Below are 72,089 nucleotides of genomic sequence, written 5' to 3'. Positions count from 1 at the left end.
GTTGATTAATTGTGTTGAATTGTAGTATATTGGAAAGGTTCTGTATTTTATTATTTGAACTCTAACAATATCATTTTTTTTATAATCAGTTATGGTCGGTGGGTAAATACCCAAAGGGTAGATAAGTAAAATTTGGGTTTAAACCTGTACCCAGATGGATACCCTAATTTTATAAAAGGAGTTCCCGACGACCTCGTTGTAAATATATCTATCTGCGATATCCATGATTGGGTAATAGAGAGAGATGGGGATTTCTGCGCCAATGGAGCAAGGAGCCAGAAGTGACGTAAACAAGTAAAAACGGTTAAAAAACCCATAACATTTTTAAACTAACAGTTTTTTCTGTTTTTTTAGCGGTTGGTTTATTATCATCTAATTTAAACCTGTATATTCTTGTTTATTAGCGTGTTGATTAAACTGTTTTTATCTGTTTAATGTCACTTCCAGCACCTTGCTCCACCGTTCCACTAGCGCAGAAACCCCCATATCCGTCTACTATGGGTAATATACCGGCTCAAGTTTCGTTTAGCCGAAATCAGTTACATAGAATATCGGTTTATATGATAATAATTCTATACAAGAAAATTAGCACTAAATAATTTGTTTTTGCCTCGGAAATTCTTTGTTTTTGAAAAAACTCGAATTTTTAATTTTTCCTATTATTAACTAAAATTTAAAACTTTACGGTGTTTTTAATAGTTTTTTTTCATTACTGAATGACGTAAAAACATTTAATATAACGATGTGAACTAATTTTTATTCGAAAATATATTTTTTTCACAATAATTTTCATTGATTTTTCCGGGTTTAGAAGTGCCAAAATGTGATAGGAAGATAAAAATTACATATTTTTGTTTGATTAATAATTTGCTATAACTTTTCTATATAACTATTTCCGCGGAAATTTATCATAAGGGCGGTGTAATGGAAAATCTTTAATATTTCGAAGTTTTCCATAGTATTCTCAACTTTTTTGCATACTTTCGGTTTGGTTTGGTTTCGTTGTTTTTATTGAGTTTGGTTGTAGTGGGTTTAGTTGGTTTGGTTTGATTTGGTTGTTTTTTTAGGATTTGGTTTGGTTTAGTTGTCGTTTTTTTGGTTGCGAAAATTAGGGTGTGAAAATTGCGAAAATTAGGGTGTCCAACTTTATCTATTGAATTTTAACATTGAAAATGTTTCTGTTATCCTATATAAGGGAGCCCAAATCGAATTAAAATGCTACATTTGCCACACCATGACGTCATATATACAAGGGTATAGGAAATCTCGGCGCAGCGGCGGCAGTCGGCCAGCGCGCGCAAAAACCATTACATCGCTAATTGTTTATTGATATATCTTTATTAGTTTAAAAGCAAAAAATATGGGGTTTGCTTTGATACCTTGTCAAGACATAAGCGAAACTTTTAAATTGTTTCTTTTTTTCATTTACGCCTTCGTTTTTCGTTAAATGAAAGTTATATTAAAAAAAACTATTTTTAAACCAAATTTTCGCATGATTGAAATGATTATTCATGTTTAAAGTTTTTTTTGGTCATAAGCACTAATGGAAATGTTTTTTCGTAAATAATTATAAAAAATTACTCCCTACGAAGACTTTATTGTGTACTGGATCAAAAAATAAGTATTTGTTTTCTCTATACGGTGGTATTAATATATCGATTTTTGATGATAGTGTCCTTTTACCCGGTCTAATTTTGTACTACTTTCGGAATAAGGGTCCCCATATCATGTACTGTACTTCCATCCCTGAAAAATTCAGCTTGTGACACCGAAGTGAGAGGTAACGTCAAAATAAGCTTTAATCTACCTACATCATAGGTAGGTGTAGGTACTCTAGGTATATTCTACCTAGCCAGTAGCTGAACTAGCTGACAGTAGTAATTAATTTGTTATCCGATAAGTAGTTGTCATTATATAAGTTTAATCATCTTATACCTCCTATAACGGTAGGTTTTGGATTTTTCTGATTGGTTTGTTAAACAAAAATATACTGGGCATATAAATGTCTGTTACAGGTTAATTCGTTAAAGAAATATGTTACACACATATTATTTTAATAATAATAGTATAATAGTAATGGCTATATTATGTTATAACACATACATATGTACTGAATGTACTTATTTTAACCAATGCATTGTTTTGTTTTTTTTAATCTCATAAATAAGAAATGTATTATAGTTTTTATTATAAAAAACAGTGATTATACAATTTATTTACACCCCTTACACTGTTTTCTGTATGGGGTGTAACCAGGAGTATATTTCGTAACCTCTTACGATATAAGAGGGCCACAAAGTGTTTTATTACTTAATGCTTAATATTTAATAATATATTTGTACATAAAATAAAATAGACTAGAAAGTCAATTAATTAATATTGACGTAATTACTAAATAAGTACAAGATTTTTTTTCTAATTATTTTAGTGTATTTTTAGTCACCTAATTATAAAGGAAAGATATCCAACCATTGCATTATTTTACTCACAAATAAATGTTTTATGGTTTTTATTATAAAACAACGATTAACTTATTATACACCCCTTAACCCAAACACTCCAAGGAGGATATTTTGTGACCCCTTATTTAAAGTGGAAAAGCTCTATTAGTCAATGTTTTAATTACCCAGCGTCTTTAATAAAAATCTAATGTAATTTTTCATAGAAATGATCTGACATAAAAAGCAAATTTTATCAAAAAACTTTTTGATTATCTACAAGGAGTAAACAGCTGACAAATGTCTGTATACTAATGCCAAAAATTCAAATTAAATACCAAAATTTTTCATATAATGCCCCACTAATGCCAACCTGATTCCAATATAATACCACTAATACTACGAATAATATGTAACACATTTATTTCACGCATTAACCTGTAACAATTAGCGATGGGAACTATCGAATGAATTAGACTATCGAATGGTTAATGAATGAATGATTTCAACTATCGAATGGTTTTATTCGAATAAAATCATTCATTGATTTGTATACTAAAGCATATGTGACAACCTCGCCGTGCGACTAAATGGTTATCGTTGAGCCACGACTATCGAATGCTTTTGATAAATGAAATTTAGTATTCGTTTGATTTTTGTATACGTCAGTACATTATTAGTTCTTCCAAATTTTTATAACTTCGCCGTATAAATACTGTGCTATTTTTGCGTTTATTAAAATAGTTAAAATACTAAAATAGTAGTTATTTTTTAATTTTATTTATTGACGATTGTGTGCATGTGCAGGTGGTCAAAATTTTTTCCGAAAATTTGTGTGGTTTTCCAAGTCCGATCTTTCAATTATTTAATTTTATATGGTATATGGTCTATTTTTTAATGGGAAATTTTGAGAAGTAGCAATTTTTAAGAGAGATGAGATGAACTTACAATTAATTTTAAAAATACATATTTGTATTTTAGATGTTTTAATAATATGAATTAGTTGAACTTAATAATCATATTTAAGTAATGTGGTTAAGTAAATGGGGTGTTATCGAACTCAAACTATGAGGTGAGAAAATTAAAATGAAAGTTTTACACGTGCCAATTAAAAAAAAAGTTAACGATGTTTGTATTTAGTTTATGCTAATTTTCTTACATGTAGTTTTTTGCGAAGAAATATTTCATTTATTTTGTAAAGTAAATGCCAGTAAAAGGAAATATAATTTTTAAATAGTAATATAAAGCACCTAATATAAATAATTTTGATTTCTAATTTTTTATTTATGTTTTCCTTCCATTACCCTGCATGCTTATTAAATTAATAAATGTTTATATTTCATGATTTTAAAATTTGTTGTTAATATAACAAATTAGTTCTGTAATTATTATTATTTAATAAACCAACGTTGCCACACACAAACAATTTAGAGACTATATTATTTTTAAATAGGATCTAATATAAATAATTTTGACATCTAATTTGTTGCTTATATTTTGCTACTACGTAAAAAAAATATTTATATTAAATGATTTTAAATTTTGTTGTTAATAGGTATAACAAATTATTACTGTTATTATTATTTATTAAACCAGTCTTTGCTTAAAAACATTAAAAATAATTTTCCTACATCCAAAATAACAAGTATTATTGCAATGTAACAACAGAATATTAATAAAAAAAAATGCAGAATATATAGACATAGGGTAGGTGGGGGTAAAGCCCCGCAATATTTATCTTTTGCATAATTTTTGGAACTGGGAAAAGTTTTTTTTGTCGTTTTTACATGAAGTCTTACGCACATATTTTATCTTTGAACTAGTAATGAAAATTCTGGCGTCGGTCTGTCAGTTACGGAGAATTTAGGTTTATATAAAAAAACAAAAATGCAGGGTTTTGCCCCACCGAATAGGGCAATTCCCCGCGCGCGGGGGTTTACCCCATTGATGAATAAAGTGGGTGAATAATAAAACAGTTTCATAAAAAAAACTTTTTTATTAAAAAATAAAATCAATGAAGAACAAGTAAACAAGTTGATTAAAACATACGGAAACTTCTTAAATCTTCTTTGAAAGTAAGCACATTGTGAAACCTAGCAGAGAGATTAAGAATAGGTTTTGACAATCTTAAAACAACATCCTTGACTTCTACGAAGGACTCTTCATTTGTTTCGGAAAATTTGTAAGTATTTGGTAATCGCTTGTAAAATACTACGTCATAACCATCTTGATAAATAGAAACGATCTTGGCAACAAAGTGTCTGAAAGAATTTTTTGTTTTGCCATCCACTTTAATTACAGCATAGTCATTTGGCAACATCAATGCAGAGTCATCCTGTGAGTGCTCAAAACTTTCAACTTGATCGTTTCCATCATCATCACCTATAAAATCACCATCAGAGCTGCTGTCATGAATCGAGTAATCTGGGTCCGTGTCAGAAGAATCTTCGTTAGAATTTGTCTTTCTTCTCTTTGTGTTGGTGGGCGAGAAGAGCTGCCTTGTTGCGTTTTCTTTAGCGCGTTTTTGCTTTTCTATTGAACGTTGCTCCTTTTCGGTAGCTTGCTTTTCTTTTTTCAGCTGCTTCGTTTTCCAAACGTTCCTTATTCGGTGTTGACGTAAGCAACTCGGACTTCAACCCTTTTCCTTTACGTTTCCTTTTAATTTTTATTTTAGGTAAAGGGATTATATCGGCAGGAGCTGTTGACGGAGTCTGAACAAGGTCGGTATCAACCGTAGGTGTTGCAATGTCAGGATGATTGTTGCCTTGTTGCATAGGCTGCTCTGTTCCAACAGCAAGATCTGAAGTTGTAGTCACATCTTTTTGTACATCATTCTCTTCATTAAATAATACCATTCGATGATCCTCATCCAGATCTTCTCCTGGAGACTGGTCTGTCACTTCTGATGGCAAAAAATCAGCATCCGAAAATATATTGGAATTAAATGGAAAAATACCAGTAGTTTTGATAGCTTGAGCTGCGTTTTCAACCGAGCTTGCTTTTTCAAAAGCTATCTTGAATGATTCAGCAACGTTGTAAACGCTGAAGGTTTCTCCTGGATGAGAAACGTCCCATGAATCTACGGCAGCATCGTAATAAGCCTTCAGTGGTCGAAATATACAGCGGTCAAGAGGTTGGGTTTTGTGGCTGCTGTGAGGTGGCAAAGTAAGGAGGTGAATATTGTTTGATTTTGCGAAAGAAACTGCTTCCAGGCTTGTGTGTGACACATGATTGTCAAGTATTAGTAAAATGGGGTTGCTGTCACTTGGTTTGGCATACTTTTTGAAATGATTCAGCCATTTGATGAAAGTGGGAGTGTTCATGTACCCTTTATCGGTTACAGCCATCTCGCATCCTAATGGACCACCTTTAATAAGAAGCCGATTTTCTCTTTTTCTTGCGTATATAAAAAAAGGGGGGCACAAAATAGCCTATAGGACTCACTGCACACACGGCGGATACTGTTTGACCTTGCTCCGCTGCTACAGCCTTAGCGACTTCCTTCTTTCCCGTGGGGGCTACGTGTTTTGGAAGTATATTTGGGACCGTTTGTACCCCCGTTTCATCCATATTGAAAATTTGGTTGGGAGAAAAATTGTACTTCTTCATAATGGCCTCTAAGTTGTTAAAATATTGAGTGAGCTGAATCCTGTTAAACCCCATTGTTCGGGCAACACTCGTCTTCCGGGGAACACGCAAAGATAACTTGTTTCTTTTCATAAAGGCTCGTGTAAAATCCCTCCCTGCAAGTTGCGCTTCAACCGAGAACTGATGGGGAATGTTATTCTCCTCGGCATATTTAAATAGAAGGAATCGCAAAGATTTTAAAGTAAGGCCGAAAAATCGCTTATCCAGGTCGATACAGTGGGTTAACAGCTGAGCTTCCTGTTCTGCTGAAAATGTGGCTCGAAATCTCCCAAGCTTAGTTCCTCCCCCTTTCTGAAGTCGATCCCTTAGTGTCGATTCATGAAACCCGATTTCTTTGGCCGCCTGACGGATAGAAACACCTCTCGCGATCAGTGTACGTGCCGCAGCGAGTTGATCTTCGGTCATAGGCATGTACTGAGTTTTTCTTTTGTAGTTCCTGAAAAGTAAATACCCGTGAATATAATTTAAAAGCTGCATAATTCATGTTTTAACAAACAGGGGCAAAACCCGCACTGCAGGGATTTGCCCCTAAAAGGCTGCGGCGTTTTGCCCCATTTTGTATTCTCGAAAAAATCTTTCATATAACATTTTTAAAATCAAGTTCAAGAAAACATTACCACGCGAAAATAAAGCTTAGGTGACATGCTATCAACCGAGAAGTCGCCTTTTCCAGATATTCTAAATACATGCACACTATATTTGAACAAAGTGACGTAGTTATTATATTAAAATGACAAAAGATGAACTAACCTCATTTTCTCGGTACACAAGCTGCCGGCTACCATCAAATTCTCTGTCGCACTGAACGTTATTAAAACCAACTCGCGCCTGACGGGCGAACCCGAAATGATTCCCGCGCTATTTCAAAACGCGGTGCTTGGCTTTGCCCCGTGCAGGGCTTTACCCCCACCTACCCTACTATCCCTAACTAACTAAAGCCAAACAATAATATTCTTTGCTAATATCAACTAATACCAAAATATGGCAACAGCGCCCTTCATAATGTATTTTCTGTGTAAATACTAGCACCTCAATAAAAAAAATAATGTGTCCTTATCTATATCTGACTCCGCAAAAATCAAAGATGCCGGCTTCTTTCATAGCATTGCCACCGACCGCTGTCGGGTTTCTCGGAAAGAAACCTACGTCGCCGGGCGACAACTAAAATTCAGTTAATATTTTATTATAATCGATCCTGACGAATAAATGAATTTCATAAATGAATGAATTTTATAAATGAATGGTTTTTGCTGCCGAATTACTAGAATACAATATTTCAAGGCAGATGACGGATCTATTCGATAATTTTTATTCGAATAGTTTTCAACGAATGTTTTCTTACTAACTATCGAATTATTCGAATGAATTGCAACTATCGAATGTTTCGATAGTATTCATTCGATACTTCCCACTACTAGTAACAATACTGATAGGTACGTGCACAGATTTTTTCCTAGGTAACTTAAAAGTCGTTAAAAAGTCTAATTATATTTAAAGAAGATATAATTCCAACAAATTACATTATAAGGCCAATAATGCACAAGTAATACCATTAAAATTTTAGCGTTTTTAACTTGTGTAACATATTTCTTTAACGAATTAACCTGTAACAATAGTGGTAGGTACGCGCACAGATTTTTTCGCTAGGTAACTTATTAAGTCGTTAAACAGGCCTATAAAAGCTATAACAACATAGGTAACTACTGTTTATAATTTAATTAGAGTTTTAATCTCAAATAATAAATGTTTTTACTGGTGTATTTCTGAAGTGTTCATTATTAAAAGTAGATATTCTTCAAGTTATGCGAAGTAATAAGTAATGTTTCCGGTGAGACCGCGTATATGTCACCGGATTCTGGTTAGTATAAAGACTTTTTCTATAGAAAGAGTTTTTTCAATAATTTTCTTTCAAAATAAGAGTAATTTCTCCTTATTCTTTTAAATATTACAGTGTTTCTTTTTCCTAAAATGTTATACTTAATTTTCGCTTAAAATTAAAAAATCACCAAATGGAGGAAAATATACGTTATTGAATAAAGTTTATACAAATCACTTTACCATAACAAAAATCATGGCGGAAGATATTCAGGTGGCATTTCACATATTTATCTATTAAAATCGAGATTAAATAATAAACTTGCGTAACATGTTATACACGAGATAGAAAGTTTCAGAATCGATTAATACGCAATACGCTACGCAGTCAACTTATTCCTATGCGCGGATGAGCGTCTTCAAGACTCTTCCTTCGGCGAGGGTCACGACGCCACCGAAGAGGAATCGGCCTACGTTTGGCTAAACAGGTTGGACACGGTGGAGTACGATATTGGCGAGTCTGAATATTTATAAAAATTTGCAAAGTAAAATATGTTGGAAAAATAATTAATCCATACATATATAAAAGCTCAAAGGGTTTTTTTGTTGCGTCCATCCCGCCGAAACCGCTCTACCAATCTTGATGATTCTTTTTTTAAATGAAAGGTATATTGTAGATTTGTTACGAAGTACTTTTATAGTGCTTAATGGCTATTTCTTTGTGTAAAACGACTAAATACTAAAACATACCTGAAAAACACCTACACACAATACCTCCAGAAATAAATTATTTGTCATTGTCAGTGGTGTGTCAGTTAGATTATATATTACGTTTTTAGATATTTTAGAGTGAGTTCATGCCGCCAGCTTTACATACATAAATATTAGCACAAAGGTTCGTTTAAACGACATTAGTGAATTAGCTACACAAAGCGATTTTAGGAAATTCATCCTCTTAGAGAGTAAAATTATCTCGGAACAGTTTGTTGTATGAAAATTCCTTACTATTTGGTCTAGAAGAATGAAATCCTACAAAAAGAATTAGAAGAAATTTTTGAAATTCATCAACCAAATGGGTAAAGTTAGTAAAAATTTATATAAAACTTGGCGACCTCTGGATTATACAAATAAAAATTGGCACAAAGGTAAAGCGAATTTATGAAATTTATACCCTTAGGGAGTAGAATAGGAAATGAAAGTTTCCTGTACGAAAATGCAATATTATAACATTATAAACCAGACAGTATAAAATTTTATACAAGGGTTTATTTAGTGACATCATAACGAAATATATCTTCCTCAATTATCCTTCAAAGAATAAAAAATAACCTATAAAGAGAGTATTAGAGCTCTTAATAAATAAAAAAAAAGATGAAAAATAAAAACATCTATGCTCACTAGCTCTCTCTATAAAGAAGTAAAAATCATTTAAATCAATGCATAAACGATTCGAGGTGTAACGCGAACGTAGTCGCGAGAAAAAGCTAGTAATTTATTAAATTATTTTATTTAACTCATTAATTTTCATTGAAAAGGAATTTTTTGTAATTCGCCACTATATTAGTTAAAAACTAAGAAACTCATATCAAATTTAAGTTTTGGGATTTTGACTTATACTTTTTACAAAATCTGAACACATTTTAAAAGAAAAAAAGGTTTTGATAATATTTGTGTAGATTGACTACAAGTTGTATAACATAAATTTCTACGACCGGTCTACCTAGTGGTCTGCAGCATCGCCTTGTGGTCGCCTGTTAATCTGTGACGTGACGCACAACAGCCAAGAAAAACAGAAGCGTGGCTAAGAATTTAGTAATTTAAAAAAAAGTCTTTTAGATACAGTAGTAGGTATTAAAAAGTTTTGTGTTTAAAAATGGGGTTTGCCTTTAACAGTTAAAAAATTATATCGTAAAGTGTAACTTTCCGTAAGAATTCTTTTTATTGCTTGCTTGTTTTACGGATAGGTGCGATCGCATAATTATTATTGATAATGTTTTATTTAATTTTAACATTACTACTTTTTCAGTGAATCTTTAAATCTGTTGTTTTTTGTTAAGTTCGTTATTTAAACATATGTATGTAATACACTCATATTAACACTAATCATATTTTTACGTTTTTATTCATCATTTTCAATGCACACCCGGTTGCATCTTTGTAAAGGACTGTGAATTTTTTTTTAAATTTTCGCATTTATTGACCATAGCGATATTAAGTTGATAAGAATATTGGATATTATTCATTGATCTGTGTCAAAGGTTGGGAAGAAGATCACCGCATAGTGGTGAAACAAGGCATTCCCGCGGATTTTCATTTTTGTATCGGTACTTAAAAATAAATCTACAATATAAAATAATATCACTTTTTTATATATCTCATTTCGTTACTTCTAAACCGTATTCAAAAAAATGGCAACAGCGCATTTCCGCGGCATTTCATTTTCGTATTAGTATTTACAAAGACGTCTATAAAATATGAAATAACATTAATTTTTCATGTATGTCATTTCGTTACTTTTAAACCGCATTCAAAAAATGGTGACGTATTTTCGCGGCAAAATTTTTTCAGTAATATACTCCCTGAGGTACCTAAATGACAAAACATTTTTAAACGAAACTTGACCCAAAATATACCCTACATCGTCTAGGGTATATACCCATATGGTGTAGATGTATTCCCGATATACTGATTCCACGTATATTCCTGGTATTATACCGGGAATATCGAGTATTTACAATATTAACTAAGTTCATTAATATAGAAGGCATTCTATAGGCCTGACGTACTGTTATAGGATCCTGTATTATTTTATTGCTAATCTCAATTAGAACGGTTATTATTACAAAAAAAAATAGTTATGTAGTAAAAAATATATTATTTCTACACATACACACACACCTGTTGCTCTTAGACGATCCAATAGTTCTGCAATGTCGTAATGCCCATACTTCAAAGCCGTTATATCAGATCTTATATTGTCAGCTTTTCGTACCTCTGTGTTACAACCGGCAGCGCACAAGCATCTAAACGTATTAGATTAATAAATATTATTATTTATTTGCTTTAGGCCGTTATAATTGTGTATAAATTATACCTGACAACCGCAATGTGGCCATATTTTGCAGCTAAATGTAGAGGATACATTCCTTTTACTGTTGGCACTTCAACGCTGCATCCCAGAGCACATAAAACTTTAACCACTTCAGGCAATCCAAAAGCACAAGCTATATGAATTGGTAAGTCACCATGCTGTAAATAATATCAGACAATATCATTGTTGCTCTATTAACTTTTAGATTTTAAATACCGAGTCTGTTATTTCAAAATTTGCTCCAGCTTCCAAAAGTAATATAGCTATATCCGTGTTTTTCTTTCTAATGGCTAAATGAAGAGCTGGATCCGGTCCTGTATCCAATTCGGTTCCACTTTCAATTAAATACCTAAAGAAAATAATATATCTTTGGGCATTCGCAATTAAGTTAAATAAATGAGAAATTTAAAATATGGAATATGGAATACATGTGGCCTGTAGGAATACTTAAATGTACTTAGTAAAAATTCTCTAATTAATTCTTTAATTATATATTTAATCTTACCTCACTTGCTCTATAGATTTTCTTCTTACAGCAAATTGTAAAGCTGTATATTTAAAAGATTCGGATGGACTATCAGAATATCCTGGGCTTAGAGATGCGCTCATTTTTCTTAAAAGTTTCATTCAAATTAAATATTATAAGTATGCTAAAGAAATACTGACTAATGAAAAAATATAATACTAAATACTTACAATGCTAAAGAAATACTTACTAATAATATGAATATGCGTTTTAATTACCTAACTAGAAACTATAAAAGTTGTTTATAACTAAAGTGTTTATGTTTATGTATGTAAATTTAAACAAAATTATTATATTTATATATTATAAACATACATTTTGTACTTTTTGTTCTATGTGATAAAAAATATCTAAGCGACATATGTTTTTTCATTATTTAATACGAATTGATAGGAATAGTCGGCTGTTGTTTATAGCGTTATTGATTTTAAGAAATTGGTAGATTTTGCGCAGTATTAGAGATAAGTTTGTTTATTATTCTAAAAGAAAATATATTATTTTACCAATAGCATTCTAATTTGTTTCATAAATAATAATAATAAATAATAAATAGAATTACATTAAGAGTTTTTACCTATTTGAATTGAAATGAGGTAATTTTTTCAGTGGTGTATAACTAGTTGCCTATTCTGTGTTTATGAAAACTGAAAGAACTGAAAATGAAAGGTCGACCCAATGCCCTCTATAAAAGATCAGCCCACGGGCGGACTTTTGTTTACTTCATCAGCTGTACATACTTAGATATTGGGTTAGATTCTGTATTCATATTTTGTTGGTTGATTTTTGGTATTATTTGTTATTGTAGTGCAGAAAACTCATTATTTTGGTGTTTAAGTGACATAAAGTACTACCAGATATATGGTCACTATGATGGTCACTCTGTTTCTCATAAAAAAACACGAAACATTACACGTTTTATTAAGTGCTTGAACCTAAAAGTGCCCATAAATTTTTTATTTATCGTGATTTTTGTGTGTGTTTTTTAAGACTCTAACAATTCATCAATAAAGCTTAAGTGGAGTGTGTTTTTGGTGCTGTGCTTCATCTTTGTTGTGTTCCTGGTGGAAAGGATAGTTATACTACGCAGCTTAAAGTATCCGGAAGAGCAAGAAAAGTGGGGTACGAGTAATAAATCAAGACAATTCTATTGAAAATATCTTTAATAAATTTAAAAATAATATTCTCCCAGGATGGTATTAAAGAAAACTGGACAATTATGTTTATTTTATTCATATTGTGGAATCTCCACTCCAAGTGTTGTTGGTTCAGCTTCGATAGATTCAAACACGTAAGCTAAACACGTAAGTAGGTATTATGATCTAGGGAAAAATAAAGAATATGTGTATTAAAGATCATGAAAAAGATTATTATTTTGAGTTCAAAATTAAAAAAGATTTTTGTAAAGACAAGAATGATATAGTTTAAAAGAAGAATGTGTTTTTGTTTGATAATATAATGTATGTAAAGCATAACATATATTTGTTCAGTAATTTTTACTGAATAGTGTTGATTATTTATAATACCAAATTAATATCAAATATTTAAGTGATGGCTGAATACAATATGAATAAAATTGGTATATTTGCAATACAAAATTAAGTTTTAAGAATAAAGGTGTTACTAAAAATACTATGAAATTCATATTTCTTTGTTTTAATTGGTCGAATGTTATTTACATTTTATGTAAGAATTATACCGTATCATGGAAAAAAACGGCGTCTAATTGGCTTGGAAATGAACATCGATGACATTCCCTAAATAATTGTACACATAAAATAATTAACTAGAATTTTACAATCTTGGAAAATTTGATATTCTTGAACCTTTGTTTCTAAATATTCTAAATTTTTTGATTTTCTTGGGATTTAGGTTCGGGAAAAACGCTGATTAAGTTTTCATTTGGTTTTTCATTATTTTTATTTGGTTTAAAAAAAAACGTTTTGGCTAACATTATAGCCTTCATCAGTGTTGTGTCATATGAAAAAAATAGTGTCGAATATAATCCAAAAAATTACATATAAAATATTCACACCACGCACCACATAATGTTTACTGCGTACTCCATAGTCAATGTAGATAGTTTTAGTGTTAAGAATAATAATTCTAAAAAATATGTGGTCATCTTTTGATAAGTTTATATTAGTTTATTAATTGCAGTAAACATTATGTGGTGTGAATATTTTATATGTAATTTTTTGAATTATATTCGACACTATTTTTTACATATGACACAACACTGATGAAGGCTATAGTTAGCCGAAACGTTTTTTTTAAACCAAATAAAAATAATGAAAACCTAAATGAAAACTTAAATCAGCGTTTTTCCCGAACCTAAAAATCCCAAGAAAATCAAAAATTTTAGAATAATTTTACATATAAAATGCCAGCGATCTTCATTTCATAGCCATCGCTGACGCCTTTTTTAGATGATATTGTATTATTTGTAAATATAATTTTTCGAACATTGATACTTGCAAAATATACATATAAATTTTGTGAATGCAAATAATAATACATCACTATTAGTAGATATTGAATGTTTTTTGTTAAATTAGATCGATTTTCAAACCCCAAAATTTAAAATATATTTACATTTTACCCAATATCTTATGTAATACATTATTTGTATATTGTAAAACATTGGCTGCATTTGTATGGTTCATAGTTTATTTGCCAAAGTATTTATTAATATAAATAGGTATATATGTTGTCGTTATTAACTGTATATTATGTATTTTTCATGTAAACTATATCATTTTTAAAATACAAACCAAAAATCTGAGGAATAATTGTGTTTTCCATGTATTCTACAACATATTTATTAATCCGTAGTATCTAACTAGCGTGACGTCATAAATCTCGCCCTAAGGCTGTTCTATTAGAGACGGCATTGGTCGACCTTCGACATGCCTTCGACCCTGAAAAAAACATAACCTCACTGTTTTACATTCAAATCGTATGAAAACAATCCTTTTAATTTTAAAACAATGAAAGATCCCACGTTAAAAAATATTACAGATCCAAATTTTGGGATACCCCCAAAATTTCAAAATGAGGTATTTAATTAAATTCTATTAAAATACTCTTTTTTACACGTGCTAAACTTAGGTTACTTTTAGTTGTTACAGTCCATAGGAAGGCCCCATATTGATAGTTTCAACTATATGGTTAACGAAGGATTGAACAAAGCTATAGAAAATATAGCCCCGGTTGAGTTTATGGTGAATGACCGAAAAATTAAGTTAGTTATAACCAATTTTAGCCTAGCTCCTCCTCAAGTGCCTTACGGAACAATAGGTGTTAAAAACAATTTAATATATCCTACAGAATGTAGACAGAGAAATTCGACATATGGTGGAAAATTTTTAATTGATGTTGACTGGTATATTAACGGTCAGTTACAACAACCATTTACAAGAGATATGGGAAATATTCCAATAATGATAAAGGTGGGCAGAGATTTTTTTACATAAATATGAAGGGTCTAAAATAGAAATAGAAAAATATTTAAAAACATAATTCAGATAATTCAAGGTGTCTTGTTTCTCAAATTATTATATATTTTTTAAATATATGCAATAATTGTTTTGAATAGTTTATATATTTATTGTAGTCTAACAGGTGCAATTTGGAAAAACTTGATCCTAAAAATCTTGTTCATCGTGGAGAACATGAGCAAGAATGGGGTGGCTATTTTGTGGTCAGTGGCTTAGAAAAAATAATTAGAATGCTTTTAATGACTAGAAGGAATTATCCAGTTGCCATTAAAAGATCAGGCTGGAAAGGTAGAGGGGCATTATTTTCAGATGTAGGCATTTCTATTAGAAGTGTTATGGAAGATGAAACAGCTACAGTAAGTTATTTTATCTAAGTTTTAATATAGAGATATAATTATTTGTAACCATTTCTAGAGTAATGTCCTTCATTTTGTAACAGACGGAACTGCAAAATTAATGTTTAGTTATAATAAAATGTTATATTATGTTCCATTATGTCTCATTTTAAAGTGTCTGTGTGATTTTACAGATCAATATTTTTATCAGAAATTAATTAAAGGGTTTGAGGATGATTTATACTATATTGAGTAAGTTAAATCGTTTTAAACAGTTTCATATTCATAAATAGACATTCTTTAGTTGCTGTCAAAATATGCTAAGACTATTACACACAGAAGGACTCCATTCGCATGACGAATGCAAAGCATATCTTGGAAAGATGTTTAGAGTCAGATTTTATGAATGCCCTTCTTGGTATACAGATATTGAAGTTGCAGATGTTATGTTAAAAAAGTGTATTTTAATTCATTTAAATTCTAATGAGGATAAGGTTAATTTGCTGGCATTTATGACACAAAAATTATTCAAATTTGCTCAGAACAAATGTAAAGTTGAAGGAGTAGATTCTGTTATGATGCAAGAAGTGCTACAAGGTAAGTATTGTATAATACCCAATTTTGATAATTTTTTATTTTCATTTTATAATTACAGGAGGTCATTTATATTTACAAATAATCAAGGAGAAGTTAGCAACATGGCTACATCAGTTAAGAAGAAGTTTTGAAGTTTTGGCAGGGGGAACAAAATTCAAATTTTCTCAATCTGATATGTTACAAGCAGCTAAGAGAACTGGTGGTTTGGAGAATATTTTGAGATTGTTTTTGGCAACAGGAAATATACATAGTAACTCAGGATTAGGACTTATGCAAGATAAAGGCTTGTGCATAGTTGCTGAAAATATTAATAGAATGCGATATATGTCACATTTTCGAGCAGTGCACAGGTATATACAGTTTCATGTGTTTTTTTTTTAACTCAGCACACTATTTTTAATGTACAGGGTGGTCGAAATTGGTCTGTTTTAACAGAGAAAACTTATTTCCTGACTAGATAGAACAAAATCGACATAGATGTCATGGGCTCGATTTCAGAGACATGTTTAATGGCGTAAACTGCCTGTTGATATTTTCACTGCCAACTGAGATACGGGGACTTTTTGAATTTTTTACCATTTGGAAAATTGCCCATAACTTTTGTATTTCGCGGAATCACATTCTGTAAAAACGTTCTTAAGGCACTTTTTTAAGCACAATTCAGTGGCGTAGTCAGTTTTTTTCTATACTGGCTCTTTTTGTCAGAAATGATAAAAAATATAATTTTTTAAATGGAAATCATAGTTGGCTATGGAGTTAAAAAATGCTGACGTTTAACCCTTTTCAACGATATAAAGTTATGTGTATTTATTTCTAAGAATGAGATAAATATTAGGTTTTTTATCTTTGTATGGAAGTGGGCCCTGATTTTGTGTTGACCTAGTTGCCTAATTATTTTTTGTCACAATTTAATATTCTATATTCTTATTTATCTGCATAATTAAAGACTTTTGAAAAGGTAAATCAACATTCTATATTAGTATAACCAATAATAATTAAAACGCCAGGGTTATAACTGAACTATTAAATGGAGAATTTGGAGAGAATTGGATTGGAAAAAGGGACGCCATATCTTGGCCTGCTAGGTCCTGTAATTTAACCCCTTTCGCTATTTTGATGGGGGAAATTAAAAGACCTTATATATAAGGGAAGAACCATTGGGAAGAGAGAAGAATTGCAGAAGGCTACTAAGCAAGCTTTTGAACTTGTTACACCACCAGTTCGTCTAATAAATCGCTGTAGCTATGTGCGCAAAGGATGCTTATTGTGTATTCAAAAAGGAGGTGCTGTTTGAACATCTTTGATGTTTTTTTAGAAAACTATATTCGTCACTCAAAACATACATTTTTTAGTTTAGTTCATTGTTTATTGTATCGATTTCAATTGTAATTACTAATGCTAATATAGAATGTTAATTTACCTTTTCAAGAGTCTTTAATTATGCAGATAAATAATAATATAGAATATAAATTGTGATAAAAATAACTAGGCAAATAGGCCAACACAAAATCAAGGCCCGCTTCGATATAAAGATATATTATATATATATAATGTAGAAAACCTAATATTTCTTTCATTCTTAGAAATAGATACTCATAACTTTACATCGTTGGAAAGGGTTAAATGTCATCATTTTTTTAAGTTCATAGCCAACTATGATTTCCATTTAAAAAATTATATTTTTTATTACAAAAAGAGCAAACATAGAAAAAAATTAACTACGCCACTGGATTGTGCTTAAAAAAGTCCCTTAAGGACGTTTTTACAAAATTCTATTATTCCGCGAAATAAAAAAGTTATGGATAATTTTCAAAATGGTAAAAAATTCAAAAAGACCCCGTATCTCAGTGGGCAGTGAAAATATCAACAGGCGGTATACGCCATTAAACATGTCTCAGAAATCGAGCCCATGACATCTATGTCGGTTTTGCTCTATCTAGTCAGGAAATAGAGTTTCTCTGTTAAAACAGACCAATTTCGACCACCCTGTACATAATGTTAAACTAAAAAAAAATATTTTTTGTATCTCTCCATTGAAAATATTTTGGACATCTATGTCGGTTTTGCTCTATCTAGTCAGGAAATAGAGTTTCTCTGTTAAAACAGACCAATTTCGACCACCCTGTACATAATGTTAAACTAAAAAAAAATATTTTTTGTATCTCTCCATTGAAAATATTTTGACTAAATTTGATCAATAATTTTTTCTTATGGATATTTGTGATGAAGTGTCTACAGGAATATTATTAAATTAACATAACTCTATTATTTATTCTTTAATTAAGTAAAATATATCTAATTATAATCCTTTCACAGAGGTTCTTTTTTCCAAGAAATGCGTACAACTGAAGCTAGACAGCTTCTTCCTGATGCCTGGGGATTTATTTGTCCTGTTCACACACCTGATGGGTCTCCTTGTGGATTACTAAATCATTTAACTATGAAATGTATTATTACAGAGGCTCCAGATCAAACTAAAGTCCGAAATATCTCAATTATTCTCTCCGAATATGGAATGGTTCCCATGAATTATATTAATAGTCAAGAGATAGCTACAAGTTATGCAGTACAGTTAGATGGAAGAATAATAGGTGATTTTTCATAATGTTTTACATTTTGAAATTACTAAAATTTATTTTTAGGGTATTTATCAAGAAATATTGCTCCCAAAGTAGTTAACAAATTAAGGCTGTTGAAGATAGAAAACAAAGAGGTACCAAATACTTTAGAAATTGTTTTAGTGCCATATAAAAAATATTGTTCTCAATATTCGGGTATCTTCATGTTTACCGGTCCATCAAGAATGATGAGGCCTTTAACAAATCTTTATGTAAATAAAATTGAGCTGGTAGGAACTTTTGAACAAGTATATTTGGACGTATGTGTATGTCCAGAAGAAGCTTATGAAGGTAAGAGGTCTAAAGTAATTTTGTTCTATTTATTACACTAACATCTAATTTAATTATGTTTTTTGTCACCAATATTTCAAATTAAAAAACTAAAATAAAAAATAAAATTATTCTGAATACATCCCTGTCATATTAATATTTGACAGTGATCTGTGTTAGTGATGGGACATCGACGCGCAATATCGATATTGACCATCGGTTTGGTTTGGTTTATAATAGTAATATTTTTAAAACACTAATAATCATATTATGATTGAAAAAATGACATCCAGTTTACTTTATATGTAAAATTATATGGGAAATGACGATAAATGACATTTCCCATAATTTTACATAAACATTTTCAGTATAAAAGACGGCGATCTTATTATGGTGTAGTATGGTATAATATGTTACGGATTCCGTGGGTCCACTATTTAAACTCACGATAAAATACTTAACGAATTTATTTTCTCACTTTATACACAATTACTAACTTATAACACACAACAAACTAACTATTTATAAGATTCCTTCACCAAATGGTCCGATTTTCAATTTCCACGCGGTATATTCAAATTTCAAAAACTGTCTCAGTTGTCGATGGCTCCGGCTTATATACTCTATTGACTGCTTCTCGAAATTTCCCCAATTCTCGGAAAGCGTACTTCTTCATACCAGACAATTCCATTGTCTGATTCCCTTACTTCTCGACTTGACTAAAAGATGGCGCCTGAAAAAGTCTTTTAATTTCTGGCGGATACGTTGCGGTTGTGCAGGCAACCAGTAATACATTTTTAATTTCTGGCGGATACGCCATTTTTCTTGACATTGCCCCCTTCTCAAATTTGATCGTCCCGATCAAGGTTTCCTGTCTGGTATCTCTTCAATCGATCCAGATGAACTACTTTCATCTTACTTCTAGGGCTGCGTTGAATCCGGTACACAACATCATTTACCCTCTTGATGACTGTATAAGGACCTTCCCATGCTGGAGTTAACTTTGGGGACCTTCCTTTCTTGCGCTGTGGGTTATACAACCATACCCTATCGTCCTGTCGAAATCCCGTAGAATTAGCTCTGAGGTCGTAACGAGCTTTCATCCGGTCACTGGCTAGCATAATCTTACTTCTCACGGCCTTATGAATTCCCAATAATCTTTCCTTCCTAACGATTCTTTCGAACGACAGTCCAACGTTATCTTGTTCCATTTTTCCTCCAGATCGAGTACTTGGTCCTTGTCTAGCTGCGCAAATCTTACAACGTTGACACCATTTCTTAACATCTTCACAATAATCCACCCAGTAAAAACGATCTCTCAGCTTGCTCAAGGTCTTGTTTACTCCAAGATGGGCTCCAGTTCTACCACCATGAATTTCTTCCAATACCTGGATAACTTTCTTCCTTGGTACCAGTAACTGAGTTGTTACTGTCCTGCCATCCGCACTTTCCCACGTGCGCTTTAACAATCCATTCTCAATCACCAGTGAATTCCACTGAGCCCAGAGAGCTTTGAAAACGAGCCCTCTGTTTGCAATATCCTGCCACGGTGGTCTCTCGCCGTTACCTTCCTTGAGCCGTAGTATTGCTCCGATGTCTGGATCTTCCATTTGGTCGTTCCTCAATTGTGTCGTCGTCCACTGTTCATCGGTTCCAAGCTTAAAACTCCTTATCATGACAGTAATTTCACGTTGTTCCGTTTTACTGCAGTGCTTACAATCGATTTGACAGGGTCTTCTGGATAAACCGTCTGCGTTACCATGCATCTTTCCAGCACGATGTTGGATGGTAAAGTGATACTGCTGGAGCTTCTCGAGCCATCGTGCTATTTGACCTTCAGGTTGTTTCATCTCCATAAGCCATTTGAGAGCCGCATGATCTGTCCTAATTAAAAATTCTTGGCCATACAGGTATTTATGAAAATGATCAACTGCCTTTACAATTGCTAGCAGCTCCTTCCGGGTAACGCAGTAATTCCTTTCTGGTTTGGATAGAACTCGACTGTAATATTCTATCACTCGTTCTTCGCCATCTTGCACTTGTGATAGCACTGCACCGATGCCGATGTTGCTGGCGTCGGTATCCAGGATATACCTTCCTTGTTGTTGTGGGTAGGCTAAAATAGGACTTGAACATAAAGCCGCTTTAAGTCTTTCAAAGGCTACATCACAATCGGTGTTCCATTCGTAGCCGACTTCATCACCTGTAAGTTTATGTAAAGGTGCAGCTATGTTGGCAAATCCCTTGACAAATCTTCTGTAATATGTGCATAAACCCAGAAAACTTCTAAGTTCATGTTTGTCGCGAGGTTTAGGCCAATCCTTGATTGCAGCGATTTTCTTCTGGTCGGTGTAAATTCCGTCTGCTGAGACTACATGACCCAAGAATTCCACTTGTCGCTGGAATAAACTACACTTCTTCGGGTTCAAGTACAGGTGAGCATTCCGTATGCGGCCGAAGACATCTTCTAAATTTCGCAAATGCTCTTCAAAAGTTCTTCCCATAACCAATACATCGTCGAGGTAAACCAAGCACGTTTTCCAAGTTAATCCTCTTAACACCACCTCCATGAGACGTTCGAAAGTGGCTGGAGCATTGCATAATCCAAACGGCATGACCTTGAATTGATATAGTCCGTTTCCTGTAGAAAAATCCGTCTTTTCTTTATCGTCCTCGTCCAGACCAACTTGCCAGTATCCACTCTTTAAGTCGAGAGTGGAGAACCAGCACGAACCTGCCAGTGTGGTTAACGTGTCGTCTATACGTGGCAGTGGGTAGCTGTCCTTCTTAGTGACGTCATTGAGCTTCCGATAGTCCACGCAGAATCGTGTACTACCATCTTTCTTCGTCACCAAAACAACAGGAGATGACCATGGACTCGATGATTCTTCGATAACTCCATCTTCTAGCATCTTATCTACCATTGTCTCCATTTCTTGTTGTTTTGAAAGGGGCACCCTTCTAGGACGTTGTCGAATTGGCTGAGCATGACCAGTATTAATCCGGTGCTTCACAAAATCCGTTCTTCCACTGTTGTTCTTCTCAAAAATACTGCCATGCTTAAGCAGGAACTGCTTGGCCTTCTGTTTCTCCTCAGGTGTTAGGTGATCCCATGGCTGTTCTAGATGTTTTAGTGTTTCTTGGGATGCCTTTTGTGTAACAGCTGACGATACTTCATCACATCGGGTGACACTTCTTACAGGTTCGCAGATGGCTATCTTGTCACCTTTTTGAATCTTGACACAATTCGGGAAAACATTCGCAATTTGATCGGTATATTCTTGTCAGTGTTCACCAATGACTTTCCTACTAAGTACCTATCTTGTTTGTTGTCGCTACTTTGTACCAGTCCAACACAGCACCCAGCGATTTTCTCCACTTTACCGAATACGATCTTCTCGGTATTACCAGGTATCACCACAGTTTCCGCTGATCTTACATCCATTCTTCCTGGTCCCTCGTCTGGAGATAACATAAACTCTTCGTTTCCGATATTCAGGATATTTCTCTGGTGATCGAACGAAAATCCATGTTGACGAATCACATCCATGCCCAAGATGAAGTCATCTTCAATATCTGCCACTAAAACACTATGCTGGAACTTCAAATTTCCTAACTTCAGTTCGACGATAGCCTCTCCCCGTACAACGGCCATTTCCCCCGTAACTGTACGTAAACACACTCTTCTTCTCAGAGGCATCAGCTTCAATCCTTGCACTGAGTTAGCTCGCACCAACGATACCATAGCGCCAGTGTCCACTGTCATTCGGATTCCCTTTCCATTGACTTTCCCGTCGATCACCAAACTGTCAGCGGTTCTTCCTAGACTTCTAATGGAAAATCCTCCTGGGGCTCTGTTCTCCCCAGTCAATACTTGCCCCTTAGTATTGACTGATTTTAGTTTTCCTGGTGCCTACGTTCTCTGGATGGTGAACGGGATCGCATTTGAACGCGGCAATCCCGTTTAATGTGGCCATTCCTGCCACATCTAAAGCACCTTATGTCCTGTGATCTTCTCTGGTTCTCTGTCTGGGTGTTGTTGACTCCCTTGTTTATTAGTAGCTCACATAGTTTGTCGACTTTCTTACACATCTCCTCCAAACCTCTGTGAGTGCTTTCGGGCTGTTCCTCGACCGTTACTGATCTTATCTTCGGTCTAGGGATGGCGCTAAAAGCAGCTTCGATTTCCAGCGCCCTGACCAATGCTTCGCTGCTGGTAGAAAATCGGGATATTTGCAGCGCCCTCTGTAATTCGTTGTCCCTCAGTCCGCTGATAAAGCACTGAGCAGCCAGTTCTTCCCTAAATCCTTCCGGTGCTTCTGGATACGCTAGGTGTACCAGGCGACGTAAGTCTGCTTCGAATTCCTGCAGACTCTCTCCGGACCTCTGCAGGCGTGTCTTGATCTGTGCCTGGTAAAGTTGGCGTCGATGTTGGTCGCCATATCTTCTGTCCAGTGCAGCGACCAAAGTTTGGTATTCCTGCTGTTGGGCTGCAGGAATAGTTTGCAGGAGTTCCAGGGCAGGGCCACGCAGCGCGATGACAAGTGCCGCTGCTTTCTCCTGGTCAGTCCATCCGTTGGCAGCGGCGGCTGCTTCAAACTGACGGTGGTACATTGTCCAGGTCGTTTGTCCATCGTAGGTCGGTGCCTTGAGGTTCGCAGTTCCAGAAACGCCAGGTGTCCTTACTTGTACCTTGGTCTTCTGTAGGTCCATCTCTAATTTTTCCATTTTCTGCTGAAGGCGCTCCTCCAGATCTTCTACGACTTCTTGGAAGTGGGTCTCTTGTCTTCGTTCCGAATTTTCGATACTCTGTTGAATACGGTCCTGCTCTTCTTGTTTGTCTTGTTGTCGCTGAATTTTTAAATCATCTAAAATTTTCTCAAGCCGGTCCTGTTCTTCTTGTTTTTCTCTACGATGTCGCTCCTCGAAACGAATTTTCAAATTACCCAACATTTTCTCAAGCCGGTCCTGTTCTTCTTGACGTCGTAATTTTTCCTCTTCCTTTTCTCTCTCTAATTTCTCCATAAAATCTCCCAATAATTTGCTTACTTCTTCCATTTTCTTCGCTTGCTGTCTCGTACCAACCATAAAAATTCCCAAATTCGGTGTAAAATCTTCAAAATCCACTTAAATCGCACTTCCGACACCAATTGTTACGGATTCCGTGGGTCCACTATTTAAACTCACGATAAAATACTTAACGAATTTATTTTCTCACTTTATACACAATTACTAACTTATAACACACAACAAACTAACTATTTATAAGATTCCTTCACCAAATTGTCCGATTTTCAATTTCCACGCGGTATATTCAAATTTCAAAAACTGTCTCAGTTGTCGATGGCTCCGGCTTATATACTCTATTGACTGCTTCTCGAAATTTCCCAATTCTCGGAAAGCGTACTTCTTCATACCAGACAATTCCATTGTCTGATTCCCTTACTTCTCGACTTGACTAAAAGATGGCGCCTGAAAAAGTCTTTTAATTTCTGGCGGATACGTTGCGGTTGTGCAGGCAACCAGTAATACATTTTTAATTTCTGGCGGATACGCCATTTTTCTTGACAATAGTAATATTTTTAAAACACTAATAATCATATTATGATTGAAAAAATGACATCCAGTTTACTTTATATGTAAAATTATATGGGAAATGACGATAAATGACATTTCCCATAATTTTACATAAACATTTTCAGTATAAAAGACGGCGATCTTATTATGGTGTAGTATGGTATAATACGTCCTACAACTAATTTTAAATTTATTAAATATGTGTGTATATTGCTATGGTATAGTTTACTATAATAAGGTATAGTAAACTATAGCAATAAGTAATAATAGTAAGGTAATAATATATTAAACAAAATGCTTTTGCTGGTGAACGCTTCCTCGACGTTAGACAGTGCCGCACGATATAATTTGATATATTTTATAGTTAGAATAAAAATAACTAAGGTCACGCTTATGGATCAGCGAATCTTCCAATGAGCAGGATCGCAATAATATTTTTCTACCGACTAGCCTAGAACATGCAGTTTGACACACGGAAAACTCGAACTGAAATTGGCGTTTTGCAAACTGTTGTGTGCTAATCTAATTATTTAGCGCACGACATGTGTCATTTTGCACACGACATGTGCCAATTTTAACATTTTTAACCTCCAATGTTTAGCTGAAACGCCAAACGCAACGCAGCCGTCAGAAAAGTGTCATCATTACATCGCAAATTATTTCACAAAACTGGCAAAAACTGAGTCTGCTGGTAATTTGTAGTCGTAAAAAAAATAGCGTAAAAAACTTGTTCGAAAACGTCTTTGTACACTCGTTCGACTTGTGGCTCTTGCCTGCGACTCGAGCCAACAAACTGTCGAACTCATGTGCAAAACGTCGTTTTCGAAACTCGTTGTTTAATATACTATTGTATGGAATGGAAAAATGTAAAATAATAACTTCTATTTCTTTATTAAATTACGTTAAAGATATTTTCTTGTTCATTGTATTGTATTTTTATACTAAAATATGTGAAGAAGTTAAGAAGGAAGAATTTTTATTATAATATGTAATCGAAGGAAAAAAGAAAAAAAACGGCGTTAAAGATGGCTGGAATTTAAATTTCCCGCTGGGGATCCAAGTGGTAGCTCTGCTGTAAAAAATGTCAAGTTGCCACATTTATTTATTTTTTGACATTGTCATCCGTTTTGACACTTTAGTTTTTTTTTTATTGCGAGTTTTTGGTTTAAATGAATTGTGTTGTGATACTTTAAGCTTAAATTTTTTTGCTAGCGGACCTTGCAGTCGAACATTGTTTTTTTAGAACCCCTTTTAGTGCGAAGTGTACAAGGTAGTTTAATAGCCGTTGCAAAAAACTCATCGCAAACTTATTACAATATTTTGAACGGGGAAAGTGATAGTAATGGCCCTTTATGTCCCTTAAGTGCTGTTAAGGGGGTCAGTTTTGTTGATGCAAATAATAACTTTATACAGGGTGGCGCACCATACAAAAATAAAATCGTGTGTATAAAAAAAGTGGCGTGTTTTATTTCATTTTTGGATTCTTGGGCCCAAAAAAAGGTATTTATTATAAGGGTTAAATATGTTTAAAATCTTTGATTTTTGAGATATTTAAAGATATTTAAATTTTCATGCTACAATAGAATATACTATTAACACCCTGTGCATTACTTTTCAGAATTAATTCTTGAGCTGAGTTTAAAGGTAGAGAAATAAACTTTGCTGAAAAATGGTTTTGCTTCCTTAAATTTATACAGGGGTATCAAAAATTGCTGGTCTATTTTAAGGATTTATTTTATATAAAAACTTTGTTATTTCAAATACAACACCCTGTATTTTTTTAAATAAATCGAAGCAGATTTAAATACTCTTTCAAACTATTTTAGGGTTTCCTATACCTATCTGGCTCAGATTTTGAATAAAATGCGATTTTTCAATAAAATTGTAATCAAGATGGCTATGGTGTCGTCATGGCAAGTTTCTAGTGACAGTTAGTAGCTATTTTCAAAATTAGTTTATGAACTTATTTAAATTTATACCGATTTACTTTTATTTCATTTATCTACAATAGTTTAATAAATAATACTTTTTAAATATGTATTTATTATTCTATCAAGAAAAGTAGTTTTTTGAATTATTTTACGATGACTTGTAGATATATGGATTTTCTATAAAAGAGCCAATTATGGCAAATTCATTTTCTTCCCTTCCAACGACAGGTTTCTGCCTAATAGCTTTTTTATAAACCACACTACCAGCTCTGCGAAATAGGACAAGTAGTTTTTCAAAGAAAGGCTTATCAACAAAATTATGCAGTGAATAAATGCCTATTTAGCAGTGAATAAATGCCTATTTTTATTTGGATATCTTTGAGCATAAGCCCTTGAGGCCAAGAACCAATTTTCCTCACAAAATAATATCACTAGTAACATATCTATTCGTTCTGCCAGCAGATACTGCTTTATTTTTCTTGATAAAATAATGAATACTTACTTATTAAACTATTGTAGGTAAATTTAAGTAAACTGTTATAAATTATAAGTAATAATGTCCATAAACTAATGTCGACTTTGAAAATAATTACTAACTGTCAATAGATAATTGCCATGGCGACACCAGCCATCTTGATTGCAATTTTATTTAAAAATCGCTTTTTATTCAAAATCTGAGCTAGATAAGTATAGGAAACCCTAATATAGTTTGAAAGAGCATTTGAATCTGCTTTAATTTATTTAAAAAAATACAGGGTGTTGTATTTGAAATAACGAAGTTTTTATATAAAATTTTATCAGCAACTTTTGATAGCCCTGTATAAATTTAAGGAACCAATACCATTTTTCAGTAAAGTTTATTTCACTACCTTTAAACTCAGCATAAGAATTAATTCTGAAAAGTAATGTACAGTGTGTTAATAGTCTATTCTATTGTAGCATACAAATTTACATATCTTTAAATATCTCAAAAACTAAAGATTTTAAACATATTAAACCCTTATAATAAATGCCTTTTTTTGGGCGCAAGAATCCGAAAATGAAATAAAATACCGGGTGTTCCATAAGAAAAAAATATAACTTTGGTATGGATCTGTTCTGAGACACCCTGTATATTTCAAAATAATTTTAAATTGTGCACATTGTCTCCTCATATATACCCATAAAATATTTTGTTCTACATCTTTCCGTTTTCGTATAATCAACCGAGGCGAATGAGGTGCGCCACCCTGTATATTTATAATATTGATTAAAAGAAAATATGTAAAAGTGGGCAATGCTGTGCCAGTCAAGCTTAATCATGTGACTAAAAGTTTATTGGGTATGGTCTATAGTATAGTATAATATTTATTAATCTTACGCATCTTTCTTGATTGTTTAAAATAAACGTGAAAACATCAGATAAAACCACATTTTATCTCTCTAATGCCATCTCACCTCTACTATTTGTTAACATATTTTATGTATTTCGCTTACTTACCAACTTGTTTCAATTGCTGTCCTCCATCTGAACTGTTCAAGAACGCGATACTCTCACTCCAAAAGTTCAGAACTGTTCCGCGCCATATGAGGCACCAGGCTATAGCGCACAGCTCCTTTCAGAACCGTTCTCGAGTAGCTCAGGGCGTAAAGCACTGGAACTTGAAGTTCGCGAATGGAGGACAGCAATTAAGATACACTATTTAGAACTGAACCGTAGAAAACATACACAATTTTCATATCAAAATAATCTTATTGTTTTAAAATTAAAATTTATTAGTAATTAGTACTGTATGATAAAAAAAAACGGCGTTCAGTTGGCTTGGAAATGAATATCGATGAGATTCCCCATATAATTTTACATTCAAAATGACAGCGATCTTCATTCCATAGCCATCGCTGACGCCGTTTTTTTTTCGTTCATGTATTTTAATACCGCCGGCAAAACATCGATATTTTAAATATCGATAAGCATCGCCCAACACTAACAGTTTCAAAAACAAAAACAAATCCCTGTGTAGATTGAATTGTCACAAAGTTATTAATTCTTATCAGTAAAAGATATAATTCCGAGACATTTTAATAAGTTTTGAAACCTAAGTAATCTTTAAATTATCATTTTTACACAAATTATGCGGGTTCATTAAATTTTATGACGCATGACAAAAAAGTGTTAGGTTATGCGACCTCGTCGTATTTTTATCAAAGTTCTGCCGCGTCGCTACATTAAAAAACTTTTCGATGTTTGCTGGAATTAGTTTATTTTCAACGGCGCTCAAGCACGTTTTAAAAATGACTCCCAATGTGGTATTTGTGTTGGGTGGTCCAGGAGCTGGCAAAGGAACTCAGTGCCAAAAGATTGTAGAACATTTTGGTTATGTGCATCTTTCTGCTGGAGATCTTTTACGAGAAGAGCGCTCCAAACCCGGATCGAAATACGGAGAGCTCATTGAAACGTACATTAAAGAAGGCAAAATAGTACCTGTTGAAATAACATGCAGTTTACTGGAACGAGCCATGGTACAGTCAGGCAAACAAAACTTTTTAATAGATGGTTTTCCACGCAATCAGGATAATTTAGACGGCTGGAATAAAGTTATGGCCAACAAGGTGAATCTACAATTTGTGATTGTATTCGATTGTCCCTTAGAAGTTTGTACAGAACGGTGTTTGAAACGGGGAACGTCAAGTGGTAGAGTGGATGACAATGTGGACAGTTTAAGAAAACGCATTAATACTTTTTTGTCTGAAACTAGACCTATAATTGATTACTATGCGAAGCTCAACTTAGTAAGACAAATAGATGCTACCAGGCCAGAGGAAGAAGTGTACAAAGATGTAGAACATTTATTTCAGGCAGGAGCCGGTGATAACTAACAATTCTTAAAAAGATAGATTGTGAAATTAAGTTTGAATTTATCATTCCCAATTTTTAAATAACTTAAAAACATCTTTGGCATTTTTTAGTTAATTTTGTATTTAGGGTACATAACTAAAGGTGGATTTTGTTTCTTAGTAGATTTACGTTATATGTATGATATATAACACTGTTTATTTATTCAGTATTATGTTTAAAGTAATAATTTAAACTACATTAAAGCACACATCTTAATACAGCATAGTTTAATCACCATTTTGTGTTTTTAGTTTATTAGAGGAATAATTGATCATATTTAATCAGATTTTAGGTGTCTTTAATACATTTTTAGCCAATGTTTTCTTCATATTTTTGTATGGTTTTGTGATTTATTTTTAAGTTAACTAACTAATTTGAAACCAAAAATTACATGACGGTCTCTTTAAAAGTTGTGAATATAGTTGAATTATTCAAGCATGTTGTATTATTTTTCCTTGCAAGTAACCTTGTAAAAATTAATCGGCTAATAGTGAACAATATTGATTCTGCCAATACATATTTTATAACTGGGCTTCCTATAGAATTAATTTAATCTATTTATAGATACATGAAATGGAAGAGATTTTCCCTTTCTACATAGAAAAAATAGAATTACTTCTTAGAGGAAAAGCCCCACCTTATAAAAATGCGATTTTAAAAACGATTTTAGATTTTGGGATATTCTGTTTTTTTGTACTTTTGATTATAAGTACCGACTTTATTTTTATTTCTCTGAAATATGTTGCATTCCAATTTACAGGCGTTTACTGAATTTAATAATTGACACAATAATATGATTAACAGATAGCTTTGTTATATTACAGATTAATAAAAGAGGGATATTTTTGACAATGGCAGCATAAAAATAAATTTGAATGTGTTATTTAAATTTCTATTTCTATCAGGAAATTAAAAAATATAGCCGTAGAGTCAGTCATAGGCAGATCAACTTCTTTTTCTATTAATATTTTTTTCAGATATCTTGTGATAAAAAGAAACGGCGGCGTTAAGTTGGCGATGGCGTTGTACAAATGACGATCGCTGACATTCCATGTACAGGGTGTAACATTATTTGCATATTTAAATATCTCAAAAACAAGCTTGTAAACATATATTTAACCCTTATAATAAATTCCTCATTTATGTCCAAGGATCCAAAAATGAGATAAAATACCGAGTGTTCCATAAGAAAAAATTGGCGCCGGGAAGCACGTATAGCCGCCCATACTAAAATATGTTAATAAAAAAAACTGCGACTTTGGTTTTGAATTTGGTTAAAATCGGTTTAGCAGTTTTTGAGTTATCGTGTTACAGTGGACAGACAGACAGACACCATGAAAATATTTTGTATTTAGGTCATTTATGACCCAAATAACTCATTTTTAGTGAAATTAAAAAACTCTTTTTTTGCTGATCTTAATAGCCTACCATACCTATTGGTATGGTCGGCTAAAAATATACCTTTAGTATGGATCTTAGTTCTGACACACCCTGTACATTTCAAAATAATTTTAAATTATGCACATCGCGCGTGGAGGTGCGCCACCCTGTGCATATAAAATGATGTTTTATCACTTTTAATCAGACTCGGAAACAATATAACAGCTTTAAATATACAGGGTGTTTCAAAAAACATGTGCCATATCTCGTGGAAAGATTCCTCACGTAAAAATAAGATTTATTTTTCATATCAACATAGGTCCGATTCTGCTTTGTTTCGTAGCTACATAGGGTGCTGTCTTAATATTTTTTCGATTTATTATAATTTTCTTGCAAGTATTTTTGGCGATTCGAATGAAATTTTGAGGGTAAAAGTTACTATAAATGCGACATATTTTAAAGCTAAAAAACTATCGACATATTTTTCAGGGACGTGCATATGGGTTATCACTGGAATATTTTTCTAAAAAAAAGCATGTACGCCACTGACTTTTTTCTCTTGTTATCGAAATAGTGTAAGCAGTTTAATCCCGATTAAAAGTTGTCTCTTGATATTTTGTCCATTTCGGCCTCCTTGATGAGATAAACGCAATTTTTAACGGAATATACGTAACCTTTAAAAAAATATCATTAACTTGAAATTAGTTTTTTTGTAATTATTTTAAATACTATTATTTTTTTATTTGAAATTGCTGTCGGTTGGACTAATAGTAGTCATACTAACAAATTAGGTAAAATATATAATTTATTAATTTTATTTTTATTAATTGTGATTAATAAAATTGCTCTTATCTCATCAAGGAGGCCGAATTCGACAAAATATCAAGAGATAACTTTTAATTGGCATTGAACGGCATACACAATTTGTATATCAAAAGGAAAAATCAGTGGCGCACATTTTTTTTTTTGAAAAATATTCCAGTGATAACTATGCACGTCCCTGATGAATTTATCGACACTTTTTTAGATAATAATGTTTCCCTTCAAAATTTCATTGGAAACGCTAAAAGTACTTATTATTTAAGAAGAAAATTATAATAAATCGAAAGATTATTAAGACTTTAACATCCTTTTGCTACGAAACAAAGCAGAATTGGACCTATGTTGATATGAAAAATAAATCTTATTTTTACGTGAGATGGCCACGAGAGATGGCACATGTTTTTTGAAACACCCTGTTTTACACCCCCATTTTATACGGGCTAACAATAACGTAGGTACAAAAACTAAAAAGTTTGGTCCTTTTTTGGCAAATCGGATGTCATCAAAACTTTATTTATTTTTTATCATAATAAAGAAAGAACGTTACTTTCTTCTTCTTCTTCCTGTGCCTTGTGCTTAGCCGCACGTTGGCGATTGTCTGTACTCTTCATACAATGTGTAAACTGCCGTTTTGGCCTCTTCGAAATATGGTGGCTGCGTCGCTGATGTTACACCAATCCCGTATGTTTCTTAGCCAGGAATGTTGTTTTCTTCCTGGGCCTTGCCGGCCCTCTATTTTTCCTTGTAGAATCAGCTTAGAAATGTAATATTTGTCTCCTCTAAGGATATGGCCGAGGTATGAGACTTTCCTTTCTTTAACGATATTAAGCATTTCTCGTTCATAGCCTGCAGTTCTTAAAACTTCTTCGTTGGTGGCATGTGCGGTCCATGGCACACGTAAGAGTTTCCGGAGAGTCCACATTTCGAAAGCCTCGGTGCGGTTCAGGGTTTTAGCCTTGAGAGACCAGGTTTCTGCGCCGTATAGTAAGATGGGCCATATGTAGCATTTTACTACCCGTAGTCAAGTGTTAGCGGGAGACTGCATGCTAATAGGAAGTTTTTAAGTTTAAAAAATGTTGACTTTGCATAATTCGTTCTAAGTTTAACTTCCTCATCGCAGTCCCGTCGTTCATTGATCATGGCACCCAGATATTTAAATCGTGGAACTCGCTCTATAATATTTCCATCCACGGTCAATGCGGTGTTGATTGTAGGCTGGCGTCCTATTACCATAAGTTTGGTCTTAGCAGCGTTGATTTTAAGACCGAAACGATTTCCCATGTCTTCTATCTTATTTATTATTTGCTGGAGATCCTCTAAAGTTGGTGCTAGTATTGCCGTATCATCTGCATATCTTATATTGTTAATTGGAACTCCGTTAATCTTAATTCCACCACTTTCTCCTTCTAGGGCCATTTGAAATATCTTTTCGACGTATATATTAAAAAGTATTGGTGACAGTATACAGCCCTGGCGGACTCCTTGACACACATTGAAGGTGTCTGTGGATAAATTTTTGTTAACTCCTATCTCCGCGTTTTGGTTCCAATATAGTTCCTGTATGATTCTAATGTCTTTGGCGTCTATTCCTATCTCGAGCAGTCTGTTTAGGAGAATATCGTGTTTAACGTTATCGAAAGCCTTCTGGTAATCTATGAAGCACACAAAGACATCTTGGCGTTGATCATAACATTTCTGGATTAGTAGCTTGATTGAAAACAAAGCCTCTCTGGTACCCAGCCCCTTGATGAAGCCGAACTGTGTCTCTCCGCTTTTTTCTTCACATTTCGAGTATATACGAGCATGCATGACTCGAAGAAAAAGTTTCAGAGCATGACTCATTAGAGATGCCTTTTTGGGAATTGTTATAAAAGTTGATTTTAGCCAGTCGTTTGGAATTTTACCCGTATCGTATATTCGATTGAATAGATATGTGAAATGTTTTGAGTCAAATATTTTAAGAACTTCTGCATGCACGTTGAAATGACCGGGGCTTTTTCGATTTTTCATAGCTTTCATAGCATGCTGAACTTCAGATTCAAGAATTTCCGGGCCCGACCAGTCTTCACAATTGAGAGGTTGTCTGTCTTCTCTTTGGTCTTCAAATAATAATTGTACATAGCTTTTCCATGTGCTGCATAGATCTACCGGGTCTAAAATCAATTTCCCATTGTGTTTTAGGGCAGGTATTGGTGCTTTTTTTGTGATGCCAGTAATTTGTTTGAGTTTTCTATGAAAATTTACAGAGTCGTGCAGAGCATGCATGCGTTTCGCCTCTTGGCATTCTACAGTTACCCAGTTCTCTTTAGCTTGTTGGCATTGTTGTTTAATAGTTTTATTTATTTCGGTGTATCTTTGTTGTTGTTGTTTGACTTTTGCAATTCTTCTGTCCTCCATGAAGGAGTGTATCTCATCGGTCATCCATGGTTTGTTTTTCTTTGTTGTTGGTGTCAGAAAAGCGTTGGAAATAGTCAGAATGCTTTGTTTCATGTTGTTCCATATGTCAACTGGACTATCGTTAAGTCCGGGATTGTTGTTATTACTTGCCCATAGTTCTGTTAATTCGAATTTCATTCTGTCTGCAACTGCTGGTTCCTTCAGTCTATCAATGTTATAATGTCTCTGTGTTGTTGTTCTTTTCTCCGATATTAGTTTGAGTCTAAATTGAAAGTCTGCGATCAGGGGGTTATGGTCAGAGCCGATGTCGGCACCAGGATAAGCGGCAATTCTTTTGATACTATTTTGATATCTTCTGTTAATTAATATATAATCTATTTGGTTACGTACGATGTTGTTATAGCTATCTTGGGGAGATTTCTACGTGTATAACCTCCGTGGGTGAAGTTTATAAAATATGTTAACTATAAGAGGAAACGCATTTTTATTATTAACTTTTTGAGAAAAATGTATTCTTTATAAAAGTTTTTGCTTGTTCTAAAATGGTTAATTCCTCTTTTCGCCAAAGTTCCATTCGTATTTCGAAAGTTCGATTTCGAGTTTTTCTTTAGTGGCATGTAATCAAAACCGTAGAGCTAAAGTAAGAAGAAATCTTTTTATGTAAACATTGTTTCAAAAATGTGTTCTTCTGGATTGATAAAAATGGTATGATTGCTAAACAAAATTGGGTGGTCATATTTATCAAAACACTCTCAGGTATTAAACTCTTACACTATATTACTAGTCAGGTATTAGCAATATTAGCATAAAGCACCAAGTCCAATCATCATGTACCAGGTGGCCAACTAAGAATGGACGCCGGCTGTATATCAGAAACTACTTATCGTATAACTTTGGGAAAAAAATCTATTAAGTAAATCGACCAAGAGAAATCGCTGGAAATTATTTACAAGTTCGAAAAATGTCCGCTAGGGGGCGTTTCTCTAATAGCCAATCAGAAAACAGGGTTTTTCTCAAAAATATGCAGGTGAACAGGTATTTTAAATATTACTATTATAATCATCGAGAAATTTGTAATATTTTTGATATAGAGTATTTTGCTCTATCTCATAAAATAAAGTAGTGGGGGAAGTTTAAACTTGTTTTTATTAAAATAAGGATATCTCTGTGTGGTTTGGGTTACCCGATTTAAACAAACTAAGGCTCGTTTAAAAGAGCTTTTCTTCCTTAATGATCTCCAGTATAAATTTTGTTTCCATAATTTTTTTGGTGGTAGCTAGAGGGCGCTGTTTGACATCATAACAGATATTGCGCTTTTGCATAAAACATTTAAATATGAGGCTATATTTCTCTTAGCACAGTTAAATAGAGCACAAAATTTCCGAAATATCAGCGCAAACCGCAACTTCTATCTTCTCTCTAACCGGAGATATTAAGAGAATAAATCATTTAAGGCTGCTGCTTAGGATTATACATATAGTCTAAAAATTATAGTAGTAGGCTAGGAAACAAAAAGAGGTAAATTAGTTACGTCAAAATATCAAAACGTTTAAGTTCAGTTTTCATGCATCCGAATTTCGGGCGTTTTCTTAAAAAAATGACGCCATAAATATTTAAACGTGTTGATAATATAAATATTTAAACGTTATGATCCATCCATATAATTTTTACGAATTTCTTGGTTAATTATACGTAGGTAGTTCTCAGATTAAAATGTCCGAAAGTTGGACAATCAATAATTTCATTAAAATTTCTATGAATTTTGTGCCGCCACATTGCTTTTAACAGAAAACGGTCGAATTTCGTATGGCTGAAAACTAGGGGTTTATTTCATATAACGTCATTACAGTTATTAGCTATTAATCTTAGTTCGTTCTCTTGATTTCTCTTGTTTTCGTGTTTTACCTGTTGTTTGTGTTATTTGATATTATAGTATAAAGTTTATGTTGTTTGAGTCACTTTTCATATATGCACCGAAGGTGCGAATCTTAACAATATGCACTATACTGATGGTCCAAATCTGCCCAAGATACAAGTAGTTCAGCACCAAGACATTTGGAATGTTTAGGCAGGAATTAGCCATGTGTAACACTGTGTTATATGGCACTTTTGTGCTGACACCTTTCAGTGTGTCATGGATGTTGAAACAGCGTCAATGAATTTGTCGACACTGACACTTTTAATACAACGCTGCAAGCTTTCCACACGCAGTATCGTATCGAGACGCGGGCACGGTGCAGTTTCGTTCGGTTCGCTATGCCACGGTGTTGAAACGGCGTCAATGAATTTTTTGACACTGACACTTTTAATATAACGCTGCAAGCTTTCCGCACGGAGTATCGTATCGAGACGCGGGCGCGGTGTAGTTTCGTTGGGTTCGCTGTGTCATGGTGTTAAAACGGCGTCAATGATGTATTTGACACTCACACTTTTAATATAACGCTGCAAGCTTTTCGCGTGAAGTATCGTCTCTGGTATCGTATCGTGACGCGGGTGCGGTGCCATTTCGTTAGGTTGGCTATGCCAGCATGATACATGATACAATAAAACAGTTTTATTGTATCATGCTGGGCCAATGTGTTTGCAATTTTATAGACTCAGTATTAGTGGAAATCTACGATAAATTTGTTATTGTTTATGAAATAAATATTACCGACGTCTCAAATATATGGTTCATGGGAGGATGGAGAGCTAAATCTGACGTATAGACTGGCGTTTACATCTTTTCGATTGTTATTGTTATAAAAAATTGATAGTAAATAATAATGAATTTTTTGTTTCTTATCGTGGAGAAAATATATATTTTATTGATGAGTGGTTTTCTTACAATATGGATTCGATTTAATGCCTTTCAGTTTCGATTTTGTTTAGGTAACACATCGTCGCGGCGCGTTGTTGCCAATGCTAATGTTAGTAGGTAGAATAATTATGGGAGAATATTCAAGAGGCTAATCGGTTATGCATACAAATACTGTAAACTCAAACAAAACACGTGGTGTGCTTAGTGCTATGGGAATTACCGATCTCCGATTTTGCGTAACAACTACCTTTGCAAACCACTGTTGCCATCATCCTTTTATTGAGTATGTGTGCTCTAATTTTTTAATTTAAAAGACTATTTTAGCTCTTCAAGATGCTATATTAGATAACATTGTATGTGAAACTACCCTTAAATTATCAAAAAAGGGCGTTTAATTTTTCTTGTATTTCAAAGTACGCAATTTTTTATCATTTGGTAACTTGGAGTACCGCGTCAGCCGTCGGGCCTCTCGACAGTGAGCGCGAGAAACCGCAAACACGAAACCCTGTGTGTGTAACTGAAATAACGCTTATTCACTACTGTGCCATATGACACAATCGTGCTGATACTCTGTGTTGATACCGGAAAAGGTGTCAGTGTTACTGTATCAACACACGAAAAATTAGAGTGTTACCAATGACTAGCAGGAATGTTTAGGCAGGAATTCTAGGATGGCGAGTGATTGGACTTTTTTAATTATCTGAATGAAATGAACTATCTATAATTTCTAAGAAATGAATTGCCAATTTTATTAGGGATTCATCATGATGAAATTGCATTTGTTTCATCCGCATGAATGCAGTTGGTGCAGTTGTGTCGTTTATTTTGCTATGAACGAGTGGTGATTCTTCGATACCACTTACTTTAGTAGATATAGAGACGCTAATGCGGCATATTTCCATGACCAGCTAGGTCATCGGATTCAATATGCCTTGGTTTTAATTTATGGGGTCGAATCAAGAACGAACATGGATAAATAACAATTAAATAGTATTAAAATGAAATTAAAATATATGTTTTGATATTTTGACGTAACCAATTTACCTCTTTTGTTTCCTAGCCTACTATTATAATTTTTAGACCATATAATCCTAAGCGGCAGCCTAACAGGATTTGTTCTCTTAATATCTCCGGTTAGAGAGAAGATAGAAAGTTGCGGTTTGTGCTGATATTTTGGAAATTTTTTGCTCTATTTAACTGTGCAAAGAGAAATATAGCCTCCTATTTAAATTTTTTATGCAAACGCGCAATATCTGTTGTGATGTCAAACAGCGCTCTCTAACTACCACGAAAAAAATTATAGAAACAAAATTTATACTGGAGATCATTAAGGAAGAAAAGCTCTATTAAACGAGCCCTAGTTTGTTTAAATCGGGTAACCCAAGCCACAGAGAGTTATCCTTATTTTAATAAAAGCAAGTTTAACCTTCCCCACCACTTTATTTCATGAGATAGAGCAAAATACTCTATAACAAAAAAATTACAAATTTTATGATTGATGATTATAACAGTAATATTTAAAATACCCGTTCACCTGCATATTTTTGAGAAAACCCCTGTTTTCTGATTGGCTATTAGAGAAACGCCACCTAGCAAACATTTTGCGAACTTGAAAATAATTTCCAGCGATTTCTCTTGGTCGATTTACTTAATAGAATTTTTTTCCCAAAGTTATACGATAAGTAGTTTCTGATATACAGCCGGCGTCCATCCTTAGTTGGCCACCCGGTACAGGGTGGACCATTTTGGTTGTTTCTATAGGGTATCTAGGAAACCGTGAGAAATATTGAAATTTTGATACTGCAGTCTCGGGTTCTTTTTTCAGAAAGAGGATGAAGAAAATCAATATATTAATGTCCTCGGAGCCGCTAACAGCATTTCGAACTTTGGACAAAAATGAATTTCAAACAATGCACCAATCAGGTGGTCATCTAGGTCACCTGCAATGATATCACTCCCTTGGACTTCTTTCTCTGGGGCTTTCTGAAAAACTAAATTTAATCGAAATGTAAATAGAATATTAGAAGAGCTATAAGATAGTTTTGTTGTGGCTTTGCAATGTGTAACCAACATTCGAAATGCTGTTAGCGGCTGCGTACGGAGACGGTGCCTAATGACGGAAGCCCATGCCAAGCTGAATCAGGAAATTTAAAAATATACTAGGGGTTCTATTTAAAAAGAAACATAAGTATAGTTAATATCTAAACAAATTTTTTTTTTCGAAAAAAGTCTGACTACTCCACTGCATTCTACACAGAAAAGTGCCTTTAGAATGTTTAATTCATTTTTGCGTAGTTACTGAAATAAATAAACTATCGAACATCTTCAAAAAGCACAAAATTTGAGAATCCCCCTGTATCTTCGAAACCGATCAAGATAGCCACGATCCGTTTGGGCCATTGTGATTTTTTTCAAAAAAAAACCGTAACTGCAGTATCAAAATTTGAATATTTCTCACAGTTTTCTAGATACTCTATAGAAACAACCAAAATGGTCCACCCTGTAAATAGTCCTCTACAAATTGCTACAGTTCATTTTTAATTTGTTAGTTGCAATGCAAAAACCAGTGGCGAACATTTATTACTATATTACATTATATTGACAGTATGAATTTGTTGCTTCGTGTTTTGCTGTCATTGTGTTTCCTGTATCTTAATTAGACAGGTTTTGAGAAACAAATATTTCTTATTATTAAGTGTCATAATTTGGTATCAGAAAAATGTCGGCTTATATTGTTTTGGTTCTAAATATCTAATATAATGTTTAAATAGTAGATTAATAATTATAAATCTTAAAAATTTAGAATAATAAAAAAAATATCAATGTCTTCAAAATATTACAATAATCTAATTTTATTTTAGGTGTAACTACCCATATGGAGCTATCAAAAATAGATTTCTTGTCTAATCTAGCACAGCTTATTCCTATGCCCGATTGCAACCAGAGTCCCAGAAATATGTACCAGTGTCAAATGGGTAAACAAACAATGGGTACGCCATGTCACAACTGGGACTTACAGTCGGAGACTAAACTTTACCGATTGCAAACTCCAAGTACTCCATTATTTAGGCCAGTACATCACGACGAAATACTGTTGGATGATTTTGCTATGGGTACTAATGCAATTGTAGCCGTTATCAGTTATACGGTAAGTCTGTGAATAAAAAAAGTAAAGGAAGGATTAAATCAACAAGATTAAAGAGATCGCGAAGGGTTTCTATTATGGCTCACTTGAATTCAGGTTTATCGGTGGCGTTGGTGTTCAGTTTTTTTAAGATGTTAAAATATAAAGTTACGCGGACTCGTTAATTTGCTGTTTCAATCCTTATAGGCTTGGTGCATTCTCCGACAGTGCTGCCACCATCAGAGAATATAGTAATAGAGTAAGAATAAACAACTGACACAAATACACGGGTTTAAATAGCGAGTATACGAAAAATTTATTATATAATTATTCTAAAAGTATAGGAAGTATAATTTGTGAAAATTCTAAAAATAAAAATAAAAAAGTAAATATTTTGATTTTGATCTAATTTGTATTATAATTTATTATTCCAGCTAAAAAACTTTTTAGATGAGTTCAACTACGGTAGCGAGCATAGTTTTGGTTGCTAGTGGGGTCATAAATGGGGCTGTTTCAGCTGTAACGAATTTTTTTAAAGGTACATAATTACAGGGTTGTTCACCACATACGACAAGGAGTATTGTAGCTAAACGACTAGATTTTTACCAATTGTAAGTTTTGGGTTCGTTGAAGGACTATTAGAGCTACAATTTAAAAATATTTTTACAAGATACAGAGTGTCCCAAATAAACAAAAAACATCAAAGTTGTATTTTTTTAAATGGAACACCCTGTATATTATTACATTTTTAGTTTCTATGATTAAAATAAAGGTAAATTTGATTATAATAACAACCAAAATGGTCCACCCTGGTTTATTACACTTAAACCTTACCGTTTTTAAAATATTTTCAATTTTGTAAAATTGCAGTAAAAATTTTAAGGCTTCATTTCTCCGAGGGTGTCAAAGTTTTCAATGCTAAATATTTACTGGTTTATTTACTGATCAGTTATTGTGTTGCAATAATAAAAATTATACTACCTTATACAGAGTATCTAAAATTTTATTTTAAGTAATTACTAGCTTTAAACGGCAATAACTTGTTTAATTTAAATGGAATACCCAGTATATTTTATGGTCTATATCAAATTGTATTATACCATTTTTACCTATCTCTTCAAGTTTCCGTAGAAAATGCATTTTCTTGTAATTTAGAACTCATTTATCAATACACCCATGAAATACTGACATTTTAGATTATTTTTAAAGATGTACCAAATTTTTAGTAGTAAGAGAGACTAACAAGTACAGACACTAATATTGTCGATATAGTTCGATTATTTCATTAAAAAATAAAAAAAACTGTTTAAATATTTGTTAAAGAGGACCAATTAATGTGATTCCAGTATTCAAACTGCATTAATTGACTGTTTGCGTTGATTAATAATAATTGCTCCAAACACCAAAAAATGTATTTGGTATGTGTATTAGACAGTGTGGTAAAAAGTAACACCTTAAAAATGATATTTCTTTTTTTGACAAATGTTTATTTATTATAACAGAGACGCTCATTTTCATAACTTATTATTATATTCATTTCTGATTCAAATCCATATTTATTAAGAATAATTTATTAACTAACACAATTAAGTATTTAACTAATTAGTATTTGGGCGGAAATAATTGTGGTATATTTAATTAATGGTATACTCTTTTATAAAGATTTAAATAGTTTTCTTTTTGCATATAAATGGGCTAGTAATATCATCGTTTTGCTAAAAACGAGAATATTACTAGTCTGTACATTTGTTGCTTTAAAAACAATCTAAAATATCAATATTCCATGGGTATATTGATAAATGAGGTCTAAATTATAAGAAAATGCATTTTCTACGAAAACTTGAAGAGACAGGTAAAAAGTGGTATAATACAATTCGATAGACAATTAAATTGTGCATCTTATTCTCCTAAAATATACAGAGCATTCCATTTAAATTAAATAAGTTTTTGCCGTTTAAAGCTAGAAATTATTTAAAATAACTTTGTAGACACTCTGTATGAGGTAGTATTATTTTTATTATTTCAACACAATAACTGATCAGTAAATAAACTTCAGTAAATATTTAGCATTAAAAACTTTGATACCCTCGGAGAAATGAAGCTTTAAAATTTTTACTGCAATTTTACAAAATTGAAAATATTTCAAAAACGGTAAGGTTTAAGTGTAATAAGCCTTAATCAAATTTACATTTATTTTAATCGTAGAAACTAAAACTGTAATAATATACAGGGTGTTCCATTTAAAAAATAGAACTTTGATATTTTTTATTTATTTGAGACACTCTGTATCTTGTAAAAATATTTTTAAATTGTAGCTCTAATAGTCCTTCAACGAACCCAAAACTTACAATTTGTAAAAACCTAATCGTTTAGCTACAATACTCTGTGTCGTATGTGGTGAACAACCCTGTATAATTAATAAAATAAAACATTACATACAATTAATAAAAATAAGACATTTAATCCCTAATTGACTTAAAAAAAGTAACGCCTAGTTTGGATTCTACAGCGTTACATCACACAAACCTCGTGCCTGAGTGTTTTATAGTTTCAATAACTGCACTAGCAAAAAATTAAAATACTTAACTATTACGGCAAAGCCACGATTTCAATATTATTTTAATGCGACCAACATGAACTGTAACCGGGACGGCGTGAAATACATAGCGAAAATTTCGGATTTCTGCCGTAAACAGCGCTGCTGTCGAAATTTTTTGAAATTAACTGAAATGCACCAAGCCTATATCCAAATACAAATAAGTAAATTTTAACCTCTCATTGTTATTCTTCATATACAGGGTGAGTTTTAAGTAAGTGAAAATATTTTTAGTTTGGACACCGGAAACAGTTTTTTTTCCCGAAAATAAAATTTTGGAATTTTTTGAAAAAATTGTTTTAGTTAAAAATATAATTTCTTGATAATATGGCAACATAATATAATCTTTTTTTTTAATTTTCAAAGTAAATCTAAAAAATATACAAAAATTGCAAAAAAGTCAGTGGTGCAAAAAAAATGTCAAAAACATTTTTTTCTAAATTTTTTTGATGAGGTGTCCCCCGTGACGCTACTGGATTTAATAATTTCAATATAATTGAACCTTAATTAGGTTCTTATTACGAGAAAGAACAGCGACAAATTTTAAGAAAATCGGCTAAAGTGTATTTAAGATAATTACTTAAGTTTAACATTCTGTTTATTTAAATGTAGGTATGCTTGACTCCTATTTATAGTAATTTTTTCATATTTTTTATAAGGAATCGCCTCTTGAAGTTTGGCAGTACCTCCGGTATAATTACTTACTATAGTAAAAAAATATTATTTTTCACGTTTTTTATCTGGAAACGATAATGCATTGCACAACTAATTTTTTATGCTTTTTTAAGTCAAGGTGTAACACAATGTCTTTCCAGATTTATATACTTTTCACATGCATAGTTGTAAAATACCCAAGCAGCATTTGGACGCCGGGACAACGTTGTGTCACGCGACCAAACGTCGGGTCGCGACGTCGGCACAACCTCGTGCCAACCCTAGTCTGCACTAGTTTGGAGAATAATTTTTGGGTCGAAACGACGTTGGATACCTACGTTGGCTAGCAGCCTAATTTAGTACAAACTGCAACGTTGTTTAAAATCCTAATTCACAGAAATACAAAACTATAATAATATGGCGTCTAAGTCGCGTTTTATCCTAAACTGGGATAATTATAGTAAAAATATTATTTTTATGATTTAGTTAGAGACATATGGCAGATGGCAGTAAAAGAAAACAAAACAAAAGTATTTAAGTGTGGAGGATGTTTGAAGATCATAATTATTGAAACACTTTAACCAACTCTGTAACTCGTTACCCAAGGCAAAAAATTTAAACGCAAACAACTTTATTGATAAATGTATTGTTTCTGCTTTAAAAATAATAATGGGCCTTAAAATTAAAGAAGTTTTAAAAAATTTCTTGATTTTTTTTTTAGTAAAATGAGAATAATTTATTCGCAGTCGAAAAAAAAATTTCCGCGTGTTGTTTAGGGTCAAATATTTCAAGTTAATGTATTCAAAAAGCAGGAATTGCTATTTTAGGAACGAAACATTTTCTTATTCAACAACATGGCGGCTTTCACTTTGTTGTTTTGGAGATTAAGATGGAGTAGTTCGAGTAGTCGCATACTGGACTAATAAAGTCGCAGTTCAGCCTTAACAGGTAGTATACTAGTCGCAAGATTGCCTAATTTAGTCATCCTAGAGTCTAGCTTGTGCCGCCCTCTATATTCTAAATAAACGAGGGAGTGGATAAAGTATCGGTAATATGTCGATGTATATTTAAATTTAGTTTTATATGTGCCTTTCTTACGTCCCATTTTAATTAAGTTTTTTTATAAAAACAAAAACAGCACTGAACTGTCTAACTGAACAGAACAATGAAGTGAAAATTTAAGATTTAAGGTTATGGTTCAATACAGTTGCAAAAAGGTAGTGGCTCCACGTCCTACCAACGTAAGAATAAGGAAATCTAAACAACGTTGGAATTAGTAAAACAGACGACGTTTGCGCAACGTTGGAATAGGTCCCGAAAGTGACGTCGGAAAACTCTTTATTGCCCAACATTGTAACTACGTTGTCCAAATCACCTAAAGATCGCTTAAGCAAAAAAGGTTACAAGACAACGTTTATTCGACGTCGCAGAAGCTTTTACTTTGTTGTAGTACTAGTTCAACGTCGGCACAACGTTACAACAACGTTTACATTTATTTTAATACCTAAGGTACGGAGCTAACTATTTTTTGTAACTAATCCAACGTTGTGTTTAGTAAACAAGTCGTGAAAATGCTACTTGGGTACATTGCACAAGTAACATAGTAACTAATACAAGTAACTAATTTTTGATGCTTCTTTCTCAGGTTCATAAAAATATGTAAGTCAAAGTCTAACACAATGTTTTCCAGATTTATATACTTTGCACATGCATAGTTGTGAAACAAGCAAATATTACTATTAGTATTCTTTCGTTCTGATTGCAGTCGGTGGAGGTGATGATATTTTAGTGAAAATTATTTTTTTAATTCACTTCATGCAGTCCGTTCACTTGTTTAATGAACGAAAGAACACGATCAGTTATCAGTTGCTATACCTTTTTTCGGTTACATTCACAGTTGAGACTAAGAGTTATTGATTTATTGAATATAGTTTTGCATTACTTATGTTTAGAGTTTTTGTTTAAATCTTAATATGAAAAAAATATTTTTGCAAGTCTATCTGAAAAATCCACACCTAGAGTCAAGTTAATTCAAGTTCGAGTGACAGTTCTGTATTTGAGAGTGATGCTGAACAAGCATTTCGAGAAATAAATGCACAGGAAAGGCAGTGAAACACATTAATCATGCAAAAGGTAATAAAATGTGTTTAATATGTAAGCGGGACTGGTCTTGGTCTTGCGGTCTATATTTTGCACAAGATGCAAGGCCAAGATCAAGACTAGCGTTTGATCTACAACACCAAGACCTACCAGTGCAAAACTTCTACGTTCTGGCATTTTTTTTTCACGTTTATGTAATATACGAAATTACTTGTTTGTTCAGAATTATTATTGTTTTAAATTATTATTGCAAATAGTATTTTCCCGACTATTGTATAACATTTTAAAAAAGGAATGTTCAGTATATATTAAAAAATTAAAATTTTTGTCACAAATATTCTAATAATTTCTTTCTTTAAAGTTTTATTTTTTTTGCATCTAGTAAAATCTATCAAAAATGCAAAACCTGCATTAGTTTTGCAGCAAGACCAAGACTGGACCCTGCAAGACCAAGACTAAGACTACTTTTTACTTCAAGACCAAGATCAAGGGAGTCTTGGTTTTGGTCTTGCATTTGCTTATCACTAAATATGTATTTTTTACCGCATGGTCGAAAAAAAACGATGGCTATGAAATGAAGATCGCTGTCATTTAATATGTAAAATTATATGAGGAATGTCACTGATGTTCATTTCCAAGCCAACTGGACGCCGTTTTTTTTTTCGATCATACAGTATTTGTTTATGTTCACAAAATATCCCCGGTATTTTTTATATTATAAAGGTTAGAACAGGGGCACTTGTATTGTGGGAGGGGAGCTGTCCTGTTCAATTTCTCAACTACCTTGATAACAAGCTTTGGCTCTCGATTTCGTTCGCGTTTACTGTGGTACCAGTAAAACTTGAATCTCTTATACATTCCTTTTATGTTTGGGTGTAACTGTCAAAAAAATACAGGCATCCGAATTTCATGTCACTTTACTGAGAACTTAGAAAATGTGCAAACAGATTTTTTTTAGCCTGAAAAATCATAACCTAATCAAGTATCTGTTCACGTATTTGCCCTGTATAGATCTATCACTCCTTTTTGACTATCGCCCCGCTTACCATCTCTTAATCCTATCTAAATGATCGCCTGCTGTTTGTAGAGGTATTTAGGTAGATTTTAAGGTATTTAACATTGAGCCATTTGTAACGAAGTTCCCTACAAACTTTTACCCCTTCCTTTCAATTATGTCATTTTGTTCATTTACATAATTTGTGCAAAATGTTATAGTTCTTTTACAAAATGTCTTATATAACATATAACAAAAAATTATGCTCGAGGGGTAAGGGGAAACCAAAGAATATTTACTTAAGTTAAAAAGGTGGGAGGTACTGATTGTAAACGAAATAATTGCATGTTCATTCAGAACGGAAGAATACTAGTAATATAAAATTAACCCAGAAAAGGACAACTTGAATAATTCAGTTTTGCAGAAATTCACCTTAGATTTTTTATTCAATGTAGTATGTAGTATGCTTTTAAATGGACTTTAAAAATCAAGTATTTTTTATCAATTAGGGTTATGACATGGAAGATGCGATGGTAATAAATAAAGCTTCTGAAGAACGTGGATTTTGTCATGGTTTGATATATAAATCTTCATTCATTGAACTCGATCACGAAGAATCGTATTTTGCCAGGAATCCTGAAGCCGAAAAATTAGCAAAACATCTTGGTTTGTTCCCAAGCTTTATTTACACATACTTAATTTTGATTGATGCTATCTCTTTTATTAGATGAGGATGGATTACCTTATATTGGTAGGAAAATGGTGGATGGAGATCCATTATATTGTTATTTTAATGGAGACAGGTCAGTTTACATTGTGGTAACTTTCACAAGCAAAGAAGAATGCTATATTCACAGTATAAAAATGTGTGGAAATTTTAATGCTAAAGCTAAGAAAATGGTTTGCATCACATACAGAGTACCTGTAAGTAAAACATATAAAGATTATTTTTTCTAATAATTTATGTATAGTCTGTTTAGCGATAGAATGTATATCTGACAGTTGTGTCTGTTATTTTAATTTAAAAGTAGGTCTTCTGTCTTTTTTTGTATTTCGTCTGTCATAACCATATATTCTTTTAACTCTAAAAACTACATATTATGACAGTGTTTATCAATGTAATGAAAGTAGTTATTTTATTTAAGCGCAACCCTAGCGTAGGTGATAAGTTTGCGAGTAGAGCAGGACAGAAAGGTATCTGTTCACTAAAATGGCCGGCAGAGGATTTACCATTTACAGAGACAGGTAATTCACTTTTTTATTTTATGGAACTTGGTAGGTACTGCTATAATAAATTGTATTTTTGTAGTTTCATATTTTTATTTATTGAATACATCACGTACTTACATTTGTCACTGATTTAATTTGTGTTAAAATTATGTTATGTATAATTTATGTTGTTCAAAACAAGAATTAATACCTTTTTTGAACAATATGGATTATCAGATGTGTTTACTAAAAATGTATTGAATTTTATAAAAAAAATTCGTTATAAAAGTTTGTATAAATTATGCCCTAAAATGCTTCGTTTCGGAGATACAATTTCATTTTTATTTCGCTTTTTCCAAATAATTTCTGAACGTTAGTTGATATTTGGATGAAAATTGGTGTTTCAGTATTTTTTGACATGAGAAATCAGAAATCATTTCGATGTCAATATAACTCCTACTTGTAGGGGGCACTACCTACACATTGTTAAGTTAAACTGTTTTTTAAAGAGTAATAACTTTTCGTCCGTACTGACTCGTCTGTATAAAACTACTGAGTGAAAAAAATGCATTTCCGTAATTTGGTACATAAAAATGGCTCTTGATAAAAATCGCTACGAGTAACCGTTATTCTCAAGATATTTGGAATGAAAAGTATCAATACATGATTCACAAAAAATAAACATGTTGACTAGATGGTTATTTGACTGAAATGATAACTTTAGTAACTTTTTAATTTTTTTATATTAATCATAGTTTTTTCTAGAAAAAAATATAACGATTTCAAGGCATCACCCTGTAATTCTTTCCGCTCTATAATAAAGAATCTTCTATGGAATTACTCGCCCTTTCTGTTTTCTGTATTTTTTATTTAGATTGGTTTGGCTTGTTCAATAATTTCCAATTATGATGTAGTCTCCCTCAGATATCTAGATAATCTCTTTGTAATTGGGTCCATTGTTGTCTATTATTGAATATAGGAGCCCAATATATCCCTGTTAATTTCCTCATATCATGATCCTTCTCAGGTTTGGTCTTCTTCTAGGTCTCTTAATTCCTCGTGGGTACCATGCTGTAATTTTTGTGGTCCATCTGTTGTCCGTCCTTCTTGCCAGGAGTCCTGCCCATTGCCACTTGAAGAATTTGATTCTATCTGAACCAGGTCTTTTGTCGTACCTACTCTATTTTTTACAGTCTTCCTTGGTTTTCCCCAGGATATTTGGTTTCATCGAGCTGTGCGACCTGCGATTTCCTATATATCATAGAGTCCGTTTTAAGTGTCCAGTTTTCACATGCATAGGTCATGACTGGTATGTAGTACACATTAGTCTAATTTGTTCTTCTTTAGATAAAGTGGCATTCTAGATTTGAATATGATAGAGTACTCCATGCTAACTTAATTCTTCTGTTGATTTTTGGTAGTAGATATCCTGAGCTGGTGTATTAGTTGACCCAAATATACCGATCTGGTCATCGAAACTGCGTTGTCTGGATTTTAACGTGCAAGACAGTGATGTAGACAGCTTAATAGAAAATCAAATGTATTAAAGAGATAAAAGTTGGATTGAAACATTTCTTTTATGCGGTATTGCCGGATTTTGTTCAAAATTTCAAAAATCTTGCACTTGGGTTGGAACTTTATTTTTTACAATTAGTTACTCATTTTAGTACAGCTGTAATAGATTATATTTAGTATTTAGCTTATAGATATATTATTTTTAGATTCTTATTAGATTATTATTAGATTCTTGTTCATATATTATTTTTATATAATTTTTGCTTAGGCCTATATCATCAGCGAATCTTACATGGTTAAGATATTCTCTTGAGTTTAAGATTGGGAATACTACCACTATTTTGATATATGGTAATCGCAGAACAATTTTCGATGCACGTGATCCAAGAACGGTAAACTAATAGGATTGCGCATCCTCATAAGACGTATGTTCGCCTCTTCCCGCGCTTCAGCTGACAGTTGTGACGTCATTGTAGTCCTTGTCAAAGCCTTGTGTGGCCTTGTCATGATAGTGTGTATTATTAGTTGCCTATGGTAAACTTATAAAAATAGCAGCTGAGAAATTTAAAGTTAATTATTTTGTCAATTTTAAATGTGAGAAAGGTGTCTTTAAAGTTTTTAGAGCTATAGAGTGTATAAATACGTTCATTTTGTGTTGTGGATTGTGACAAAGTGCTTACTAAGTGCCCACGATTTTGTTTATTAATTAATGAATTAAAGAATGCTTGCAAAAGATGATGCTGGGAACTGCTGTTCTTAAAAATGCATTATCCGAGTATTTAATACGATTTATACAGTTAATTTTCTATACTGCATACATATAAGGTGTTTAAATAAATAAATAAATAATGAACGTTTTGCATTTGGCAACCAATAATGCACGTGTATGTATTATTGGTTGCCGGATAAGGGCTAATAACCCATATACGTATTACTTTTTACAAATATACTCAGCTTAATCTCCAAAAAGTGAAGCCCAAACAGTGAAAGAACAATATGGAATTCTGCATAAGTCTATTTCACCCGGATATTCATTTAACTGAGCATGCCTCACCTGAAGAAGTTTTCATTGGTCGATGTTTTTAAAGGGAAGTGGTTGACTGACATTTCCCCTAACCTTCAATTTTATTTATATTTTTATTATTTATAACACATTATCATGGAGTTGGAAAAATATCAAAAAATAGTTGAAAACAATAAACTAAACAAAATCACTCTTTTACGCGCACAAATAAAAAGTAATCCAAACAGAACTAAAACAACAATCAATCGGAGTTTGGCGCAATCGCAGTTCAATCCATATCCGGGTGAAATAGACTTATGCAGTTTTAATATGGAGCTGGGTTATGTTGTTTTTTTCTTACGGCACAGAAATTGCACACGGGGTTAAATAGGGAACCCTGAGTATATTGGTAAAAAGTAATACGTATATGTAATAACCATGACAAGGACTACAATGACGTCACAAAGCGAGTATTTTTTGCATGCACCTGGCGGACACTTTTGGCTGAATAAGCAGTCCTATTAGGTTAACTGTTCTTGCACGTGATCAACTTTGAGTGACAAGCGATGGCGACAGCGCTGCCATATTGTGATGGATTTATGAGATGAACCTTATTTTAAAATTGACAAACAACATATATTATATCACCTTTTAGAGTTTAGAGTTTTACGTTTTTATTTTTAATTTAATAACTAATATTTTTGTGATTAACTTATTTATTTGTTTTATAACTTGTTTTACTTATTACGTATTGACAAAAACTAGTTCATTATGAAGATTATTATAAGCGTTATTATGGGTTATTTATTTATTGATTATCTTACAACGCCATAAGTGGTAATAACAAGTAAGAGGGTGCTATTAATGCACAAACTAATAATCACAGAATTAAATAAAAACTAATTTTGAAAGTGGTATAATGTCCTTATCAATCAAACTTACTTTTCTGACTGCAGTCAAAATAAAGGACGGTAATAAAGGACCTTTATTGTCACGTTCTCGTTCAAAATAGTTAAAAAAAAAACAGGGAAGCTACAAGCTCTTTGCTTCGACTGTTTAAATGCTTCCGCGTATTTTCAACAAACAAATACAATACAAAAACTCGTAAATTTAGTTCTTAAAAGAACTGTTTGTGCTGAAAAGTGCAATTTTTAAAAAAAGACTATGAAAATAGGCAAAAAACGAGAATTACTCATAAAGATTCAACAACAACAACACGATATTGTACAAAATAATGACACTAAGATAATTGTCAAATAATATAGGGCAACATTGCTGATCGCGGCGCAATGTGATCAACATAGCGATAATAAAATTCGGTTTAAACTAATTTTTGCAGCTTTAATCTAAATAAAATATCTGTTGCAATCATTTGCTCTATAAAGTAAAATGAAGAGCAGTCCGGTATTTTAAATTATACAACAAATTTAAACATTTTTGCCAACATTTTTTTTAGTCAGGTTTATAGACTTTAGTGTCAATGTCGATATGATTGGAAAATGTTTTGCGATTACAATATATAATATTAATAAGTGTTCTTAAATTTTCTCTTCTATTAATTTGTAGGTTTAGTACCGGATATAATCTTCAATCCCCATGGATTTCCATCTCGGATGACCATAGCCATGATGATCGAGGTGATGGCCGGCAAATCTGCGGCGCTTCACGGCTTGGTACACGACGCCACGCCCTTTAGGTTCGACGAAAATGATACCGCCATACACTATTTTGGCAGATTGTTGGAAATGGGAGGATATAATTATTACGGCAATGAGACCATGTATTCTGGGATAGATGGCAGGGAAATGGACGTCATGATATTCTTTGGAGTAGTCCATTATCAGAGATTGAGGCATATGGTGTCAGACAAGTGGCAAGTAAGTCAAAGTAAAATCGGCATTACCGTGTTCACCATCGGTCGAAAAAAACGGCGTCGAGGGCGACTGGGGAATGACAATTGATGATAATTTTAGCGAGGCCTAGCCCTAGATGTCCTTACTTGGACCAGGGTTAAGAGGTCCATATAGTCAGGGTGGCGATTGCCAGCCGGATTGTAATATTCTGAGGTTATCCCCAAAACTTTTTTTATTGGATTAATTAAAATTTGTTAATGGGTTGCTTGTAATCAGCATTCAGGGTTGCAAATTTTGTTTGTTAACACAGCCAAAAATAAAAAACGGGATGTTTTCAAGCGGCCAACCTTTCCAATAACAACCACGCATATTGTTGCTTCAGCTTAACTTTGGTGATCGTACAAAAAAATAACGTCAACGTGCTGTTAATTCGTGAAAAGTTTAATTTTTATAGAGGATTATAAAGTAAAACATAAAATCGTGTCGAGAAATCAACAGAACATAGATTCACAAATGGACACTATTCTATTTTCATCCAACTTACATACGTTAACATTGGGTAAAATGGTCTGGAAATTTAAAACATTCTGTAACTTTATTCATTTTAGCAAAATGAATAAAGTTACAGTTACAGTTTAATTTTTTGCAAAATAATATTTAGTACTATATTCTTTGGTAGACATCTTGCACTTGGGTATTTTGCGATCTTGCGTGCTGATTACGAGCAACCAATCAACAAATTTTGCGATATCGTCTGCTGTTTATAAGAGGTGTTAAGGCAGTTAAAATTTGGAATCATGGATGCTATTTACTAGACCGATTTGCGATATCGTATGCTGTTTACGCAGCATCGTTCGGCCTGGAACCGAATCGCGATCATGGATGTTGTTTACAAATATGCTCACGGGCCCCTCTGGTCCATTCCGATCCTGACTTGACCATACTCTTTTTTATTTTTTAGTGGCGCTTTTGCTGCCAGTTGGCCTTAAAAAGGTTGTAATTTATTTTATATTGAGTAAAAATGATTTTTAAAGTTTTTAAAATTTGAGAAAAAATATTTTTTTTGCCAATAGATTTGTGTGTCTGGAAACGCTCTATCCTTTTAAAGCTCTTTCTGTAATTAATAAGTATTTTTTGACAAGTTTTATGTAAATTTTTGTAAAAGACCTCGCAAAAATTACTATTGATTGTCATTCCCTAGCCGTCTTTGACACCGTTTTTCTCGATCATACGGTATATTTATTCAAGTCAATATTTATCAAGATTAACATACACGAATAATTCTAAAGATAGTATTAAACTAAGGAGTTTTATAACAGCTGTCTGGCAGTGTCTGGCAGAATATCTGAAGTATGGAAGCAACCATTAAGGTTGATTTTCACTATACCTTCCGTTTCCATTCTATATCCGTTCTGCAATTTTTATTGTATTGACGCTATACGTTAGCTTCCATTCCGTATCAGTTCGATCAGTTCCATACATTTTATTATACAATTTATATCATAAAAAAGTTTTATTTTAAAAAATTGTATCTTTTGAAAAAGGTAATAGATTTAATTAAGAGATGAAAGAATAAATAAATGTCAGCAAAATTTTAAGAGAGCTGGTACAAATTAAGAAGGTGACAACGCTGTTTCCGATACGCTTCAGTCCGTTCGCCAAAAAAATGTATAGAAGGAAAGGATATGGAACGGAAGGGAAACAGAACGGATTGTCCTATTCTTTTACATGATATAATATTTTATGTAAACGGAAAGGAAACGGAAGGGAGCTGACATGGAAGGTATAGTAAGAATCAACCTTTATTCGGATTGAAAAATTTGTTATGTTCATTATTAGGTTAGATCTACGGGACCAGTCGACATAGTAACTCGACAACCAATCAAAGGCAGAAAGAAAGGTGGAGGTGTCAGGTTCGGAGAGATGGAAAGAGATGCCCTTATAAGTCACGGCGCATCCTTTTTATTACAAGACCGATTACTAAATTGTTCTGATAAAACCACGGTAAGAAATGACATGATCAAAATTTAGTTTTGTTTCACGTCAGATTTTAGGTAAATATTTGCACCGCATGCGGATCAATCATAAGCCCTTTCACTGTGATAACGAAAAAAGCTGATAAGTCGCATTTGGCGGAATCTAAGGAGGTATGCAGATTGTGCGATCAGTCGAGGTATATTGCGGAAATAGATATTCCCTATATTTTCAAATATTTCGTTGTACAATTAGCGTCCTGTAATATAAACGTAAAGTTAGAATGTAAAAAGGTGTAAAAAATATTTTTAAATAAAGTATATTTATATGGGGCTGATAATGATTATTATTAGTTTATCACATAGTTACTTTAATTTGTGATGTTGCATGCCTGCATGACCTACACGGAACATAGACTTGTATTAGAAAACTATGTAAAATACAGAGTTTTAGGTACAAGAGATTTTTAAATCTGTCTAAATTGAGTTATGGATAAAACTGCTACAAAAAATAATTTTTTGGAAATAGATTTGTGCCTGGAAATTTTTTATCCTTTTTTAATCCTTCTGGTAGTATAACAACTAGTGATGGGAAAAACCGATTAATTTCAATAATCGAGTACTCGAGTTTCAAGCGATTGCAATAACCGAGTGATCGCTCGAGCGAAATATCACTCGTATTTAAAAAAGGGTTTTTCACCCGTCGCTTGTTGTAAGTACCTACTCGTTAACGCCAAGCAGTAAGTTGCGTGCGCAGAGCACATATTCTTTCTGTGATGAATGGCAAGTAGCAAGCGACGAGCGATTCGTTTGATTTAGTTTATTTCAAAGCATTGTCGATGTAGCTCGTAAAGTTTTGTCCCTCAGATACGCAACGGATATACGGCGTCGTATAAATTTGCTACCTGCAATGTATGTAGAAAATTCGCTCGGCTTTTTATCGAGTATGCCACATTAAACTCGGATTTCAATTTATTTTATTCTAGGATCGCTTGCGTTCGTCGCTTGGCACTCGTCACTTGCATCGCTCGTTCATAATCGAGCGATGTCGGTTATTTCAATAATCGAGTACTCGAGCGAATTTTCGCTCGAGTTATCCCATTATTAATAACAACCCAGGATCGTTCAACAAAATTGAAGAGGTAATATTTTGGCCAACTGCATATCAAACAATTTAAATGAAATAAAGGAACCTATGTTTTGTTAAAAATATTTTTTTAATGTAAACCTTTTATTAACCTTGGATGGGCCCGACAGAAGCAAATTTTGGGGAAACTTGAGGAGAATAGGTTATGGAAACGGAAGGCTAAATTTCTAAATATTAAACCTATTAGACCTACTTATTAAACGAAATGAAAGGAGTGCCGTACTCTGCCTGGAATTCACAAGTAAAAAAGCACAGCAGAGAAAACCTTGATCACTATTCCAAAGAATCCAACTATGCTATTCTGAACTTTAATAAAAGAGAAATAATAATACATAATAAAAAAACTGTACTCTTACCAAGGTTGGTAGTGGTAGTTTCATGCATTCAAAACATGTCACATTTATTACATTCAAAACGGAAGAGGTTTTTGTTTAGCAGGTCCCCACCCGCAGGTACTACGGTCTCTTGCTGCGAGTCTCGAAGGTAAAGTTGAAGATTTGGTGCAAATATCATTAGATTATAAGTTATTCTATGAGTTACTCTATTTATTGTTTTTGTTTGCTCTTTTGTGAGCTAAGATATTCGTCCATTCGCGGTTGAAACGTGTTAGTACATTTACAAAGTTGTTAGTACGGTTACAAAGTGTTAGTACGAGGCCCTTATTATCATACTGAACCATAAACATCGGCACGAATGGACAGTAAATGATTGTATTCAGATTACTTTTAAACTGAAATTATTCACAGCATAATCGATTCCATTACCATTATATCACATGTTATGTGATATAATTCTCAGATGAAATAAATATAAGGAAAATCTTTAGCACAGAATATTACAATAGACAAATAACTTATATACTTTATTGTTATTATTTTTTGGAGGTGGTTATGAAAATCTAGTGAGCTAGAAAAACTGAATATTTTTTGGAAATATCGTTTTAAAATTGAAGATTACCACATTTACTTTAAATATTAAATATATGTAATTATAAAAGAGAAAAAAAGTTTTTCCAGGAATATTCAAGACCTGTTCAAGTGTCCCAGATTTTTTTTCATACTAATCAAAGGTACCTACATAAATACGTATTTTTCCACATTTAACTGACTATTTATTCTTAAGGATTTAAAAGATCTCAATGGTGGGCGTTGTAAAAGTGACTATCCTGTATGGAGTATGGAGCAATCCCATGATACAATAACGGAATGTATCATAGATCAATCCATTATATTTAGCAGTAGCATCTATATACATTCCTGATGTGATGGTTTCTATCGTTCATAGCTTTCATTATTAAGCGAAAAGTGGAGTACCTTTTTTAAGAAAAAAAATATAATAATAATTTGCTCCAAAACAGCTATCTAATTCTCACGTGATCAAGTTATATTAAGAGTTAATTATCAATATTTTTATTTTTAGTACATAAAAAGTATATTACATATCTTATCTTAAACAACGATATTTTCGATATAGGTATCGAAAAGTCAACTGTGTAGATAAAGTCAAATATCAGTATAAACAAGGGTATGTCAGCAAATTTTAATATACAAATCAATATTTAATTAATACAGATAAACTCATCACAGATTTCTTTAGTTGTGTAATTTTATTAATGGGGAGAATATCTCCTAGACAAAAGAGATATTTGAAATATGTAAATACTTCTTAGTTCCTCCAAGGAGTACCTTCCTTTATTATAATACATTTTTAAACAATATATTATTATATATTATTAATATTATATTTTTTAACAACAAATCTTTGTCCAAGGCAAACTCTAAATTAATATACTTCTCAGAAATGTGCTTAAAATTTTTTAAATTACCATATCTCTAATAAAAAGATGTAAGAGTCAAGAGTTTTGTATTTCTTATAATAGCCATCTTATCCGGTAGCCAAGCAGCACTAGACGCGATCAACTCAGTAACTATCAATTCGAAGTTGGTTAAAGTATGCCTAGAGAAGCTAAACAAATTAGGCAAAGAAAATAAAGTCCTCCTACTCGGGGTGCCTATTCACCAAGGGATAGAAGGCAATGAAAAAGCAAATTACCTAGCTAGAAAAGGAGCGAATACTCCACTAACTGGACTAGAACCTAGAACCGTTCTGTTTCCCAAGCGGAAACCAACTAAAGGCGGAACGCGGAACGCGGAAGGTGGAACTGAGGAACCTGAAAGGCTCCATCCGTAACCTGGAATGGGAGTCCTCCAACGGTCTAAACACTCGAAAAAGTTCCTCAGAACTTACGACCGAGAAAAATCAAAGATTTTCCTTAGTTTAAGGGGTTTAAGTAAAAACAATCTTCGGAGTGTCACGGGGTTTCTAACAGGATACTGCCTCCTCAACGAACATCTCAATAGACTGAAGCTGAGAAACAACGGCGAATGCAGATTCTGTGAGGAAAATGGGGAAACACCAGAACACCTTATTATTAAGTACGACGAAACGACGACCGTTTGTGCCATGAACTTTAGTACGGGTGATGTCGAGGATGGAGAGCTGGCCTCTGTGGAGCCGTCTCAGATACTGGCTTTTGTTAAAACCCTGGGATTGTATGAGTTATAACACGTGATAACTCAAGAAATGGGAACGCTCAATAGATCTGTAAGGTCGCGGTGATTAACTCCCCTCCTAAACATTCTACATTTCTTACATAATACTGTAAAGAGAAATCAACTAGCTTTACAATGACTAAGTATTGTAAAGATTAAGTATTAAAAAAATCAACATCTATACAATAAACTTTATCAAAAATATGTTGAACAACACAAGACCACCGACATGGCTTATCTACTGCTCACCTATATACCGTATGATCGAATAAAACCGGCGTCAACGATGGCTATGAAATGAAGATCGCTGTCATTTTATATGTAAAATTATATGGGAAATGTGTCATCGATCGCCAACTGGACGCCGTTTTTTTTCGATCATACGGTATTAATTGAGCCTTATGTTCTTTAAATCCAGTTACTGATATTCTGCCTAGTTTCCCCAACATTATTTTTGATTGCAATCATTACATAGAATATCATAAATATCTTGTAAATATCCGAACTTTCTAGGGGAGGTCTTTCGTATTTTTAGTATTACCTAATAGTTTCTGTAATATATTATTAATTACTACAGTACGTTCTGTAGCTACGAGGTATCCGTGAGAGGGGAAACGATATTCTCTCCATGTTTTTCGTAAAAAATTAGACGACGCGTCCCATCAATAAAAATTCGACAAATTTGCAAGTAGCCAATAAAATGAGTGGGCGGAGCGATTTGTGGTCAAGTTGACGTATAAAACATATTGTTGTTTATTTAAATGTTTTTTGTCCGCATTCCTTTCATAGACACAGATCCAGCAGACGTACTGTAGTTGAAGCCTGGCGCATCCGCCTCGACATCAGGAAAAAAAATACTTTTTTTAATTAAATGAAAAACAAAAAATCCGGCGACGACAGTTTTTAGAAGAGCTAATTAGCTATCTTTTAGTAAAAAAAGCAACTTTCTAGAGCAAGTCGTTACTTCAGTAGAGACGACACAGATAAACATTAGCATTTTATATTATGTAGATTAGCCATATAGACAAGTTTATATTAACATTCTTAAAATTATTTTTAAACCACGGGTTAACTCTCTATCAAACGGTATTATATTAAAACATAATTAGACGTATCTAGGTACCTATATCTATCCACTTGAAAAGTCGAGTTACGCAGATTTACATATTCTTTGACAAGTGAGTTACCTCATTTTGATTTCACCGACAATCACGCAATAATACCGTATGATCGAAAAAAAATGGCGTCCAGTTGGCTGGGAAATGACGATCGATGACATTTCCCATATAAATTTACATATAAAATGACAGCGATCTTCATTTCCCAGCCAACTGGACGCCGTTTTTTCTCGATCATACGGTATAATAATCTTAGAACTTTATCTTCCTGATAATATACTTTGTAAGTGTTATCCTGATGTATTTTTTTTATTTATTGTTCGTTAATACCTTAGATGTTAATACATATTGTATTTGATACATATTTAAATACTGTAGGTACACGATATTACTTTATTGATAAGTATATTTACAGTGTCCTGAAAAAAAGGCTTATGGACCTTCAAAAAAACCACATGTAAATTAAAAGGATCCATTAAATTTTCGATTGGTTTATTTTGATGAGTGAGATAAATATGAAATACATATTCCTACTAGCCAACAGACTTGGAGGCATCCTATATTATATATGCATCCTCATTTCTACAATTGCAGGCGTTTACAAAATATAGATAAATGTTTTGCACGAGGAGTCTGACAGACCACTCTGTAGCCGTTAAGGCTGTTATCTTTAATTAACAAAGATGTTAAATACATACAGGGTCTTAAAAGATCCAGTGTCTTAAAAAAATCTCTTACAAGATCGCTGTCATTTTATATGTAAAATTATATGAGAAATGTCATCGATCGTCATTTCATAGCCATCGCTGACGCCGTTTTTATTCGATCATACGGTATATTTTACCTTTAGAACGATACACATACCCATAAATTCAATGTGGATTTATAACATTGTTTTAAATGAGACTGTTCCACATTTGATAAGAAAAATCGGATTGGAGGCCGTGTGTAAATTCTATTCATAAATCAATCTTGAACTTGAAATGAGGTATTATTCCTATAGGCCATTAACGATATCAATATCGCTCAGTATAATTACATAATTTAATGAATGAAACTACATTATTATTAGAACATAAATAATTTATTTTTTAGGACTTAACACAATGCATATTGTACAGATTTTCTTAAATTAAAACAGAATAATTTAAAATTTTCATACATAAATATAAATTGGCTATTTTGTACAGTCAATGCAACGTAACAAGTGATAAAAACTGTCCGTCGTTTGCACTGAAATACTACTATCTGTGTCATCCCATGGAAAACAACAATACAAGACAATGAAAAATGTACCATTTGTATTACGAGATATAATAAAACTATATCAGAAAGCTATTGCAAACTGTACATTTTCTGTACTTTTTGGAGATTGTTTAGTGTCTGAATTCACGATTTGTGTTAACAAATCATGCAGAAATAAATATTACTAAAACTAATTTCTATATTTTAGAGAGTGATTCATAAAATCCACAAAGGAAATTAATTATAAATAACACGAATACTTAGAAACACAAATCGGAATTCTAGACAATTTTACTATTTTTTCATTGTATTGAAATTTTCCTTTAAATGTTATGTGGTAACAATCATTTACTTAGTTGCAGATTCTAGATACGCGATGAGATCTCCACGTTCATTGGGTTTTTTAAGGCCTGCGAACACCATTTTTGTTCCGGGGATGTATTTCTTGGGATTTTCTAGGTATTCAAATAAGGTGTCCTTGCTCCATGTAATACCTATAACAATAATTATATAAAATTAAATGTTTATTGTAAACAGGAATGTAATTAATAATAATTGAAGGATCCAGGGGAAAAAATTAACTTCTGATACAACATTGTCAATATGCTATAAATACTGTATCATCGAATAAAAACGGCGTCAGCGATGGCTATGAATGAAGATCGCTATCATTTTGTATGTAAATTTATATGGAAAATGTCATCGATTGTCATTTCATAGCAATCGCTGACGCCGTTTTTATTCAATCATACCGTACTAATTAGTTGTGAACAAATATTTAATATTGCAAATAAAGAAAAATAACTTTCGAAAAAATGTTATGAATCACAGGAAATTGTTCCTAGAATTATGCGTATTGTTATAAAATATATTGCACATTTATGTTGCAAAATTTAAAGAAATATTTCTATTAAGTTATCTTGTGTAAAAGACAATAATTAAAGTACCTTTAGCTTTGTTGGCATCCGTGTAGGAAAATCCTGCGGCTTGTCCAGTTTTTCTTCCAAAAATGCCATGAAGATTAGGTCCAGTTTTGTGTTTGCCACCGGCTTCCACTGTATGACATTGTGCACATCTCTGTACGAAGATTTTCTTGCCTTTTTCTACATCACCAGCTGGTACACCCATGTTGTAGTAGGTTTTTAAATTTGTAAAACTAGAAAAAAAAATTGAATTGCTATTGCTATTTAAAATCCTTTCACCAATTGTCAAGTATCAAAGTACCACGTGGTACGAGATAAGACTTTAAACTCGAACTTTTAGCATCAAGTACTAAGCTTAAAATGACGATCGTCGGGTTAACTTACATAAAACATGACGAAATAATTAATAGACACGGAATAACAATGACGTCATGCACGTGATAATTCGGGAATTTTTCTTGGAATCGCCAAAGTCAAAGTACGGTTATAAAACCACCTTAACACCTTAAAAACTAACCTTATGAATGTAGCGCGAAAATTGATCTTGAAAAAGAAAATTCAATTTTATAGTTAATTTTGAACGTAAAAATAACTATTTGATGATACTTTTTGGAAAATATTAATATAGAAAAACTCAGGATAATATCTTGTTACATAACACTGAATGAGAGGAACAATGAAAATCATTATTTTCGCATGATATTGTTATATTTGCATTAAATAGATTAATATTAAAAATATCATCTAAAAATATGGGGTAATTTGGATCTTACCTATTATATCACAGAATAAATGAACGAGGATAAAAATCCACCAACCTACAAGCAAAAAGTCAATTTTTAAACTGATCGATTTTTGCAAATTTTGGACTTTTGCGCTATGCCGAACGAACTTGATTCCTTTCAGTGCGGGCATCCGATCTTTTTTGTATTGTTTTCTCAGCATTTCGATGCATTAGAAAAGAAGGAAAATTAAACGCTTCTTTAATTGTACAAGGTACGTACTTTTTTAAAAAATAAAGTAGCATTAACAAAGTAAAATTAACAGATGGCAGATAATTAAGTTCTTCAAAAAATATTAAATTAAACATGATTAAACTTAAATTCTGCTTAAATTAAAAAAATATATGGTTAAATTATTTTGAAAGTTAGATTCCATTTCCATTTTATTACTAATGCTATCTAGTCAGTAACAGATGGCGGTATAATTCGTAATCCGTTGGTTATCTATCTTGGTTATAGATGGCGCTGAAGTATTGGATGACTTAATATCTCACTACTCGTTCCCGACGTAAAATAAGAATATATACCCCTTGAAAAACCCCCTAAATGTACTCGCTTCGGCGGTACATATACTAAAATTGGAACGATACAGAGAAGATTAGCATGGCCCCTGCGCAAGGATGACACGCAAAATCGTGAAGCGTTCCACATTTTTTGAAACTTTTAATTCTGAAATGTTATTAAATATTTAAAATATTTTTTTTGCATATAATTTTATTTTTCAATTTTTTAAAACTTTTTTATAATTTTTTGAAACTTGTTGAAACTTTTGATTGTTTTTCGAAACTTTTCTATTTATATATTTCTATTTATAAAATTCTCAAGAAAATAATGCAGTTTATGTAGAATTCTATAAGAAACTCAAAAATGGTAAAAGAAATAGGGGTTGCTATTTAAAATTTTAGGGGTAGGTGCCCTGGGAGTCAAGGGGTTGAAAGTAACACGACAACAAATGCCTCAAAAATTGTCCCTCTTGATATGTAAATTGACGTGTGTTTCGCTAAATTTTCATACTATCATCGGTAGAGGTAATATTAAATAATGTTCGTTTTCAAATTGTCACCCTGTATACATTAAAAGCATAACTTATTTTTAAAAATTCAAAAAGAAAGACCACTATTACAATCTATTTACTAAATATAAAAAACAGTAATACATGACATCATGACAAAGGAAATTTACAGCGATTGGTTTAAAAAAATTGTTAATCAAAATGAAATTGAAGAACATAATAAATGCCTAATATAGGTACATTAAATATCAATCTACTTCATAAATCAATCTATAATAATATAGCTATCATACTATCATCGGTAGAAGCAATACTAAATACTGTTCGTTTTCAAATTGTCACCCTGTATATTTCTAATTCATATTAACGTTATGATTGAAAAAAAAACGATGTCTAGTTGACTTGGAAATGACGATCGACAACATTCTCCATATAACTTTACAATAAAAAATGACAGCGATCTTCATTTTCAAGTCCTATCTCTGACACCGTTTTATTTCAATCGTATGGTATATTATTTGAAACTTAACGGAAATTAGTGGTTAATTCTTAGAAAAACGTCTATAATTAGTTTCTTCACTTGATATTTTTATATTAAAAGATTATTGAGCAGAATGAGATTCAGGAATTTTTACCAAACTAAATGCACAAAAATTCGGAAACATATTTTTTATTTTTATCAGTGCACTGTGGCTTGCGGTTTCTTTCAAAATGAAGGAAGCTGATTAAGTTTTAAACTTAATATCTTTTTCTTTAGTTAGTAGCGGAACTCTACACGCGCCAAATAAAGTGAATTTTGTGTATTTACAAAAGGTCAGTAAAAGTTTTTATGTATTTTGAGTATAATAGAAAAGTTAGTTGTAGTATAATTAAAAAACAATACGCTAGAGTCTTGCACATATTCGATTGAGGGTGAGTTCACATTTAAATCAAGTTCAAAATATTTATAGTTTGGTAAAAAAACGAGTATTCGCGATTTAATTTTTTTTGTAGCTTTATTTACATAGATAAATAGATAAATTTCACATTCTCATTTCTATTTTTTTTTGTTCTACAAGATGGTGTTATCAAATTTTCAACCTGATGTTTCTTCTTTCAGCCGCCATTTTCAACTTTAATTTTTAAATACGGTTCTGGATTTTAATTAAAACCAAAGATGTATGACACTTTATTCGAAAAATGTATATTAATATGATCTTTTTCTTACTAAAAATCTATTTTTGGTGTCTCTGGCTGATGAGGCTCGAATTTGGAACACTCTCTATTTTGTAGGTACATTGAAAGCTTTCCCAAAATTATTATAAAATAGAAATATCTTTCAAATCGTGTTTTTTTTTGCAAAAGCTAAATATTATGTATTCTGATATATACAGGGTATCACAGAAAAAAGTGCAAGTATTTTAACTGGTAGTATATTTCGGCCTCAGAAACACGCCTATGAGGTTTTTTTTGCGAAAAATTTTTTTTGAAAATTTGGAGTTTTTAGAAAAAAAAAATGAATTTTTTTTAGTTTTAAGTTAAAAAACATAATTTCTTGATAATATGGCAACATAGGCATTAGATTAAATTTACATGAAAGAAAATCCCGAAAAGAGCCAGGTGGTTCTCAAAATTTAAGCAAAAAAGCATTTTTTGTTTAAATTTTCAAAGTAAAATAACTCGGTTATTTTGGACTTATTTGAAAAATGGTAAAGAGAAAAAAAGTTTCTTTTGACCAGATCTACCACCGCTTAAAATACTTGCACTTATTTCTGGAACACCCTGTATAGGGTGAGTCTTAAATAAGTGCAAATATTTTCAGAGCTCTGAAAATATTAAAAGCTCTACCAACTGGTAGAGCTCAATAAAGGAAATATATTTGATCTTTATCGTTTTTCAAATATCCAAACAAGTTACTTTACTTCGAAAATTTGAAAAAAAAATTTCAAATTTTCGAACAAACGATTTTGTGCTTAAATTTTGAGAACCACAACCACGGGATCTTTTCTGAATACTTGTAAATTTAATCTACTACCAATGTTATCATATTATCCTTATATTATCAACTAATTATGTTTTTAACTGAAAACTAAAAAAAATCACAAAATTTTTTCAAAAAAAAAAACAAATTTTCGATTTTTTTTTTACGAAAAAAACCTCGTAGACTTAAAAATATTTGCACTTGTTAACTCACCGTGTATTCATTCAAAATTAGATGTTGTCCTGGTAAAGGAATATACAGGGTGGCCCATTAGAGCGAGGAAGTTCAATTTATTGTCGTTGTTGTCGAAAATTAAAAAAAAGTTTTTGTGTTAATGTTGCATGGCTGGAAAATATTTATACCAAAATGTATGTAGGGGTGGGGTTTCACCCTTCCTATACTTTTTCTTCATTTTTCTTTATTTTTGTGTTTCGAGTTAATTTTTAGTTGGCCACCCGGTATTTCTATTATAAGAAGAAAAAATAGTTTTTTTATTTAAAAAATACATGGAAAAAAATGCTTGTATACGTAACTACAATTATTATTACTGAATTTTTGGTTATAAAGAACTATTTTTAAATATATTATACTGGCTTCTGTTCTTAGATGGAATCTGTACCGGAAGAGGAACGAGCTGAAAAAAATCCGCGACCTTTTCGCATGAGGTTTAAAAAAATGCTTAGTAGTGGTAGTGTTAAATGCGATACTTCGCCTAGTTCGGATAGCCCAAAGACTCCGAAAAGTTTGAACTCTAGTCCATTCAACTGTTATTGTTATAGTTACGATCCAGACGTCCTAGAAAAATTCAAAAGGTAAGAATTATTATTTTTTATGAGATACCGACCACTTTGTATCAATTGATGAGAAGAGAAATCAAAGACATAAAGGCAAGAGGCTAAACTTTAATCAATAATGTGATATTGATTTAACTGGGCAGTTATACACTACTTGCAGGGCTGCAAAATGGCAAAAAACTTAAGTCTTTTTTAATATAAATCATTTTAATGACTTTAGTTATTAGATTTTAAGTCATTTTTCGAAAGCTGACCTAAGACTTAAGATTTAAGTAATTTTCAAAATGATTTGGGATTTAAATCTTTATTCCGAAATAGAAAAAGACTTAAATTTTTTGTCTTTTTATAAATGATTTAAGTAAAATTTTTCATATATTTTTATGGCAAATTTTTAATAGCAGCATTTCCTTTTGAACTATCAGGCGGGCATCCAAACAGCAGATTAAAAACACTGACAGTTAGTATTCGATATAGTTATAGATATATTATTGCATATAGTGATCCTCCCTCCAAAAACATATCACTTTTTAATAGATTTATATTCGATGACATTTAAACTGTAAAGGCTCCCTTTCAGACGCCAACATGTTTGCGCAATCTGGTTTATACAAACCATAATCACAAACTTGTTGGAGTCTATGTTTATACTTTTAACGCTCAAATATTTTGGCACAAAATAGGTACTGTAAACGGTTGAACAAATCGGGTAGTGTAGCGTAGTTCTAGTGGTTGTATTCGCGTATTAATTTGTATTCATACATATTACAAAAGTGAAAGAAAAATAATAATATATGGATATAGACAAAGAGAGGGGGGAACTACTACTAGTAGTTGCTGCTGTTTGTACTATTAAGAAGAAACTCATTTTACAGAAAAAGAAAAGAAGAGAAATTAAATCCCCCCTACAAAAAAGACCTTTTTTGGCTCATACTAATTTAATAAAAGAATTAAGGATTGAGCCCGACGACTTTAGAAACTATTTGCGAATGGACGAGGAAACTTATCTTATATATAACACAATAAGTTTAATAACACCAATCATTAAGAGGGAAGATACTGTCATGAGACGTGCAATTACACCACATGAACGGCTTAGTGCTACGTTGCGGTTTATGGCTACGGGGAGATCCTACGAAGATCTTAAATTCTCCACTTGTATTTCGGCATGTCACCTAAGTAGACTTATTTTTGAAACTTGTGATGCCATGATTGTCATTACGCATGTTCTGTGTATGATAACTGCAGAAACCGGATTGAATTGCACTTTCACGCACACAAATGCACCAACCCCAAACCAAAAATTAAAATAGAACAGATTTGTCCAAACCAATTATTTTAGTATGTACAAACAAAATGTTTGCTCTTTCGCGCACAAATTATTGCGCAAATCGGTTTGTTCAAACTAATTTGCGCAAACATGTTGGCGTGTGAAAGAGAGCCTTAATGGACAGGTAAAAGGCACTACAAAGTCGGTTAAATCTCATACATGTTTTTATGTTTTTAATGATCATATATTTAATTTTTTTTGTATGTAGTTGTTCTGAAAATAAATCGTTTTATTCTTTCATCTGTATCTACAATAATATATTAATATACAGGGTGTTTCAAAAAACATGTGCCATGTCTCGTGGGGAGATTCCTCACGTAAAAATAATATTTATTTTTCATATCAACATAGGTCCGATTCTGCTTTGTTTCGTAGCTACCGGGTGTTAAAGTCTTAATATTTTTTTGATTTATTATAATTTTCTTCCAAGTACTTTTAGTGTTTTGAATGAAAAATGAATATAAATACTACATATTTTAAAGCTAAAAAAGTGTCGACATATTCACCAGGGACGTGCATATGGGTTATCACTGGAATATTTTTCTAAAAAAAGAATGTACGCCACTGACTTTTTTCTCTTGTTACCGAAATAGTGTAAGCAGTTTAATGCCGATTTAAAGTTGTCTCTTGATATTTTGTCGAATTCGGGTGCCTTGGTGAGATAAACGCAATTTTATTAATCACAATTAATAAAAATAAAATTAATACATTGTATATTTTGCCGAATTTATTATTAAATATTATTACTATTAGTCCAACCTACAGAAATTTGAAATAAAAAATAATGGTATTTAAGATATAATTACAAAAAACCTAATTTTAAAAAGTTTTAACATCCTGTAATTCCAAAACTATGCATTTCCATATCCATGTTTATAGGAACTATTTTCTTCATATTTTTTGATGAGGAATTAATGAGAACTTATTAAAAACTTTCGCAAGTTAATGATATTAAAATTTTTAAAAGGTTGCTGTTAGACTAGGATCAAGGGAAATTAATAAAATTGTGTTTATCTCATCAAGGAGGCCGAAATCACAAAATATCAAGAGACAACTTTTAATCGACATTAAATTGCTTACACTATTTCGCTAACAAGAGAAAAAAAGTCAATGGCGTACATTCTTTTCTTAGAAAAATATTCCAGTGAAAAACCCATATGCACGTCCCTGGTGAATTTGTCGACACTCTTTTAGCTTTAATTATGTCATATTTATAGTAACTTTTACCCTCACAATTTCATTCAAAATGCTAAAAGTACTTGGAAGAAAATTATAATAAATCGAAAAAATATTAAGACTTTAACACCCGGTAGCTACGAAACAAAGCAGAATCGGACCTATGTTGATAAGAAAAATAAATCTTATTTTTACGTGAGGAATCTCCCCACGGGAAATGGCACATGTTTTTTGAAACACCCTGTATATTATACAAGAAAATTTATATTATATGTAATATAATTATAAATAATATAAATCCAGGTTCATAGCGTCCTACGCCTTCGGGTACCCAGTTGCCAGCCTTTCCTATTTTCCCAATCCCCTGGATGAAGATCCCTCTCCGACATAGCTTTATGTACTCCTCCAATCCATGTTGCTTTTGGCCTTCCCTTTTTTCTTCTTTCTGATGGTATCCATTTCAAGACTTTCTACATGCATTTCTACATGTATTCGGCCCTCACTCATTCTTTCTACATGCCCATGCCATACCAACTGTCTTCTCTCTATTTCATCAATTAATTATCGTTTTCTGGACATGCATACTTTCCCTGATCTTTTCGTTCGGTACTCTTTCCATTCTTGATATCACCGCAGATCTTCGCCAGAAGTCCATCTCGAGTGCTAATAGTCTTTGTGTCATTCTATTAGTGAGCTGCCATGTTTCACATCCATATAAAACTATACTTTTAAAGATGGAATCATAAATAGTATGTTTTTTCTCATATGAGATGTGCTTGGACCATAATACTGAGTTTAGGCACCCGATGACTTTTTTACCTTTCAGTATTCTTTCCTCGATCTCGCTCTGTATTCGCCCAGTTATAGTCTATCTGAGTTCCAAGGTAGGTGTATTTGCTGCATAGCTATATATTTCCATCCAGATATAGAGTTTCTACTGCTTGGCCTATACATAAATACTTAGTCTTAGACGTATTTACCGACATCCCCCACTTTTCATACTCGTTCAAAAGTCTTGTTGTCATATTGTAGGTCCTCCTTATCCTGGGCACTACCACTTGATCATCTGCAAAGTGAAGGTTGTATAGAGCTGTTTCGTCATTAAGTGGTATTCCCATTCCTCTGCACGATCTACTCCATTTTTCTAGGGCTTCGTTCAGATAGATCTTGAATAACATCGGGGATAGGCAGCAATCTTGTCGTAAGCCCTTAGTTACAGGAAAACTTACAGATAGCGTCGTACCAAGTTTTATTCTTGATGTTGCCTCATTATATAACTGTTTAACTGCTTCTCTCATTGTGTTGTTTATTTAGGATCTTTCGAGGACTTTCCAGAGATTTTGGATCGGAACGGTGTCATACGCTTTTGTAACGTCAACAAAGAGCAGATGTACATCTCTATTGGTTGCCACTTTTTTTCATTTATATATGGACCAGAGCGAATATATGGTCCATACACGATCGTCCCGTACGGAACCCTGCCTGTTCTATTAAATTTATATTAACATTTAAAAATTGGTACTTAAATTGATTTTTGGCTAACTTGACATATGTAATTAATGTTGTAATGTTGTTAAATCATTTTGCCGACATAACTCGCAAATCATCATGATTTAAATCAAAAATATAGTGCTGTAATAAAAACGACTTAAATTACATTATAATGATTTCTCAAGTTTTTACGAAAATGACTTGACTTGAAAAGAGAATGATTCAAGTCAAAGACTAAAATTTTTAAAGATTTAAATTTTTTGATTAACTTAATTAACTTTAAATATGACTTTAGGTTTAAGACTTTTTGAAACTGATTTGTTCCAACTCTGATTACCTACTTGTTGTCTGCTGTAGCCTTTTTGTTGCCAATTGTTAATGGTAGTTTATCAATCAATGGTAGTTCCTCATGCTACCGGCTGGGGAATGACAATCGATGATAATATTGGCGAGGTCAATCTCTAGACGTCATTTACTAAAAATTGACATAAAAATGTCAAAATTGAACACTAATTATAGAAAGATTAAAATAGGACAGAACCATTCGACATACAAATCTATTTCCAAAAAAAAAAAATTGTCAAATTTTAAACAGTCTTCTAACGGCCAACTGGCAGTAAGCGCCAATGAGAAATAAAGGGGAGTTCGAGCCAAGGAAATGACGTCTGGGGTTTGACCCCGCCAAAATTATCATCGATCGTCATTCCCCAGCCGTCTTTGACGCCGTTTTTTTCGATTGTGTAGTGATGAATTTAACTGAATTTGATTTATTACTTTTGTTACTTCTTTTATTATTAATTTTCTTATTATATTAAGCGACAGGTCAAGTTCGTCCCGCCCCATCTCGTCTGGTTCTTTGCCTAGTCCGTTTGATATTTGCAGCCATAGGTAAGTAAATTAAATATATATGTGCATGCTTCTAAATAACTTATATTTTGAAGTACATGTATCTTTTGTGTTATGAAGGCTTAACATTTGCAAACAACATTTACAACTGCCTCTGTCTACCATAATTAAAGTAAGACTTATGTAAGTCTTAAGTATTACTTAAGACTGATGCCAATGACTGCAATCAGCGACTGCCAAGAAGATGTACATGTAATTCCAACAATATGAGTGTGAACTACTTGATCCAATAAAAGACATAAGTACATTTTCTTTTTGATAATATATTTATTTATTTTCTACTAAAAATTCTTAATACTAACAAAATATATATTATGTCGTTTTTCTTTAACAGCACAATGATATACATATATGTATGTTTCGAAAATTGACAATACTACTGGTATTAAATCATAACTATATGCGAATTTGAAAAAGATTAAAATATATTCCTATAATTGAATAGGTACCGATAGAATTGTTTATTTTTTTATTGTATTTAAAAATTTATTCTAAAATAATACCACACTTTTGAAATTAATGAATTATTATAAATTTGTTTATAATATGAACTCATTTCATATGTTCCCGTTATTGAAGGTATACATATTTAAGTTTTTGGTTTACTGGCAATATAAATCTTGTATTTAAATTGCGTCCTGTTCGGTATTGATCAGAGATATTGAGATATATCAATATCTCTGGTATTGATTCATATTATTCGAAATAGTTTAGAAACATTTTTAGTACTACCTCTGGTACTACTTTATTAAACTCTGAATATAATCTTACATCTATTTATACTTATTTAAAGAGGTTTTTTAATATAAATTAATAGAACATGTTTTTAAAACTCCCTTTTATTTTATTTTTAATAATATTTTTATTAAGTATGTATCTACAAATTTTCTCGTAAATCATCTTAACTCTTAACACATGAAATATACTCTTATAAACATAATAACTATAAAAACGAACCTTTCAAAACGCTAAGTTACAGGAATGCATATCTTGACTGAATAAAATAATGCATTATGAACAATTTTTAACGATATTTAATTCTTTACTAAAAAGCAGCACCTATCTTTGATTCCGATAAACAAAACATCACTTTCTTAGCCAAGATATGTATTTTCTATGGGATAGTGCGTCAGACAGTGGCGGATACAGAGGGGGCCCATGGGGCCCGGCCCCCCCCCCCTAAAATCTGTAGATTGTTTTAAATATTAGACTTTTTCGTTAAAAATGGCGCCCTAAAAAGCATATTCTACATTACTTTTTATTTTGGGCCCCCCCTAAAATAAATTCCTGTATCCGCCCCTGGCGTCAGAGTAGGTTAATCTATATCTATGGACTAGATCCACACAACATCTCAATCTATAAAAGAAGCTTTAAGTATATCAAATGTAACTATATAACTTAACAATATTGTCAACTGTTGATAATTTGCTTAAATAGTTATAGGTAATTGCATTCTCCTAAAATAACAGTTAATTATTTTAAAGTACATCTTATGATATAAGATTTTATAAATATATTATAATAAAAACCAATAGTTATAGATTCTTTTAGTATTTAACAAAAGTTGGTATATTGGTAACAATATTTTATATAATTTAAAACCATTATCATTAATAATATTCCTGTATTATATATTATATTTTGTACAGTGTTATAAACAGTGTTGAAATACCTTTGTAATTTAAAATATATTATGTTTCAGAAAATACAAAACAAAATTATAGTGTTTGTCTCTAGTTGATTGTGCCCTAATTTTAGTTAAAATTAGTGAATTTTGACAGATATTAAATATTCACAGAAATTAAAAAAAAGCTTAACATTATAGCAAAAAATATATAAGTATAAAATACACATTGGCTTTTCATGGTTTTTGAGGAAAATCAAGTTGATATATTCCTGAAGTTTTAGGAAATCTCTTGAAAGGAGTCAGAGCAAAATTATTTATACCGGGTGTTTTGGTTTGGTTTGGTGCATGATACAAAGAATACAAGGTATGATATTGCGCAGGTTGGTTACTA

The 72,089-nt window shown here is 32.5% G+C and overlaps 5 protein-coding genes and 1 non-coding gene across 6 annotated transcripts in view; 4 read left to right on the top strand and 2 right to left on the bottom strand.

Annotated features, from left to right (window-relative positions):
- LOC115878588 (death-associated protein kinase 1-like) overlaps positions 1–11,832 on the bottom strand; it is a 72,405-nt gene extending 60,573 nt beyond the window's left edge. The window contains exons 1-5 of the mRNA XM_030895136.1: positions 11,709–11,832; positions 11,498–11,605; positions 11,209–11,341; positions 10,996–11,150; positions 10,800–10,924 (exon numbers count right to left, since the gene is read on the bottom strand). Of these exons, the coding sequence (XP_030750996.1) occupies positions 10,800–10,924; positions 10,996–11,150; positions 11,209–11,341; positions 11,498–11,601 (517 nt within the window). The 5' untranslated portion in view covers positions 11,602–11,605; positions 11,709–11,832. The remainder of the gene's footprint in view (positions 1–10,799; positions 10,925–10,995; positions 11,151–11,208; positions 11,342–11,497; positions 11,606–11,708) is intronic.
- A 2,581-nt stretch (positions 11,833–14,413) lies between these two features.
- Positions 14,414–53,971, top strand: LOC115878550 (DNA-directed RNA polymerase I subunit RPA2). Its single transcript, XM_030895074.1, has 15 exons — positions 14,414–14,574; positions 14,638–14,967; positions 15,132–15,371; positions 15,430–15,602; positions 15,655–15,947; positions 16,006–16,297; positions 18,264–18,538; positions 18,590–18,856; positions 39,479–39,765; positions 46,595–46,751; positions 46,813–47,009; positions 47,231–47,330; positions 51,379–51,689; positions 53,505–53,669; positions 53,720–53,971. The coding sequence occupies exons 1-15, from the start codon at positions 14,506–14,508 to the stop codon at positions 53,936–53,938; spliced, it is 3,375 nt and encodes a 1,124-aa protein (XP_030750934.1). The 5' UTR covers positions 14,414–14,505; the 3' UTR covers positions 53,939–53,971.
- On the top strand, positions 28,316–29,654 carry LOC115878551 (UMP-CMP kinase). Its single transcript, XM_030895075.1, has one exon. It carries the CDS (start codon positions 28,564–28,566, stop codon positions 29,197–29,199), a length of 636 nt encoding a protein of 211 aa, XP_030750935.1. The 5' UTR covers positions 28,316–28,563; the 3' UTR covers positions 29,200–29,654.
- Positions 53,972–59,523: 5,552 nt separating the features above from the next.
- Positions 59,524–61,544, bottom strand: LOC115878549 (cytochrome c). The gene is made up of 3 exons (XM_030895073.1): positions 61,397–61,544; positions 60,648–60,856; positions 59,524–60,194 (listed from the first exon to the last, which is right to left on the bottom strand). The coding sequence occupies exons 2-3, from the start codon at positions 60,826–60,828 to the stop codon at positions 60,049–60,051; spliced, it is 327 nt and encodes a 108-aa protein (XP_030750933.1). The 5' UTR covers positions 60,829–60,856; positions 61,397–61,544; the 3' UTR covers positions 59,524–60,048.
- A 409-nt stretch (positions 61,545–61,953) lies between these two features.
- Positions 61,954–62,060, top strand: LOC115878601. Its single transcript, XR_004049561.1, has one exon. It is a non-coding gene; the product is annotated as a U6 spliceosomal RNA (small nuclear RNA).
- A 1,121-nt stretch (positions 62,061–63,181) lies between these two features.
- On the top strand, positions 63,182–70,198 carry LOC115878587. Its single transcript, XM_030895135.1, has 4 exons — positions 63,182–63,230; positions 64,984–65,189; positions 69,982–70,053; positions 70,132–70,198. The coding sequence occupies exons 2-4, from the start codon at positions 64,984–64,986 to the stop codon at positions 70,196–70,198; spliced, it is 345 nt and encodes a 114-aa protein (XP_030750995.1). The 5' UTR covers positions 63,182–63,230.
- Positions 70,199–72,089: the final 1,891 nt, after the last annotated feature.

This window comes from Sitophilus oryzae, unplaced genomic scaffold (genome assembly GCF_002938485.1).
Source record: "Sitophilus oryzae breed Bouriz unplaced genomic scaffold, Soryzae_2.0 scaffold_1518_pilon_pilon, whole genome shotgun sequence".
NCBI lineage: Eukaryota > Metazoa > Arthropoda > Insecta > Coleoptera > Curculionidae > Sitophilus > Sitophilus oryzae.
Note: the sequence above shows the minus strand (reverse complement) of the source record. Positions and strands in the feature narration are given on the sequence as shown.

What these genes read in the sequence shown, in the direction of transcription:
- LOC115878550 (XM_030895074.1), top strand. Translation starts at nt 14,506, where the DNA reads ATGAAAGATCCCACGTTAAAAAATATTACAGATCCAAATTTTGGGATA. An exon ending in TGGAAGATGAAACAGCTACA is followed by an intron (nt 15,372 to 15,429) that starts GTAAGTTATTTT and finishes AACCATTTCTAG; the next exon opens with AGTAATGTCCTTCATTTTGT. An exon ending in TGGTGTCAGACAAGTGGCAA is followed by an intron (nt 51,690 to 53,504) that starts GTAAGTCAAAGT and finishes GTTCATTATTAG; the next exon opens with GTTAGATCTACGGGACCAGT.
- LOC115878551 (XM_030895075.1), top strand. Translation starts at nt 28,564, where the DNA reads ATGTTTGCTGGAATTAGTTTATTTTCAACGGCGCTCAAGCACGTTTTA.
- LOC115878549 (XM_030895073.1), bottom strand. Translation starts at nt 60,828, where the DNA reads ATGGGTGTACCAGCTGGTGATGTAGAAAAAGGCAAGAAAATCTTCGTA. An exon ending in GGATGCCAACAAAGCTAAAG is followed by an intron (nt 60,195 to 60,647) that starts GTACTTTAATTA and finishes TTATTGTTATAG; the next exon opens with GTATTACATGGAGCAAGGAC.
- LOC115878587 (XM_030895135.1), top strand. Translation starts at nt 64,984, where the DNA reads ATGGAATCTGTACCGGAAGAGGAACGAGCTGAAAAAAATCCGCGACCT. An exon ending in GTCCTAGAAAAATTCAAAAG is followed by an intron (nt 65,190 to 69,981) that starts GTAAGAATTATT and finishes TATTATATTAAG; the next exon opens with CGACAGGTCAAGTTCGTCCC. An exon ending in TTTGATATTTGCAGCCATAG is followed by an intron (nt 70,054 to 70,131) that starts GTAAGTAAATTA and finishes TGTGTTATGAAG; the next exon opens with GCTTAACATTTGCAAACAAC.